This window comes from Myxocyprinus asiaticus, chromosome 37 (genome assembly GCF_019703515.2).
Source record: "Myxocyprinus asiaticus isolate MX2 ecotype Aquarium Trade chromosome 37, UBuf_Myxa_2, whole genome shotgun sequence".
NCBI classification, from domain to species: domain Eukaryota; kingdom Metazoa; phylum Chordata; class Actinopteri; order Cypriniformes; family Catostomidae; genus Myxocyprinus; species Myxocyprinus asiaticus.
This window is the reverse complement of record NC_059380.1, coordinates 11256019-11320693: the sequence shown is the minus strand read 5'-3', so window position 1 is coordinate 11320693 and position 64675 is coordinate 11256019. Positions and strand designations below refer to the sequence as shown.

The 64675-nt window shown below is 36.9% G+C and overlaps 1 protein-coding gene across 3 annotated transcripts; it reads right to left on the bottom strand.

Annotated features, from left to right (window-relative positions):
• Window positions 1-35328: 35328 nt before the first annotated feature.
• On the bottom strand, window positions 35329-63459 carry LOC127428279 (transcription initiation factor TFIID subunit 4-like). Of its 3 annotated transcripts, none has more exons than XM_051676523.1 (16): window positions 63443-63459; window positions 61915-62769; window positions 60039-60178; window positions 47912-48025; window positions 47665-47760; window positions 47155-47277; window positions 46912-47001; window positions 44445-44624; window positions 43626-43770; window positions 43434-43542; window positions 42245-42414; window positions 41686-41816; window positions 41182-41307; window positions 36888-36944; window positions 36658-36777; window positions 35329-36106 (listed from the first exon to the last, which is right to left on the bottom strand). In XM_051676523.1, the coding sequence occupies exons 2-16, from the start codon at window positions 62666-62668 to the stop codon at window positions 35939-35941; spliced, it is 2523 nt and encodes an 840-aa protein (XP_051532483.1). In that variant the 5' UTR covers window positions 62669-62769; window positions 63443-63459; the 3' UTR covers window positions 35329-35938. The 3 variants fall into 3 exon arrangements, with proteins under 3 accessions (XP_051532483.1, XP_051532482.1, XP_051532481.1); XM_051676522.1 differs by lacking the exon at window positions 63443-63459 and adding an exon at window positions 63047-63389; XM_051676521.1 differs by lacking the exon at window positions 63443-63459 and having other exon boundaries at window positions 61915-63389.
• Window positions 63460-64675: the final 1216 nt, after the last annotated feature.

Below are 64675 nucleotides of genomic sequence, written 5' to 3'. Positions count from 1 at the left end.
TCTACTCAGCAGTAATTGAGTCTGTCCTCTGCACTTCTATGACTCTTGGTTTGGTTCAGCTACCAAGTCAGACATCAGAAGACTTCAAAGGATAGTCCGGACAGCTGAACGGATTATTGGTTCTCACCTTCCCACCCTCCAAGAACTGTACACCTCCAGAGTGAGGAAATGGGCTGGGCAAATCGCGTTGGACCCCATTCACCCAGCACACTATCTTTTTGAACTGTGATACAGAGCACTGAGCAACAGAACAGTCAGGCACAAGAAGTTTCTTACCTCAGGCCATTTACCTTATGAACAATTAAAACTGCCTCAATACTCTCCATTGTGGCAATACAATCATGTGCATATTCAATTATTCATTCAGATTTATATTCCATTTATATTTATTTGACATATCCTACCTCTTCTGCACAATACATTAAACCACTTTGCACATTACCGTATATCTGTGTATAGCATACTGTATTTGAACAACATGATAGCCCTACTGTAGTTTCCTGTATATATTTCTGTTGTATCATATTTTTTATTCTTATTTCACTGTTTACATATACAGGTGCATCTCAATAAATTAGAATGTCGTGGAAAAGTTCATTTATTTCAGTAATTCAACTCAAATTGTGAAACTCGTGTATTAAATAAATTCAATGCACACAGACTGAAGTAGTTTAAGTCTTTGGTTCTTTTAATTGTGATGATTTTGGCTCACATTTAACAAAAACCCACCAATTCACTATCTCAACAAATTAGAATACATCATAAGACCAATAAAAAAAACATTTTTAGTGAATTGTTGGCCTTCTGGAAAGTATGTTCATTTACTGTATATGTACTCAATACTTGGTAGGGGCTCCTTTTGCTTTAATTACTGCCTCAATTCGGCGTGGCATGGAGGTGATCAGTTTGTGGCACTGCTGAGGTGGTATGGAAGCCCAGGTTTCTTTGACAGTGGCCTTCAGCTCATCTTCATTTTTTGGTCTCTTGTTTCTCATTTTCCTCTTGACAATACCCCATAGATTCTCTATGGGGTTCAAGTCTGGTGAGTTTGCTGGCCAGTCAAGTACACCAACACCATAGTCATTTAACCAACTTTTGGTGCTTTTGGCAGTGTGGGCAGGTGCCAAATCCTGCTGGAAAATGAAATCAGCATCTTTAAAAAGCTGGTCAGCAGAAGGAAGCATGAAATGCTCCAAAATTTCTTGGCAAACGGGTGCAGTGACTTTGGTTTTCAAAAAACACAATGGACCAACACCAGCAGATGACATTGCACCCCAAATCATCACAGACTGTGGAAACTTAACACTGGACTTCAAGCAAATTGGGCTATGAGCTTCTCCACCCTTCCTCCAGACTCTAGGACCTTGGTTTCCAAATGAAATACAAAACTTGCTCTCATCTGAAAAGAGGACTTTGGATCACAGTTCTTCTTCTCCTTAGCCCAGGTAAGACGCCTCTGATGTTGTCTGTGGTTCAGGAGTGGCTTAACAAGAGGAATATGACAACTGTAGCCAAATTCCTTGACACGTCTGTGTGTGGTGGCTCTTGATGCCTTGACCCCAGCCTCAGTCCATTCCTTGTGAAGTTCACCCAAATTTTTGAATCGATTTTGCTTGACAATCCTCATAAGGCTGCGGTTCTCTCGGTTGGTTGTGCATCTTTTTCTTCCACACTTTTTCCATCCACTCAACTTTCTGTTAACATGCTTGGTTACAGCACTCTGTGAACAGCCAGCTTCTTTGGCAATGAATGTTTGTGGCTTACCCTCCTTGTGAAGGGTGTCAGTGATTGTCTTCTGGACAACTGTCAGATCAGCAGTCTTCCCCATGATTGTGTAGCCTAGTGAACCAAACTGAGAGACCATTTTGAAGGCTCAGGAAACCTTTGCAGGTGTTTTGAGTTGATTAGCTGATTGGCATGTCACCATATTCTAATTTGTTGAGATAGTGAATTGGTGGGTTTTTGTTAAATGTGAGCCAAAATCATCACAATTAAAAGAACCAAAGACTTAAACTACTTCAGTCTGTGTGCATTTAATTTATTTAATACACGAGTTTCACAATTTGAGTTGAATTACTGAAATAAATGAACTTTTCCACGACATTCTAATTTATTGAGATGCACCTGTATATATGTTAATATGAATATATAAAATGTTTGTATGTATATGTTGTATATGTAGATTTTTTTTTTAATTCTCTTTGCACTGGGAGCTTCTGTCACCATGACAAATTCCTTGTTCATTTTAAATATGATTCTGATTACAATGTACATGTACCTGTATAAACATTTTTCACATTCTTGTTCCTTAGACTTAGAACTTAAGTCCTAATGTAATGCTCAAGATTGCTCAAAGTTCTACTATTAGGGTCAATATATAATGGGAAGGGTTCGAGTCTCAGTCTTAATTTTTAGGGGATTCCTAGGTAAGTATAGTGTGCATGCAGAACATTTCAGGTCTGAGACTTCTCTTATTATTATTTATTTTTTGTGGGGGCGAGAGTGCAATTAAAAAAAATAAAAATAAAAAAAAATAAAAAATAATAATTCCCCTCACTTTCAGGTTGGATATCTCTGGTGGGGGACCAGATGGGAACCTGAAATTTTCACAGAAAAAAGTCCTCTATAGTAGCATTCTGCTGTAAAAGTTTTAGATTAGTTACAGAGCTAGGGCTAGTAGAAATCTGGGGAAAAGCCTACTTTATTCATGCATTTTGAGAAATGAACAGATGTAATATAAGCATAACGAATAACAAAAAAGAACAGTATTTTACGTTTACATGTACATTTTTTTATTAGAAGCTGTGAGATTTCCTCACTCAGTCGCTCTGAAATGTTGTGGGAGCATCCGGTGACAGTAGTCAGTTCGGCAGGTGTCAGTTTTCTGCGAACATTGTTCATGGGAACCCACACTTGGTCCTCAGTAGACATTTTGAAGGATGTTCTTGGTCCAGGTGGGTGGAAGAATTTTACAAAAACATCAGTTTTCCATGCTGATGACCAATGGTGTGTCTTTAACACATTGAGTTTCTCAGCCAGAGAAACAGAGAATTCAAACCTAGGGAGAACGACAGTGATCATATCTGCTCTGTCAGTCATAACCCACTGCTTAGGAATGTGAAATGTGGAAATGTGTCATCTTTGTCTGAATCTTCAAGCATCTGCAGTAAGGCCTCTATACCTGGACACTGGTCACATTTGTTGAGCATGCAGTCATAACTGTTTATGTCACAGACTAGAAGTTCCATCAGGTCCTTGTAGTCCACTTTTAGCTTTGCTGTCCCAACCATCGGCTTAATGTTCTGATACTGTGTGCAGACACAGACAGTGTGAGTTCCAGATGCTCCTGCCAGCACACACCATTTTGGCCTCAGTTCACAAAATTTTGATCTCCCTATCTTTAACTCTGGGTGCTGATTTTTAAACTCCACATACAGTCCATTAAGGTTACTTAAAACTAAACGCTATTGTTTATTAACTTTTTGAAGAACCCTGTGATAGATCATGCTTTACTGTTGCCAATATCAAAAGTAGTAACGTTTTAGGCCTCACTGACACGCATAAGCTATTGTATGTCAATAATAAACATAATTACTGTAAAATACTGTTTATTTGTATTATTTGTGATGCTTATTACATCTGTGCATTTCTCAAAATGCATGAATAAAGTAGACCTTTCCCCAGAGTTTTACTAGCCCTAGCTCTGTAACCAGTGGAAACTCAAACTCAAAATTTTAGGAATTATTTCTGTTAAAATGTCAGGTTCCTATCTGGTCCCACACCAGGGATATTCAACCCGAAAGTGAGGGGAATTTCAAAATAATTGCACTTTCTCACCCTCATAAAAAAAAGTCTCAAACCTGAAATGTTCTGCATGCACACTTATACTTATCTAGGTACCCCCTAAAAAATTAAGACTGAGACTCAAACCCTTCCCATTATAAACTGACTATAAAAGTGGAACTTTGAGTAATCTTGAGCATTATATTAGGACTTAAGTTCTAAGTCTAAGGAACAAGAATGTGCAAAATGTTTATATATGTGTCTGTACCTTGTAATGTGCTCTAGAGATCAGTTTTTGCTCCAAGGAGCCAGGACCATCCTGAGCTGAGATATTGAGGTTTCCCTAAACAGCTGTATAACCTAAATTTGTTGTGTGCCATGACACAAATATGGCTGTCGTGGTTAAATCAAGTAAAATAAAAATAAAAAAATGGTGGTTCTGCAATACCAATACATAGAGGTAATCAATCACTCATCAAACTTTAAAATTATTGGACAACTTGAGATGGACTGACCCATTAACAATCTATTTTACGCAATCACTGCTACCATAATCAGATAAAATTTGTAAAATTTGGTTTTCACAAATTATTCTGTGGGTCAAGATGAAAGCTTCTAGGATCAGTGAAGACAGCGGAGGCCTCAAGTATGATCCTGCTAATCACAAGCATTAATTTAATATTACGAGTTTCAGCGGGTTATTGCGGAGCGCATACAGATTTGAGGAAACTGTGCTTTAGGGACATTCACCAATCAAGCGGAGGTCTACTCTTTACTCCCAAAAGTGATAATGGTAAACGCAATTCTACACAGCATGTGGTGAGAGCTAAAGCGTCCTTAGGTGTCGGAGAGGAAGAGGAGATGAGGATGATACACCAATACACGGATGCTTTTCTTGCACGACAGAAAGTCATTGACCTTTTTTTTCTCTCTCTGATTTTAATTTATACTGTTCTTTGCAACAATCATGCTTCCACTTTGTTATTACCAATTAGTCCACGCAAATAATTTTGTTCACTATTAATCTTTTCATCTATTAATACTGACTACTATTCTGTATGGCATTTATTTCCTATTATTTTTAGCCTTGTCTGTTAAAATAAATATAAATAAAATGGGTATCATGATATTAAAGTCTCAGCATAAAGTGTAGCTATTTGTATTTAAATTGTAATAGGCTACGTGTAATTTTGCGATTGTCCTGCAGGTGTCTGCATAAGTCTCCTTACCATGCTCTTAGCGCTATGATTTCTCCAGCCAGGGCCCAGTTTCCCAATAACGATTGATCTTAGCGGCTAAAAGCGTTTTCTACAAGCGATTTTACCATCTGTGATTATTTTTATCATGCGTTGCAGAAAACTGCACTTAACATAAGCATGATGACGTGCTTCAAGTGCTACTTTTACTTAAATGTGAGTGTTGTGTCGCTTGTCACTGAAACTTTATACATATAATTTACTTCGCAGGGTAATGTTTATGCTACGTTTATTTTCTTGAATACTCAATCTAAATAACTACATAATTAAAATGTGGTTTTGTGATCATTTTGTGCAAAATTAACAATCTATTACCTTTAGACTATCACTGCTTCGTTCATCAGATGTTCATTTGCAATGTTTCGTTTTCACATTCTGTAGGTCGAGGTGCAATTGCTTCCAGGGTCAGTGAAGACATATGTTAATGGTATGCAGTTAGCCACTGAGTCCTTATGAACGAGTCCTTAAGTGTCTGAGAGGAAGATGAGGAGGTTGTAGAAGACGAGGAAGGAGGGAAGAAGGCAGACGCAAACAACACATTTACTGAGACGCAAACGACATGTTTAGTGAGATAATCAGTGAGAACCATTCGACACTTTCAGTGAGATGCAAACGACACGTTCAGTGAGACGTAAATGACACGTTCATTGAGACGCAAACGACACGTTCAGTGAGACATTCAGTGAGACGCAAACGACACGTTCAGTGTCAAAAATACGTGAATTTTAACACGTCAACAACGCATGAATTTTAACACTTCAACAACATGTTAACAACGCGTGATCTCAGACGTCAATTTCACATACTTCTGAGCCGTTTGGCCACTTGTCCAGTTTGAACAGGTGAGTGTCATAAGTTCCCACTGGCTGCTGAGCACTAGGGTTAAACCATTTCTGTAAGCCTAGGTGTTGCCTACCACTTATCTCCTATGCTACCACTATTTAACATGCTATGGATCCTCTTATTTCTTTGTCCTTTTCTTCCTTTTTTGTGTAGCCTCTAAAAATAAAATATTTGGATTGCAGTTTTATCAATATTATTTAATATTTATTAATTTCATTAAGATAAAATTTATAAAAACATTAGTGGACATTCTAGCTTCAACACCATTCATCAAACTTCAGTTTTCTAACATTAAAAACATTAACAATTGTGTGGGGGAAAAAGTTACAGCAGTGGTACTTGTTCAATGCTGGTTTAGGATACAGACCTTTGTATTGAATTTCTGTCTTTGGAAAACAACATGAACTTGTTTTTTGAGCATTTTAATTTAATTGAGGGCTATGGCCAGCAGGGGGCACATTATCAGGTACACCGGTTATATCCATTTTGATTTACAGCCTTCCAAAATTAGAGTTTGTAATTAGGTCAGGTAGTAATTTCATTTGGCTTTCCTGGCAGCAGAAGTCCTAGGCCACCCTGAAAATTCTTATTAAAGCCATTTACATGAGAAGTTAGTTAAAACACTTTATAACATTTATGTAAACACAAATGTTCAAAGAAAAGTAGCTTATTATTGTTTCTTTCTAGAACCACACACATACAGTAGTTTATATCTGCAATACCTGGAAACAGTCATGCAGAAAATAAGGGACATGAACACTTTCAACTGTGTATTATAGATGCTCTACAATGATCACAGCAACAAGTAGCCTGGATTGTTAATGAGTAGCCTATTATACACTTCATAACAGCCAGAATTAATTTTATGACTGCTTTTTTGACAGTTTATATGCTGGTTTAGCAATGTGACTGACATGAAATGGCTTACTGACAGTATGAAAAGGCTAGGACTGAAGATGGGACTGATGTGATTCCACTGCAAACTGCTCAATACACCATGACTTGAAACAAATCAGACAGTAGAGTATTATAAATTAATGAATATTATGAATGAATGAATGAATGACTATTATTATATATTACAATAATAATAATAATAATAATAATAATAATAATAATAATATATCTGATATAAGGCTTAGTTGAGGTACTGGTGCTGGATAATTATTGACTTGAAAAAGGCTATGCAGATAATGCAGTACAGACATTTTCATTCATTAGGCCTATTTTGTATTTTATGCACATATAGGCTACAGCACGTTGTATTCAAATTTATTAATATGGTTCAACAGTTTTAATTGCGCCCTGGCCCAAGATCGTGCAGACGGTCTGATGGCTCCTTGTTAATAGCAGCAGACTTCTCTCATTATTTGACAATAAAATCATGGGTCTGGCAGCACTTAAATGAGTGAAACAATTGATACCTAGATACACACATTGTCTTGTGCACTGATTTTATTACCCAAAAAACATCCATAACAACCATAAATCGCTAAAAAGTTATACTGATTCAAACTTTAATTCTCCACAAAATGTAATTGAAATTTGATTATGAAGTGGAGCAAACTGTTGAAGGCAGCATGAGAGAGTTGTTAAGCTGTGGCCTATCAGAAGGCCCCCCTCCCATACACTCGTTCACTGCCTCCGTTGGAACTGCTCATATTTGGCTACTTCAACTCAGTTTTGATTTCATTGAATTCTCAGTAAATCTCGGTGGAATGAGTCTTGCACTGAATACACTTCTGTGCTAGAATTAAAATGCTCAAAAACAAGTTCATGTTGTTTCCCAAAGACAAATATTCATTACAATGGTCTGTATCCTAAACCAGCACTGAGCGAGTACCACTGCAGTAACTTTTTTGCCCACACAATTGTTGTTTTTAATGTTAGAAAACTAAATTTTGATGAATGTCCACTAATGTGTTTGTTAACCAAAAGGTTGATCATCAATGGAAAATTCAGATGGCTATAAGTGATAACTCTTCATAACTCTTTCGTTTGATCAAAATGATCAGGTCCCTTTCATTTGGTTGGCAAGCATATACATGCATAGTGAACAGACAGCAATCAAAAAACAGGCAAAGTCAGAGACAATAAGCTCACTCTCTGATGCCCTCCTTCTTGTAACATTGTGATGTCCGTGGCTGTGAATCGTTTTGAAACATCTGAGTGAATCAACCGTTGTTGAATGATCTGCAAACTGCCCAGCACTACTCGCAAGAGAGGAAAGTGCGCTCGAGAGTCTCTGTCTGCATGCGCTCTGTACAGTATGTGCTCTATTTGCGAGCACAATAGCAGCTCCACACAGTTCTAGGCTTTTGCACATTGCATGGTCTCAGACCATTTTAACAATTACATAAGCCAGTACAGACCCGGAGCCTTCATTTAAATGTGTCACTGTCAAACATCCAACCCACAGAACAAAAAATCAATCCACAGAAATAGTTTAAAGTAGCCCAATTCCGGCAACAATGATGAGTGGTAGGCAACCCCTAGGCTTACAGAAATGGTTTAACCCTAGTGCTCAGCAGCCAATGGGAACTTATGACACTCACCCATTCAAACTGGACAAGTGGCCAAATGGCTCAGAAGTATGTGAAATTGACGTCTGAGATCACGTGTTGTTAACATGTTGTTAAAGTGTTAAAATTCATGCATTGTTGACGTGTTAAAATTCACGTATTTTTGACACTGAATGTGTCGTTTGCGTCTCACTGGACGTGTTGTTTGTGTCTCACTGGACGTGTTGTTTGTGTCTCACTGAATGTCTCACTAAACGTGTCGTTTGCGTCTCAATGAACATGTCGTTTACATCTCACTGAACGTGTCGTTTACGTCTCACTGAACGTGTCGTTTGCATCTCACTGAAAGTGTCTTATGGGTCTCACGGATTATCTCACTAAAAGTGTCGTTTGCGTCTCAGTAAATGTGTTGTTTGCGTCTGCCTTCTTCCCTCCTTCCTCGTCTTCTACAACCTCCTCATCTTCCTCTCAGACACTTAAGGACTCGTTCATAAGGACTCAGTGGCTAACTGCATACCATTAACATATGTCTTCACTGACCCTGGAAGCAATTGCACCTCGACCTACAGAATGTGAAAACGAAACATTGCAAATGAACATCTGATGAATGAAGCAGTGATAGTCTAAAGGTAATAGATTGTTAATTTTGCACAAAATGATCACAAAACCACATTTTAATTATGTAGTTATTTAGATTGAGTATTCAAGAAAATAAACGTAGCTTAAACATTACCCTGCGAAGTAAATTATATGTATAAAGTTTCAGTGACAAGCGACACAACACTCACATTTAAGTAAAAGTAGCACTTGAAGCACGTCATCACGCTTATGTTAAGTGCAGTTTTCTGCAACGCATGATAAAAATAATCACAGATGGTAAAATCGCTTGTAGAAAACGCTTTTAGCCGCTAAGATCAATCGTTATTGGGAAACTGGGCCCTGGCTGGAGAAATCATAGTGCTAAGAGCATGGTAAGGAGACTTATGCAGACACCTGCAGGACAATCGCAAAATTACACGTAGCCTATTACAATTTAAATACAAATAGCTACACTTTATGCTGAGACTTTAATATCATGATACCTATTTTATTTAGAAAAAAGGTCAATGACTTGCTGTCGTGCAAGAAAAGCACCCGTGTATTGGGTTAGGGGATAGAATCTATAGTTCGTACAGTATACATATCATTATGTCTGTAGGGCTTTAGTGGTTGTTTAGATCAGTGTTACTATCAGAAATAATTAATAATTATTTATTTAGTTATTAATTAATATTTAAATTTATTAATTGAATCTAACCCATTAAAACCTCATATGGGGCTCCAGTAAATGTAGTGTGCTACGTTTAGAAGCGGGTTTGGTTATTAGCAATAATTAATAATTATCTTTGATAATTATTAATAATATCAATTAATAATTAATACAATGCAGTCAATAAACTTCCGACTTACAACTACAAACTAAACAGTGATATGATTAGATATGGAAATCAGAATAATCCTATAACACATGAGGGTGTGTGTGTGTGTGAAAGCGAGTGTGTGTGTTTGTAAGGAGGGACGCACACAAAATGGCGGACGTGACTCTCGTGGAGAGAATGTCACACGAGACTTCCGGCCAGAGAATATGGCCGCGAATGTGGGCGGAGAGAAACCAGTCAATGGCGTCTACCAGCTACCGCATGTATCCACTTGTACGATAGCTTAGGGACAGAGCTGAGCTTTATCACGAAGCTATCTACTAGCCAAAAATGTGTGCGAGAATGTTTGTGAGGGGTCGTGTGTGTGTGTGTGTGGGGGTGGGGGGGGGGGGGGTGGAGTTTGCCTCAGTTAGTCTCACCTGCGATGGCGGAAATGCACAACAGTCCAATGTGGTTGGACTACATTACAGCAAATCTCATTCGTGATAATTAATATCCTGAGTATTAGCCGCAATGAGCGGACTCGGTGGTCCGTAAACTGTACAAGCAATAACTTTGATACACAAGAATAACACGCTATAATATTCTATCTCTGCCCAGACGTAAACCTCTTACTTGAATCGCATGAGGAGGAAAGAGAGTCAGCAGCTTCAATTCCTGGGTGTCCACATCACTGAGGAACTCACATGGTCCATCCACACTGAAGTCGTTGTGAAGAAGGCTCATCAGCGCCTCTTCTTCCTGAGACGGCTGAGGAAGTTTGGAATGAACCGCCACATCCTCACACGGTTCTACACCTGCACTGTAGAGAGCATCCTGACTGGCTGCATCTCCGCCTGGTATGGCAATTGCACCGCCCACAACCGCAAAGCACTGCAAAGGGTGGTGCGAACTGCCAAACACATCATCGGAGGTGAGCTTCCCTCCCTCCAGGAAATATATACAAGGCGGTGTGTGAAAAAAGCTCGGAGGATCATCAGAGACTCCAGCCACCCGAGCCATGGGCTGTTCTCACTGCTACCATCAGGTAGGCGGTATCGCAGCATCAGGACCCACACCAGCCGACTCCATGACAGCTTCTTCCCCCAAGCAATCAGACTTCTGAACTCTTGACCTCCCACGATCAAATACATCAGCACTGCACTTTATTACCCTTACTCTTATATCTCACACCGGACTGTCATAAATTATATTATTATTATATTATATTCTCTCTTAACAACTGACTATCAACCGACAGCCTGAATGTCAATATAGTACAATACTGTACATTCTATATATACTATATATACTTTTTTATATATTTTTATTTTTTGTTTTTATTGAATAATGTGTAGCTATATAGTGCGTATTGCATACTGTACAGTGTATGTTATTATTTATATATTGTTGAGTGTAATTATGTGTATATCAGATGTTTAAATTGTGCTGTGTTAATTTGATGTTATTGTAAATTGGTACTGTCTCATCACTGTCACGACAGCTATGTTGATCGGAACTGCACCCAAGAATTTCACACACCATTGCACTTGTATATATGGCTGTGTGACAATAAAGTGATTTGATTTTGAAAAAAAAAAAGAATGTGTGTTCATCCGTCCTTTAACTCCGACTCGGTTCCTCGAGGCTCGGGTGATGACGGAGGCCGTTTCCTCGCTCTGTCGGTGGGTGGTACGGCTGCTGATTCTCGGCGGGCTGGCGGAGAAATCAGCGACATCGACTTGATTGAAGATGGAAGAGAAATCTTTTATCTCTTCACTTCTGCAGGCAAACGGATGAAGATGCGGATTGCTCGGCAGTCTCCCTCGGATCCGTTAGAGTGTTCGGTGGAACACAGAGTAATCTCAACTTGTCCAGCAAGATGGAGATTGTATGGCCACAGTTTCAAGTCGTACGTTACTTCCTTGCAGCGATGAGCTGCATCTACACATGGCGAGCAAAGTTGCTGGAAGCAAATCCCGGAAGCATTTCAGAGGTATTTCTACTCCTGATGATGTCGTGGTTGAGGGACGTTCTGTTGTGTGCCTCATCCAATAGGAGTTGAGAGTTCGATCCTTTAGTGAGCAAGGCTTCGTGGGATTTGTAGTCTGTTTTGGACTCCCTTTGTTTGATTTTGGCACAGTTTTTATCAGTAAGATTTATGACTTCGTATGTGGGCCTGAGTTAGGTTTTACGACTGTGTTAGGCCTGCCTTTGTCTTCTATCTGAATACATGAGGCCCATCATGTCTATGTAGAATCCTGATAATGATAGCTGCACCAACATGTGTGTGTGTGTGCTTGTGTGTGTGCTTGTGAGTATGTGTTACTTAAAGAGAGCAACATGCTGTACGTATATACATACATGTATACTTGTTGAATTAGTGCTGGTCAGACAAAATCAGACTGAGCATTGAGAAAGACGCAATTAAAATTATTCAATAAACAGCTCATTTTTACCATCACTTCATCTCCTGCCTTCTACTATATTCCCCCTGCTGACTCTGCTGACTCTTGGACTAGTAGGATAGTGAGTTAATATGACAAGCTGTTGATGTTGATTGGTTTTGGATATCAGACAGAACTCTGATATATGGATATCTTCTGATGGAGAGAGAGAGTTCTTGTGAACACTGACTCTAACATGCATCTTCACTGCCTCTCATGTTTTCATATTCTAAGCATATCACTGAATACTGTACATAGCATCACATCTTTGTCTATAGGCTATATACATAGGCGGTGGGTGAATTAATTGCAGGATAAGGGTACGTAAATAAATGTATGTAAATAAATAAATAGATAACATTTATAATACAAATAAAATTTTCCAATCTGAATCCATACATTAATTATAAGATTTTCAAATGGCAGGTTCTGCCTACTGTACAATGTTCACACTGCAAACAGAACACCCCAAATGAATAAACTGTTGATTATTGTTATTTGCACAGACACCAGTATTCATTTAGAAAATTATACATCTCAAATTGATGCGTATCAATCCATCATTCCTTATATAGTCAGTCTCTGTATCCCTCTTTCAAGGAAATCTATTGAATCTCCAGATGATGTCATGTGCAGCATTAAGAGAGGCTTTAGAGCCTTCTTTCACAGTTTCTTGGCCAGACAACCTTTCCTTCTCCTGGATCTCGTCTGAGCTTCCAGAGTTTTGTCTGTAAGACATATTCATATATACCCCCATTTTCTTATATTTCTGTTTTCTTCCCAATAATAAACATGTTTCTATCATTGTTTACATTTACAGTACTGTGCAGAAGTCTCGGGCACATTAGATGGTTCACAAAAATATTTGTCTTAAGATGGCTATTTTCTATCTTTTGCTTTAGTGTGTCAGTAGGAAATATTCATTTTAAATTTTAACCTCTTTAGCACATAGAACTGAATAGAAGAACAATAAGCCATACTATAAATCTGGGATTATATGAAGAGAATGTAGCAATCAAGGCAACCTAAATCCATAGAAGAACTGTGTCAAGCTCTTCATTAAACCTGGAACAGCTTACTTGCCAACACTATTGAAAAACTTTGTGCAAGTGTACCTAGGAGAATTTGTGTGGTTTTAAAGACAAAGGATGGTCTTTGATTTAAATATTTAAATATTGATTTAGCTATTTTATATTTACTGCACTTTGTATGAAGTTGATTGATAAATAAAAGCTATTTATGACATTATTTTTGAAAACTCCACGCTTTACAGCATTTTACAAAAATGCCTAAAACTTTTACACAGTACTGTACTATTAAACTTTTCGCAAACAGTTTAAAGCAGTTCAGAAACTTTTCAGGATTAATATCAAAGCTGATATATTGACACCATCTTCTGAACAATAAAGGCTCGACATTGTACAATTGTACAATAATGTAATTCTTAACTACATTATATCAAACATATAAGATAAAATGGTAATATCTCTGCTAACACACGACATACCAGTTACGTAATTTATTTGTCCTTTTTGGTAATTTCATGATTTACTAATAGGCAACGTACCTGCAACATCTCAGGCTCGTAATTTCATTACCATTATATGACCATAATGTTGTCTTTACGTCCTCCTAATTTTGCAAGCTTACCTAGAATGGCCCAGTTACGTAATATATTCATAATATTTTGGTAAGTCCATGACTTACTGACAACGTAACTGTAGTGTCATTGGCCCATAATTTCATTACCATTAAATTACTAATTCACAACCTAATCTTCACGTCCTCCTAATGTCCCAAGCTTACCCAGAATGGTCCAGTTACGTAATGTACTGGGTAATTCTGTGTCTTATTTGCAACCTCATAGGTCTGTAACATAATTACCACTTCACATTCCAATTCTAATTCCACTTTTTTACATCCCCCGACAAGTGTGCACCTTTCCTCTGCTGTTATGAGTCAATATTTGCTCATTTACAGTTAGCTTAATACTTAGAGTTGCATAATTACAGGTACAATAACAATAATTAGGCCTATTTGTTTCTGAACAATTATTAAGTTAATTATTAATAATTTACCTTAATAGGTCATATTGATGCAATTAAAAATGAAATGGCCATAGAAATAAATATAATAAATTGATATGCAAGATATAATGAAATCAACATTATTATTATTAGACACTTTTCAGTCCTCCTGCTTTGAACAGTTGTTGGCTATTTCCCCTAAGATCGAATCTTTATTTAACCTGACAACTCTCCTTTGGCTGACGTTCTGGGCTTCATGGAGCTTCTGCAATGTTGCAAAATTTATTTTCATTAGTAGTCTGTAAAATAAGAGGTCTGGTGAAAAACACGAGTGAATCAGATGTTCTATTTAACAACTGTCCTTTAGAGTTGGGAAATGATACATTCAATAGGAGACTAAAGAGTAGACAAGCACAGAAGAGAAACTTCTTGTTCAAGAACCATTTCTGAGGTTGTAGCTACTGAATTATGACACATATGACAATTAATCTGTCGTCCCAATGTCCTTACATCCTGAGATAGTATGAGATCATATTCAGCGTTCTCACAGATGTCACTATTCCTGCAAATTGTTCCCAGATTACGGACAGAGAAGGAATAGTGACAAATCATCAGAGGTGGGTAGAGTAGCCATAAACTGTACTCAAGTAAAAGTACAATTACTTAAAAAAAAAAAATACTCAAGTAGAATTAAAAGTGCTAACATAAATAATTACTTGAGGAAGAGTAAGAAAGTATCCAATTAAAGAGTACTCAAGTAGTGAGTAACTCATTACTTTCATAAATTACATAATGGACATTAACTCCCCTATATTCCATTACATAATACACATTTGACATGTACTGTATAATATAATTATTATTTTCATTATTATTATTAATGGAAATCCTGTCATCATTCATCTTTGTGTTGTTCTAAACCTGTATGACTTTCTTTCTTCCATGCAACACAATAAGGAGATTTTAGACAATGTTAGCCTGAGTCACCATTTACGTTTAGTGAATGTGTTTTTTTTTTTCTCTGTAATTTGAAAGTGAATGGTGACCAAGATTGTCAGTCCCTAACATTCTGTCTAACATATTTTGTTTTGATGAAAGGACGTCATACAAATCTGGCATGAGGGTGAGTAAATGATGAGAGAATTTTTATTTTTAGGTGAACTTTAAGGGCTCTTGTCAGATCTGGATGAATTTGTCAATAAGAAGAGAGGTTTGGAAAACTTTCTAGTAATTATTACGGTGAAAACGTGAACAGTGTCCCACATGGAAATTTATATATAATGCTGAAATATAAACCAAAGCAATATCATGTTTTATGAATGCCTACTTTTGTTATTTCATAGCTTTTAGTTGTTAGTTCAGTGTAGTTACAGTTTTCAGTGTCGAAATTATTTAGATCATTAGTTCTGTACACAGTACCGCCACTCCCTAAACGCAGAGTACGCACCTGCTTAGCGCACTAACCCCCTCTTCACCATGCAAGCGCCTCGCACCCGCACATCTCTCACGCGTGCACCTCGCTGTGCACGTGCAGAAGTGCTGTCTGTTTGCGCTCCTGTTGTCATTTACACGTTGTGCAGAGCAAAAGGCATTTCTACTTAACTTGGATGTTTACATGGATTTATACTGATAATAAGCTCAAAGTAGCTGCGATAGTTTCCAATACCCCGCGAGGGCGCTGGGAAAGACTCTGCTTGACTGACAGTCTGTGACAGTGTGTGCAGCTGAACTTCCACTGTCGTAAAAGTCCCATTCAATAATCTCTCAATAAATTACACATGAATTAATATTAAACCCAGTAATATAATGACAGGAACGCCACCCATTGTAACAAAATAAATGTAAAAACATTTCATTGAAATTTACTTGGGAGAAATAAGTACCCACTCTAAAAGTAAAATTCTTTCCAAAAAGTTACTCAAGTAAATGTAATGGAGTAAATGTAGCACATTACTACCCACCTCTGGAACTCATCATATGCGTGTTCCGTGAGACATGCATGCACTCCGGGTGCAATAAACCTCTGAACACACAACAAATCAGAGATGCGCATCGACTGCATTTCTTCCCACTGTTTTTCAAAATATAATCAAGTGTGCTTCTTCAAACGTGCATATTTGTGTCTATTGGCGTTTCTTGTCATTTGTTACTTCGAGACTTCTTATAGATCGCCTGCCACAGTTGCGGGTAGACGACGAGCAAAATTACCCAATAATTTCATACCCTGCCATGTCATCTACAGAAACATCTACCACACTCCCACATAAAATAATAATAATAATAATAATAATAATAATAAAATAAGCGAGACAAAGCGTGGATAAATTATCTTGGTGCTAAGCTGATTTGTTTACAGGCATGAGTGTAGAGAGCTGTGCAGTGCAGAGAAAATGAGCACGCCCCAACCCATTTCAGTTCACCATAATCATATCGAACTTTTTAATTGAAATAAAAAGCTAATTTTTCTAATTATATAACAGGAATATGCTGATTGTCTTGCATGTAAGCTATATTGTGTGCAACAAAATGCAGTTTCTTTTTATTTGCAAACTGTTAGTATATTCCTACAGTTTTGATTGGGTGGACCAGCCGTCAATCTGTGTGGACCAGTGCTACTCTGGCCCTTATGTAGCCTCGCGCCTGCTCTGCACAATATAAGAACCTTCATGTCAAATTCAAGTAAAAATTGTTTTACATTTTTTTTTTTTAAATACCAGTGATTTGAATTAGATCTGTTGGGAGACATTCACAAAATGTGCATTAATCAAGTGTCTACATATTTACACAATAACAAATTGAAACCACAATAACTTGTGTTATGATGACCAGAATTTGCCATTTGAAATGTTAAAAACGTCTCCAGTCGCAACACAGAAAAAGAAAATCTCTCTGAAGATAGAATATTTGCTTTTCACAAATTAAAGTGAGTTAAAGTACATGATACGCATAGACAATGATCTTCTGACACTGGCAAATATTCATCAAATCATTGCACATTCAATGCATCTGCGGGAGACAAACACTAGTGTTGTTCTATGCATGGCAAGTTTTCGTGGTAAATCCAAAGAGACAAATTTTAATACTTCACTTAACACAGTGACGTCTTCTCGAGTTGTTACCTAGTTACAGTGGTAAACAGCTGCCGCTCGTACACAGGCTGATGATGTAATCAGACCGTGGTTCAAACCCAAATAATATGATGTGAACACAGACCAGTGCAGGCAGCGGGAGGTGGAGGAAACGAACTCGGGTTCGGTCCAAGCAACCGAACCAAGTGTGAAAGCACCCTCAGACCTCTTGAGATAAGATGATAAAAATGTCCCGCCAGGACTTAATTTATGAGCAAATTAGCCATCAAAGCAGTTCCATGGTTTGTTAATAAAGAAGCCGCAGGATTACACTTTATATAACTTTAATAATACTACACATAAATTGCAAAATCAGCCACTGCAATAATCAAACATGGACTAGTTGGAGGATACATCTGAAGCATCCGAAGTTAAATGAAGGTAATAAAAAAATAAAATAAATAAAAAACGTGTTACTACGTGTCTTCACACATAGACAACACGTTGGAAAGACGATCAGTTACTCGCACCTCCAACCAGACGCCATAGGTACATGTTAGCAACGCGTCAACACATGTAGGAACGTGTTGCATATGATTTTATAAAAATTCTCTAATTTCGTTTTAGCTCATTGTTTGTATGTCGCTGACATGACAATTAATGAACATAATGTAGGATTTAAGATCATTTATAATATTAAGGATATATTTTTCTACATTTTACTTTTTAGAGTTTTTAAAGCATGTGAAATTTTAAAACAATTGCGGTCTTAATTCATTACAAAGTTTAGCCTGTCTGCGAACACACTCTTCTAGATAAAGAATTTACAGATTAAGCTGATTGTAGGCCTAAATGTAAAATTAGAAAGCTAAGAGTTGTTTTTAATAAGCCTCATCACTTTGGCATTCATGAGGTTCATTTGTGAAAGATTATGTCATTTAGTAATTGTATTAAGATTCATTCGGTGTCAATATTTTTCTTAGTACTTGAAGTAAAAGATCATGCTTAGATTTATTCACTTTGTATTAGTTTGTAGTTATGCATTTGATATTATATATATATATACAGTATATAGTGTGTGTGTATATATATATATATGATACGTATCACCATACATAGGTCTCAATTCAATATATCACGATACATCACAATATCATGATTCAATTCAGTTACGATTCACAAGCTATTTTATATATATATATATATATATATATATATATATATACAACAGTTAGTTCCAGTCCTCAAATCTGATTGGACAAGAGACGTTCCATGCGCACTGATGGTCTGACTCCATCAGCACTCGGACACTTCACTGTGTGTGTATCACTCTGCTTGTGTTTGTGCCATTCTAAACTAAAGTGTAAGAGCAGTGCATATGTGTTAAGAGCTACTGTTTGTCTTTTTTTTTACATTACATATGTTACATTTACATTTGGCAGACGCTTTTATCCAAAGTGACTTACAGTGCCCTTATTACAGGGACAATCTCCCTGGAGCAACCTGGAGTTAAGTGCCTTGCTCAACCTTCTGTGTACCTGTTCAGTGCTTTAGTCCACTACGCCACCACCACTCCACTTTTAGCCAGCAGGTGGTGGCAAAAGATCATTCTTGTGTGTAATATGAGCCAGTTGGTGACGTGAAGTGAATCGGCGTCAGCCACTGTTTATATATATACATAATATAGCGCATTTGGTTTGAACCAGCAATGGCAGATTCTGATCCGTCGCGTAAGAAAGTAGTTCCATGCACAAATGCGTTTTTATGACCGTACTCAGTTTTTCCTAATTTTTTTAAATGTACTTGTTCATTGAACTGTTGTATATAAGCAATATCACACGAGCAAGAGTGCGATATGTCCCTACATCAGCACTGCTGTGATTACCTACGGCACTCGGAATCACAGCAGTGCTGATGTAGGGACATATCGCACTCTTGCTCGTGTGATATTGCTTAAATATACTGTATATACACTACCGGTCAAAAGTTTTGAAACACTTGACTGAAATGTTTCTCATGATCTTAAAAATCTTTTGATCTGAAGGCGTATGCTTAAATGTTTGAAATTAGTTTTGCAGACAAAAATATAATTGTGCCACCATATTAATTTATTTCATTATAAAACAAAAATGTTATTAAAAAAATAAAAAATAATTTGAAATTGATAACTTGGACCAAATAATAAAGAAAAGCAGCCAATAAGTGCCCAACATGGATGGGAACTCCTTCAATACTGTTTAAAAAGCATCCCAGGGTGATACCTCAAGAAGTTGGTTGAGAAAATGTCAAGAGTACATGTCTGCAAATTCTAGGCAAAGGGTGACTACTTTGAAGATGCTAAAATATAACAGTTTTGATTTAATTTGGATTTTGTTTAGTCACAACATAATTCCCATAGTTACATTTATGTTATTCCATAGTTTTAATGACTTTACTATTATTCTAAAATGTGAAAAAAATTATAATAAAGAATGAGTAAGTGTTTCAAAACTTTTGACCGGTAGAGTGTGTGTGTGTGTGTGTGTATATATATATATATATATATATATATATATATATATATATATATATATATATATATATAGCTTGTGAATCGTAACTGAATTGAATCATGATATTGTGATATATTGAATTGTGACCTATGTGTAATGAGGTGCCTAGTATTATCCAGGCCTAATAAAGAGACTGACTATATAAAGAATGATGGATTGATAGGCATCAATTTGAGATGTATAATTATCAATATGAATACTGGTGTCTGTGCAAATAACAATATTCAACAATTTATTCATTTAGAGTGTTTTGTTTGCAGTGTGAACATTGTACAGTAGGCAGAACCTGCCATTTGAAAATCTTGAAATTAATTTGTATTTTAAATGTTATCTAATTATTTATTTACTTAATTTGATTTATGTACCCTTATCCTGCAATTCATTCAACCACCGCCTATGTTTATAGCCTATAGACAAAGATGTGATGACATGAGTATGCATGTTAGAGTCAGTGTTCACAAGACCTCTCTCTCCATCAGAATATATCCATATATCAGAGTTCTGTCTGATATCCAAAACCAGTCAACATCAACAGCTTGTTATGTTAACTCACTCTCCAACCAGCCCAAGAGTCAGCAGGGGGAATATAGCAGAAGGCAGGAGATGACATGATGGTAAGAATTAGCAGTTTATTGAATAATCTTCATTGCGTCTTTCTCAAGTCTGGCTTTGTCTGACAAGCATTAATTCAACAAGTGTTACTATTTCATGCAAAGTCAATTGACAATTACTACTTCACAACATTGTCCCATGGCATTGAAGACCTAGAAATTGAAACTCTTTATCTCAAACTTGTGAGACAATGGGCGAATTCCAATTAAAGTGATCATCCCTATGCCCTACTCACAACAAAAGACAAAGCTCTTGATGTGGGCTCTCTAAAGGGAGCATGACATTACAGTTTGAATGTACCCTTCACTAAATTCTTGTAAAAGGGCCCTTTGTGAAAAAATAAACTTTCTTACTTTTGTTTGGAATGACTCTTCGAGTGGTGTCCCCTTCCCGAAGTGCACTTCAAGGGTGCAAAAATGCAGAATATAGCACATAACATAAAATTAAGCAATCTGACAAATAACAATATGAAAAATTATTATATATTATATAAATATATTATATAAAATTGATATACTGTATGTATGAATAATAAAATAATATGAAAAAGTAGAAAGACATGAATTATGACTTTGTAAGTATGTATGTATGTACAGTATGTTTGCTCTCTTTAAGTAACACACACTCACAAGCACACACACAGACTCACAAACACACACACACACACACAAATGAGTTGTTATATCATTGTGAGGACTCTCCATAGACTTCCATGCATTTTATGGATTTTATAACCTAACCCTCACAGAAACCTTTTTGCATTTTTACATTTTCAAAAAACATCGTTTAATGTGTAATAAGCCATTTCCCTCGTGGGGACCGCTGGCTGGGCCCCACAAGGTGATCTCAGGTTTTACTATACTTGTGGGGACATTTGGTAGACACATCACGCAGAATGACTTAGAATAGCCTACGACACCTTTCTCTAAATGCTTATTGAGGGAAGTACAGCAGGACACAGGAAAAATGGTTGAGTATTGTTTTAGGTATAAAATATCTACATCTAGTGCCTGTATTGTCAATTTATAGTCTTTAAACAACAGCTTGGCTCCTTACCTAGTTAAAAACCAGCTAATTTCAAGATGTTGATGTCACGACAGCTCGTCACATGACGTTGTCACGTAGGTCACCTGCTGTGTAAGACGCTCAAAGCACAAGACGTTCGATCAGACGTTCAGTTAGACATTCGGTCGGTATGTCGGTCGGTCGGACGCTTGGGATTAGGCTCAAAGTTCCCTCCATATTCAGTGAGACGCAAAAGACATGGTCAGTGGCAGGCATGAGGGGGTGGCTGTAGGGCAGAGGTGCCCAAACTAGGGCCCACGGGCCAAAGTTTGCCCATGATGACCTTTGATTTGGCCCACCTTGCCATAGATGACAAGAGGAAAAAAATGGGAAAAAAATAAAATATGCCATTGATGCAACATTTTTTGTTTTATTTTTGCATTACAAAAACTATAACTTATTTGAAAAGTAGAGAGTATAAGTGATTTAGATTTTTTTAAATGTATATGCGTACTTCAATGACTTTAAATACTTGCTGCCTGAAAGTTTGCTCCCTTGGCCATCCTAGGTCCCACCCCAAAATCTTCACTATGACTGGCCAGCTCCAAAGTCGGAGGTGTGCCTTCAATAACGCCAGACAGAAACTAGTTGGTTTAAAACGGAGCGGAAACTGAAGCAATGTCAAGAAATGACAGGTAATTAGGTGGACTTGCGGAACAGTGCGTACAGTCATCCAAAATTAAATATGGTCATTGTAACACATTGTAAAAGGTTTCACTGTTATTTGTATATTTCTGTGTGTACTCCAATAAATGCATTTAAAGCATTTTTAAAAGCATTTATTTTTATTTAAAACAAATTATAGCAAATATACAGTGGGATTCACTAGTGAAAATGCTTCTTCACCCCACAGTGAAGAATTTAAACTCTTATAATTTAATGCAAATGTTTTCATTACAAATGATATTATCAGAATAACAATTTGAGTAAAAGGTAGTTGTGTAGAAGGTGTTTGTTTCCCCCGTTAAGAACAATGTGCATTTACTTTTAGGCCTAATTTTAGCATGTTCTTTAAGCTGACCCCCAATCTTGGGCAAGAAGAAGGTAACTTGTCCCAGCTGTCATTTGATTTTTATAAAAATGTATAAAATGCATTTGATATCATTCTTAATCAAGTTTTTTTTTTTTTTTTTCATCTAATGTAAAACACTATACCATATATTCTATGTATTTTTTTCACAATTAAGTTTAAATTAAAAGTAAAATCACGATTAATTACATGATACATAAATAATGACAGACAAATCATTATCCCAGTAAAACTGATTCATCTGAAAGAAAAAAAACGTATTATATGAATTACATACAGGCCTATTAATAAATCCATATTTAGACACTAAAAATCCATTTACTTTACTAAAAGTTTATAAAGTACATGGGCGGGTGGCATGATTGCAACATCGTCCGATTTTAGGATTCCCAATTTAACCCCTGGCTACAAGCTACATAGCAAGAGTAGCTTGCTATATTAAAGCTACTTAACATAAATAATGTCCTATAATAAAGTATTACAAATATTAACCTAAGCTGTAATTTAATCTAATACATGTTCTTTAAAAAGATACTGTATATTCACACAAGAACATGGTTAGTATTGTGTTCATATAGTGTTCACGTGAAAGGGCTTCTCTCATGAATGCCCAACACACAATGATTTTCACTGAAAAATTACTTTCTGGTTGTTTCTCGCCAAAATCTATCATATGCTTTCAGAAGACTTGGAATTAGGCCTGTCACGATAACTACTTTTGTTGGACGATATATTGTCCCAGAAATAATTGCGATGAACGATATTATTGTCATTTTAAGACCATTTTATGCCACTGATATAATGATAATATAGTAGCATAATAATGCAAGTACACCCTTTCAAAGAGCAATGAACTTTTAATTCTTAATATTCAGACATTGGAATCGGAATGTAAAAAAAAAAAAATAAACAATTATGTCGGGAAGTCCCCTCTCCATCTCCAAATGCAGTTTTTGTTCCCAGCTCGGAAAACTGGATGGGATGGTTATGTTTTAGATGAGCTTTTAGGTTAGTTGTAGGGCTGGGCGTTATGGCTTCAGAAATTATATCTCGATATTTATCAGCAAATTGGTGATATTCGATATATATCTCGATAATTATGTTTTTGCTCTGAAATAGCATGTGTTTCAATCAGAGGAACCATTTAATCTAAACAGCCATTGTAGCCAAGTAGAATTCATATTTAAAATGTATTAAATAAAAATCTATTTAAAAACGATGAAGGCAAGTTTCCCACAGTTTTTTACTAAATTAACACAAGGGAGAGTAAAATGTAATCATTTTCATTGATTTGCACGTTTATACTTATATTTAACAAACAATGATACTTGGAAGCTTAATAAAAATATTATTTACCTTCATATATTTTTACTAAAACATTTTTCTTTATGAATGAACAAGGTGTGCAAAAACTACTTCACTTATTTTTTTGAAACCAGATGAATATTGCATCATACTAAATTATTACTGTGGAACCCAGTCAAGTTTATATAATACTGAATTATTATTATTTTCAGGATAAGATTTGTTAAAGATAAATTAATATATTTTTGTCCTATTCACCCTAAACTGGGGTTTTATTTTGACAATGCATGTGCAGTAGTGTTTATTTCACCTTCATCAGGAGCTTTTATTATGAAACGGGAAGTGCCATGTTTGTTTGACAGTTATGAATTTCGCATCTTGTGAACCGCTGTCAAACTCTCCTTTACTGTTCCGCATATGTAGATTTGTATATTAACTTTATAGCGGTTACTAATGTATGGAATTGCACGAATGCTTGAACCTGCAGAGTGCTTCACAATGCGCGTAAACAGCGCTACAAACACGAGCCCCTGCACGTGCACACAGATCAGCGCGTCACCGGTTCATTCTAAAGCGCACACAGACCATGTTTATCTGTTTTTAATCGCAGCTTTTGGCAGTTAAGTAATCACATATGACCATATCTCCATTTTGATGTTATTTTGATTAATTATACAGCCCTGAAAGATCGTGAAATTAGTCTACTGATGCACTCTATGAAACTTAATGGCCAAATAAAAGGCTCATTAAAATAATCGCAATATTCATAATATTGTTGAATTTTATATCATCAGCAAAATCATCGGGATTATATCGTGGGTATTCGATGTGTCGCCCAGCCCTAGTTAGTTGTATTGCCACTTTTCATTGCCGCTGTTTTTAAAAACAATTCGACATACCGGATCGTTCATGTTAATGGGCTCTGCTCTTTCATTCGGCTTAAAGCCAAAATGTTTGGACCATTTGGACTTATTCTTCCAAACTTTCTAAAAAACACAGATTAGCCTCGAGTAACACGTAATCTTCACCTGTTGCTGTCCGCTCTTTGTGTGTGTGGAGGAGCTGCCTGAGCCCCGCCTCAAACACAGAGAGCGGACAAGAGGACAGAAACAGAGCGACTGGCTAAAATGTTGATGACATTCATTCTTATGTAAACAAACATGCATGTAAACACAATGGGCAATATCAAGGTCAGCAAAAATTATCGAGGTCATGTCCATATATCCTACAAGTCAATAACGTAATTATCATGACAGGCCTACTTGGAATATGACCCGTGAGCCACATGGACTACTTTTATGATACTTTTGTCTTTTTTAAAGCTTGAATGCGGAATCACTGTGTTTGATGCTATACCTTTTGAACTTAATGAATTATTAAAATATAACATTGTTTCAAGACCACATATTGACTTTATGTTAAGTTGGAAGGTATAAGTATTACAGATAAAAAATTAATAACAACTATCTTAGGACAATCTGTCATAATTGTGCAGCTCCATCAGCCAAATGTTTTTGGAATGCACAATTTCAAAATATTAATTGGGAAGAAACCTTTAAAATTACAAGACTATATTGTGTGACCAATAAGATTCATGAGGTCTCGTTTAAGAATATTCACAGGATTTACCCTGTTAATCAAGTTATTGCAAGATTTAGGAAAGATAATGATTTAAAATTTGCTTTTTGAAACATTGAAATTGAAAGCATCGTTCACCTCTGTTTTGAATGTATCTATACAAAAATATTTTATTAAAATGAATATGAGTATTGATATGGGCTAAAATCCATGGCTAAAATGTTGATGACATTCATTCTTATGTAAACAAACATGCATGTAAACACAATGGACTTAATTCTCCTAAGAAAGGCTTTAGTTGGGTAAACTTTATGAATCAATTTAAATGCTATTTCCTTTACTTTATTGGTAAGCAGATACTTATGAGGCAAGGACCATACTTTTTCCCAAGGAATACTTTCTGCAATATTATTCCAATATGGTATTATGTGAGGAATTGTTACTATCTCTCTCTGGAAGAGAGCTCTGATTTTACAGTAATTTTTTTGTTGCTCTACAGAAAAGCATATTCTTCCAATCATAGTGTCAGTTAAGTTAAAAGAAAAGGTACATGGCCATGGAAATGTAGAACCATGCATCAATAGAGACATTTCAGAGGGAATGGCATTGAAAACAACAGCATAGTCATTAGCTGTTATGGGAATTTTATATTTCTGTAAAAAATCTAAATAGTTATAAAGTCTGCCTGTGGGTTAAAAAGCTGTCCAACTAAGATAAGATTGTTTTCGAACCAGTTGTAAAAGAAAAGTGATCTATTTTTATAGAGAATATCTTTATTGTTCCATAAGTAATATCTGTGTGGGGAAAAGTTGTGTTTATATATTAGAGACCAAGCCAATAGCATCTGCTTATGAAAGTTAGAAAGTTTGATAGGGATCTTTGCAACATTATAATTACAAAATAGGAGAAAATCCAGCCCACCAACTTTAGAAAAAATATAATTTGGGATAATATTCCAAAGTGAAGAGGGATTATTAAGGAAATTCCTAAAACAGTTAATTTTAAAAGTGTTGTTTAAGGTAGTAAAATCCAAGTAATCCAGACCCCCCTGTTTTATTGGATTCATTAGTACTTATTTTTTTATAAAGTGCGTTTTATTTTTCCAAACAAAATTATTTAACATGCTATAAAAAATTTTTAAAGTTCCTTTATCAACCTCCAAGGAGAGAGCTGCATAAGTGAGTCTAGATAGTCCTTCAACTTTAGAGAGTAAGATTTTTCCTCTTATTGACAAGTCTCTTTGCAGCCAAGAATTTCTTTTGGGTTTTTATTATTAGAGGATCGAAATTCAGTTACATCTTGTTTTTTGGTCTTTATTGATTAGAATTCCTAATTATGTAATTTGATCTTTCACAGGGATGTTGCATATAGAGGGAACATCACAGTTTTTAATAGCCATTAATTCCCATTTGTTGATATTTAAATAGAGACCTGAAGCTCTGGAAAAGGAATCAATCAAACTTAAAGCTAAAGGGATTTGAGAGGTGTCATTCAAAAACAAAGTGGTGTCACTCATTTTCGATTTTTTGGAAGGTGGTTTAGGGGTTTCAGGTAACGGAACTTTCAGTCCTGATGTTTTCAATGTGTCAGTCCCTTTGAATGCAGGTTCTAGAAATTTTCTTGAGTAAGAGTGCATGGCAGCTCGACTATTTTCTTCCATCAAACTCACTGAAAAATTAGAAAGAAAAAAAGAAAACAGACTCACTGATATCAGAAAAGAAGTTATTATGTTGTGCCCTTTAGCATGTCACGTTTTATGTTGTCAACTATGAAACATAAATGCAGAGCTTCGGCACAAAGATGTTAGTGTCCATCTTGGCCTTTGAATGCGACCTTCTTTCACTGGAATTCGGAGGATGCGTGAGGTGTATCCTTCGTGGGCACTCAAAACACACAATTCTTTGCTTCAACAGAAATGTCAATGCCAATTTGTCTGTAAATATGATGTTCAAACGCAAGGAATGTTAATTCCCAAGTTGAAGTACCTCAGTAGATGGGTGCAGAGTATATCATTTTTTTAAAATTATAGTAATATATAATTAAAATAAAGTATTAGACTAAAAGAACACCTGTAAAATCTATTTTCTTTTCTCTTTACATCATAACTCTCTTAAAATATACCTCATACATTCCCTTCTAAAGGGACTTTGTTCCCTTCTCACCTGAAGCGCTCGTGCTTGTTAAAGAGTGGTGTGCTGTCATAGCAACCATGTTACGTTATGTTTCCGTTTGTCCTATGAAGGCCATCTCGTTTAAATGAGGCTTGTTTAAAGGAGGACACTCGGTATACTGCAGCCTTCAAAGGACACATCCTACCTAGCACTTAGCCTTCAAAACGAGACGCAGCTAATGAATGAGATGAGATCGCTTTGTCACTGCATGTGTGTACACTGCTTAAATCATGAACCGATTCAGACCACTAACCCGTTTGACTGATTCTTTGAAAAGAGCAGACACAAATCAGACATCACTAGTTTTGACTCTAAACAGAAGACAAAGTTGATTGCTAAAATATTGCTGGGAAAATTATGTTTGTCAAAGCTACCCCACTATACTTAAAAATAGCTTTGCTACTGAAGAGATAATGTAGACACGTACCTTATTACATATATCTGGTTGCAAAGGACACCTTTGAACTGTTGATTATCTTAAAAATGTAGGAAGCAGTGTTTTCAAAAATACCAGTCATGGATATTTCGAACACTAAAAATAAATCACTAACAATTAGTTAAGCCTGGGTGCATCAATCTGGCAAAGGTTTCATTTAGAGGCCACAAGTTTCATTTAGCTCAAAAAAAATGTATTTGTTACAGGTTGATGCTTATACATTTTTTGAGACTTCTATTTATATGTGAAATAATTATAAACAAATTCAAAATAATTGTTCAACAATGTGTTCTTGCTGGATTCAAATTGCCCCCAAACACGTAACTAACAATAGCCATCCTGAATAATGACCACCTTTCTCATTTAATTAGTGAAATAAGTAATTCAATTTTAATAGGCAGGAGGACAATATTATGAGAATTTAAAGTCATAATATCTGTTAAATCGACTGCAATTTCTGTCCATTGTTGTGGTAAGGAGGATTTGGTGATTGAGTGGTCACAAATGTATGGCATGAATTTTTTTTTTTTTTTTTTTTTAATGGTCTGAATGAAATAACTTAAAATTTCTTGGATTATGTGTTAATAGAGGGTTTTAGGGCATCTATTATTAAACCATTTCAAAGTCCACTTCTAAAAGCCATACCTTACATTTTAGAAAATTCAAGCAGCCTTTTAAGGAGGATCCTGAAGAATGTTGTCGCTTCTTGGAATTGGAATTTGAGGACATTTTTTTCTCTGTTACCTGTGCTTTCTAGTGATTTAATATAGTGGCCAACAAAAGTATTTCTCCTCACCTAACCCTCAATCTTCTCTTAACTCTGAACCTAAACCCTAAAACAAAATATTGCTAAATTTTGAAGTGTACTCCACTAGGGAAAACTGGAGTATAGTTTTTAGTATATACTTTCATATGGGTAGTAAAAAAGTGATTGAAAATTCACAAGGGTAACGTTGATCACAAAAGGTCTATGGACACATTATGCGTCAATTAACCATAATTTAATTCAATCCCTGATTCTAATAAATATGGGTAGCTGACATGAAATACTTTTGGAAAGTTGACATGACTATTTTAAACAGCATTTTCTAATTGTTTTCTAATAATTATGTATTATGTTTTATTTATGTGTCCATATTAATTGAGAGACTACATTAAATATTTGAACTTTTTTCAAATGTACACTAGCGGCCAGAAGTTTGGAATAATGTACAGATTTTGCTGTTTCAAAAGGAAATTGGTACTTTAATTCACCAAAGTGGCATTCAACTGATCACAAAGTATAGTGAGGACATTACTGATATAAAAAACAGCACCATCTCTAGTTGAAAAAAGTCATTTTTGATAAAATCTAGACAGGCCCCATTTCCAGCAGTCATCTCTCCAACACCTTATCCTTGAGTAATCATGCTAAATTGCTAATTTGGTACTAGAAAATCACTTGCCATTATATCAAACACAGTTGAAAGCTATTTGATTCATTAAATGAAGCTTAACATTGTCTTTGTGTTTGTTTTTGAGTTGCCACAGTATGCAATAGACTGGCATGTCTTAAGGTCAATATTAGATGAAAAAGGGCAAAAAAGAAACAGCTTTCTCTAGAAACTCATCAGTCAATCATTGTACTGAGGAATGAAGGCTATACAATGCTTGAAATTGCCAAAAAAAAATTATTTCATACAAAGGTGTACACTACAGTCTTCAAAGACAAAGGACAACTGGCTCTAACAAGGACAGAAAGAGATGTGGAAGGCCGGATGTACAACTAAACAAGAGGATAAGTATATCAGAGTTTCTAGTTTGAGAAATAGATGACAGCTTCATTGAATTATACCCACCCAACACCAGTTTCATGTACAACAGTAAAGCGAAGACTCAGGGGTGCTGGCCTTATGGGAAGAATTGCAAAGAAAAAGCCACTTTTGAAACAGAAAAACAAAAAGGAAAGATTAGAGTGGGCAAAGAAACACAGATATTGGACAACAGATAATTGGAAAAGAGTGTTATGGATCTTAACCCCATTGAGCTTTTGTGGGATCAGCTAGACTGTAAGGTGCGTGAGAAGTGCCTGACAAGACAGCCACATCTTTGGCAAGTGCCACAGGAAGCGTGGGGTGAAATGTCACCTGAGAATCTGGACAAACTGACAGCTGGAATGCCAAGGATCTGCAAAGCTGTCATTGCTGCTCATGGAGGATTTTTTAATGAGAACTCTATGAAGTAGTTTAAGAAGTTCTGATCATTTTTTTTAATTATTATTGTAATAGTAAGTTTTCATGTTATTAATGTCTTGACTATACATTGTGATCAGTTGAATGCCACCTTGGTGAATAAAAGTACCAATTTCTTTCCATAAGAACAAAATCCGTAAATTATTCCAAACTTTTGGCCGCCAGTGTATATAACAAAGGGAGGGCAAAACAAGTGCAACTGAGGGCAAAAGGGGGATTAAAAATAGTGAAAAACTTTAAAGAAAGGGTGACCAGTTACAGAACCTAAAATATACACTTACCCTTTTATATTCACACAAAATTTTACTGATCTTTTTTTTTTTTTTTTTTTTTAAGATAACGACTAGGTGATCATTAGTCAGCAGCAGCTCTTGCACAATGTAAACACAGCTAAAATTTCCATAGGCTGATAAACATTTACCATTAGGAAGAACTGTGGCTGTAACAACATGTGACATATGTGATATCTACCTCTATTGTTCATGAACTGAACTGATAAATCAGGGCTTGAATGCACTTACAGAATGTAAACAGGCACATAAGCAAAAACTTGCTGCTTCACTGCCTCTTTCAAAGCCGCAGCGGTGTGCTAGATTTAATCTGTTTAGATGTGTGATGAGGGGGGCCACAGGCACCAGAATGACACTGAAGGAAGTGCAGTGGTTGTAGACTCACACCGGCTCACCAGGATCGAAATACTCTCCAGCCAGTAAATGTGTTGTAATTTCTTCTCCATTGGGTCATTGCCCAACTGCAGGACTGCTGAGGTGGTACACTCAACAGGCTTTCCAGACTGATCTCACAGGGAAATCGAAAACAGTAGGTTAACTTTTCTTTAGCTAAAATCATTTTTTGCTTACTGAAATGCAAAACACTGTCCCCAGTGGGCAAAGTGGTAAGTGTTGTTGGGACTATGAGTATGTGTGAGTTCCATTTTCTGGGTGAACTGTCCACAGAGAGGGCACCAAATGTGAGTTGTGAAGCGAGTTCAGGCTGTAATAGAGAGAAGAGGAATGCATATTTTATTAACTGAACCCCTGCAACCCTAAACCCCAAACCTAAGCATCAGTGGAGTAAAAATGTAATGTTACAGGGAAAAACACAACCTCTGAATCATGCTCTTCACTGATTATGCAAATGTGATGACTTCCTGGTTTCGATGTAGGATCCGAACCTGGGTCTGCCAACGCAACACACTTCCGGTCGCACCACAGGAGTAGTGTTGTAGCCAAAGCAAAAATGCCTGATTGGAGATGATGCTTGTTGGCGAGTCGGCATAATGTGGCCGATCCTAGGGAATTGGAAATGAAAGCGTAAGCGTAGTTCTAGCAGGAAGATCTCGGGATTCATTCTATCTGGCATCTTATCCAATCACAATTCAGCATCCGCTTTATAAGCCTGTCAGCTGCCTCATTGTTTGCATACTTCCATGTTTTCACCCCCCATCCCACCCCTTCTCCACCAGTTTAGGTCCCGTGCTGGGCGGGGGTAAGCTCCACTCCTCTGCCATCATCACCTCCGGCAAGATCTGATGGTTCAAGCAGCATCGGAGCGCTAAACCGTAGGACGGGGCTTCCGTCAAATTATATAAATATATTTTAATCTGTATTAATTCCAATAATCTTGAGTCTTTCTGACAGAACTCTCGGAAACAACATGCGACTTCCTTTGTGATGTTGGGTTTTCCTACATAGAAGCAAGTATTCTTGGTGGTTTCCTCTTCTGCCACTAGTATAAGAAATTCACATTATGCGGAAGCTTTATTTTGCCCAAGTTTTAAACTTTTGTTAAAGATGTGTAATTTCTGCACAACTAGTGGCACCAAACGAAATTGCAAAAATAACAATTGTTTTTAAACAGGTTTCTCGAACACTCTACTGTACATTGGTTACTGTAAACTCACACTATTTGTTGCACTATTTGCAATTTGATTACTTGCTGTTTCCATGGATAAAACACATGCTTTTATCTTATTGTGCTATTATACATGTGATTGACAAAAAAATATTTGGCTTAACCCAGTATCAAAAGATATGGCACAAACATCCATATGCCATCTCTCTTCTCTAAAATAAGTAGTGTTTGCTCTGTAATTAAGCAAGTACAGGTGAAAGCCAATACAGGCGAGAGAGAGAGAGCAGCTGCTGAGGTGTGTCTTACAAATTGGAGTTGACATTGCTAAAATGAACACATACACAAAGAGAATGGAACATAATCGCTTTGAGCACGTCTCCCAGCGATTTCAATGCAAGCTGCTGACACAAGCAATCTTATATCAAAGGCCCACAGGACCAGACAATTTACACATACACAAGGTCAAATTGGACAATTTTTGTATCAATTACTAATTAATTGATATCTAAATATGTGATTGATAACTGCATCTATTTTTATGGTTGGTGTGTTCAGGGGACTGAAGAACATATGATCATATGTCAGATAAAATGTCACCGCACAAGGTCTTTCTTTGTAACAGTAAGATTTGGGCTTCCAAACTGATTCAGGGATAATAGTCGAGTTACAACTGCTCCACCCAATCAAACCCAAAGTCGGTGTGATTTTTCCTACGCCAGTAGCACTGTTTACACAGAACATTCTGTGAGATGTAGCTAGGCAACCAGGCAGCCTCTGCCATCTCTCTTCCTTCCTCTTGAGAGGGAGCTTATGAGGGCTTAGCTCTAGAGGAACAGTGGCCCTTTTCAGCGAGAAAGGGAATTACCATGGAAAACACTGGATTGCGCCCACACACAAAGGGCAAAAGAGGGAGCCTGTCATGGCAGAGTGATTTTGCAGTGCGGGATAGACTGGCATCATTAGTTGTAGTCAATTTTGTTATGATTCGGTAAATCTACAGGATGAAGTTCAGAGCCGCTCAGGATACATAAGCCACATAAAAAAGGGATCAGAGGAGAACTTTATAACTTTAAGCTGTTTTTTTTTTTTTTTTTCTGTTAACAGATCATTGGCCATCATTTAGTTATTTGATTGCATAGAGCCCCCTTCCTACATGTTAAATGGATTGCTCACCCAAAGGGTGATTCTGACAAAAACTTTTAAGAAAATGTCCAGCTCCTAGTTTACTCCAAAATCAAAAGAAAAAAATGGGCTATTATTTTGCATATAGAAAATGAAGCCTTCTGATTACTGCAATGTGAAACAAAGTACAGTATTTATACTAATTTTAATAATAAAAAAATTTATTGTTCAACAAAATATTTTTACTGTAATACAGTAAAAATAAAATAAATAAATATATATATATATATATATATATATATATATATATATATATATATATATATATATATATATTACTGTGTTATGGTAATGAGAGTTATCATTGAGAACTATTGGAATTGTAAAAGTAAAACGGCTGAACGTGTTACAATAATAATAATTAGGGAGTAAAATGTGCTTAAGGATCCTGAAAATAATGTCACACTTCAAAAAATCTTAATGGTCCTACCTGCAGGCTTCATTTTCTTTATGCAAAATAGAATTTATTTATTGCATTGATTTGGGGTTAAATATGACCAGGGCATTTTCTGACAGGTTTGGTGAGAATCTTCTATAATGACAATTCTGTCATCATTTATCCATCCTTATGTTGTTCCGAAACCATATGTTTTCCTTTCTTCCCTGGAACACAAAGGCAGAATGTTATGGACTGACAATTTTTCATTGAATGCAGACACACAGAAGTCAGCCTAACATCTCCCTTTGTATTTCATGGAAGAAAGTCATATGGGCTTGGAACATTAGGGTGAGTAAATGACAGAATTTCCATTTTTAGGTGAACTATGCTTTTAATGATCTTTCTGTGATTTTTTTTTTTTTTTTTAAAGTGCAAGGTGGCAGCTAGTTGCAGCCTGGAAGAAACACAGAGCTGGTGAGCAGTAAATCAGCCGATGCCATTATGCCTTGCCAACTGTCATGTACCCCTAAGCTTAAACTTTTAAACCCTAGTATATCCAGGAGGGATGACTGTAACTATAGCGAGCAGAGTTTGGCTGCAAGTTTGAAAGCCTAAATCAGACTACAAACACTGAGAAGCAGTGTCTAATCTTTCACTAGTGCTGAACTCTTCAGAGGAAAGAAAATGGATGAAGTCCAAATCACAGTTCCATCAAACAGCTCAAAAATCAATGTCTAGACAAAGATGAAATATAAGCATTAGGTTAGAAAATGTTCCTTCAAATGCATGTGAATTGTAATTTTATAAGTGAAATTCTTTGTGTAGCAACAAATTAGCATTCATTTCTATAATGCTTAATAAAACTATCTGCAGCCTAACACTTTAAACATGAACCAAAATGCACTGTAATGTTAATTTGAACCCAGGTCTACAGTGCCATCTAGTGGATAAAAAAACTGCAACAATGTTTTTTCAGCTACAAACCAGTGGTCCGATTCATGAACGAATGGTTCTTTTGGTAACACTTTACAATAAAGTTCCATTTGTTAACATTAGTTAACATGAACTAACAATGAACAATACTTTTACAGCATTTATTGATCTTTGTTAATCTTAATTTCAACATATACTAAAACATTTATAAAATTGAAAGATGTATATGTTAACATTAGTTAATGCACTATGAATTAACAATAACTAATTGTATCTTTATTAACTAACATTAACAAAGACTAACAAATGCTGTAAAAATATATATATTGTTCATTGTTTGTTCATAATGCCTAATTCATCCACTAATGTTAACAAATGGAACCTTAATGTAAAGTGTTACCGTTCTTTTGAACCGGTTCAAAAAAAGGACAAAAAGGTAAAAAACAAATATTCGTCTGAACTGATTCGCTAAGCATTTGTAAATCACTCGACAGAAAGGAAGAACCTTTGTTTGGGAGCTGGGATGACATGTTGAAATCCTTAAAACAATCTATTAAATTAGGCTTACTCACAGAAGCAGCATTATTGAATTTCTAACTAAACATTCAATTCACTACAATGTGCAAGGGGCACGTTTGCGTGATATCTTGAACAAAATAGGAATTTTTTATTTATTTATTGAAGTGAACAGTTCAAACGAATAGATTCGCTATGAATCGGACATCCCACAGCTACTCCTAACCAGTATTTTGTACATCATTGCTTGTTCCATTTGTAATCTTACACCACACAAGTTATTTTCATAGAAATTTTGTCCACTTTAATTTCTTAAAACATCTTTATAAAAACACAAATATAAAATGAATGGGTTGTTCCACTGTGAATTCTTTTTTTTTTTTTTTTTTTACATAGGTAATTTGCACATTACAAAGCCACCTTCTATGAAAAACATAATATATATAATTGCAAATCTTCTTTTTAACATGATTTTAAGAGTGAAATCCAAAAGGGAAAACAGGAAAGGGCAACAAGAAGCTAAAAACGAGGCAAAATAAAACAGATAAAAGAAAACAAAAAGTAAAAGAGAAGAGCACCATCAGCTCAAGAAAGAATGCATCACTGTAAGTGTTTGTGAGACAAAGGCAAAGTGTAAAAGACTGATAAAGAAAGATGAAAAGGGAATGACAAAGAGAATGATAATAACAGTAACAGACAGAGAAAGAGAGAGCCCTAAAGACTGAAATGAGGGAAAGAAAGAGGCTATCTGCTATTTTAGAAGGGCTCGGTAGAGCAGTTGTGAGTGGCTGGTGCTACTCTCATTCTCTAGACAGAAGAGCAGATCCCTGAGGTTTACACGCGTGATGCGCTGGCGAGTGTACTGTCTCGACGCTCCTGCATTTAAGCCCCCGGATGCACTCGCTGACAAACCTGGGCCCTGTAAACACATCCAAACATGTCATCTTACACACTTACATTCTTTTCATTTGACACTGATGCTAAATAGTTTCAATCCAAAATGATCAAAAGGTCTGATGTTGTAAGATTATATTGAAAAAAAGATTCAGTCACAAATCAGTCAGCACAATGGCTTACAAGCAAGTTTTACTTTACCAAAATGCACCATTTAGCCAATGAAATATTTTAGAGCACAATTTTTAAGACTTTATACATTTTCATGACTTTTCCAGGCCTAAAAAACACAATTTAAATAATCCCTGATTTTCCAGCTTTTCCATAACCACAGGAACCCTGCTAGTCATGCCCAAATATTGTGCTGAAAGTTCAAACCTAGTGTGAATAGGTCTGCTGCTCTGTCTTTCCATTTGTGACAATCTGAGACCCTTGAAACACCACCAACTGGTTTGACATCTCAAACCAGTTCAACAGGTGTTAAATGATTTAAAGAGGGCACAGAGGGGAAAAGAAGGTGATGGGGTGGAAGGAAGCAGACTGACATGGTCAGAAAGAGAGACGTTTTTTTTTTACCTCTGTGTCAGTCCCAAGTGAAGGAGAATCCAGTTTTCGTTTCTTTCTGGGTCCAATAGCCGCCAGTGCTGTCAAGTTGGCATCTCTCTGTCTAATCTGAGCCAATTCCTGCTGCTGCATCTGTAGCCATGCGTGCACACACACATACATACACATACATCAGCTCTGACCCATAATCAAACACAATGGTTCTCTGACAAGATAAACATCTCATAAGTGTGCCATCTAACCTCTTTGGCCTTCTGTTTCAGCCGCAGCTGTTCAGGGTCCTCTTGTCGTGAGCGTGACTATGAAACATAAATAGCAATTAGAGATAATCAGCAGTCAAAATACACAGTGAGACATCTGCTGGGATCAAATAAATATGTACAAATCAAACCTATTCTGGACAGCTGAAAAGAAAGGAAAAAATCCACCAGTAAATCGTGCTGAATTAAGCATTAGTATTAATGCTTAATTAAGGCGGTATAAAGACTGCAACGTTTGAATGTGTTAACTGGTAGAAATCCTGGTATACCGTTTCTAATACTGAATATTTGCAGAATGACTAAAAAAAAGCAAGCAGAAAGCACAAAGCAGAAAACTACTGCGGTTCCGATTCCTCTTAACGATTCCGATTCCTTAACAGTTCCAGTAATGATTCCAGTAATTATTATAGTACCTTTTTTTTTAAATAATTATTTGGAAATGAGAAATGCAATTCTTATTGTATTTACTACCCTCTGCTGTCTGTTACCAATATATATTATTTCAGATTTCTACAGAGCAGATAGACCAAATCAGAAAAAATGTAATACAATTCTTGTAAAAGGAGTATTTGCAGACTTTTTAGATACATATTTACAATCCAATAATAGATCCTAATTATATTTTAAATAAGTAAATCTAAACTAACAAGAAATGTGATGGCATATTTAATTAATTCATTTATTATTTTATAAAATTCCACTTCTTACAACTAAATCTGTGTATCGTTAATTATACATTGTCATATGAACAACCAATCAGTAACTGCACTGCTTGATTTAATAGAGATACACTCTAAACAGTAACAGTTCCAGAGACAGTTTAGACTGTTTTGTAGCCTAATGTTGTAGTTCAGGCTTGTGAGACTTCAACAGTTCTTATTTAATTTCGAGTTGGAGTCAAAAGAACTGGCTCATTGGAATCTTTCTTTCGGGATCGGGCTATACCGGAAGAACCGTATGTTTTGCGCTGTTGGGACTCATGTATTCAGATAGGGGACAAAGGCAGGCCTAACAGTCATAAAAACATAACTCAAGCCCCACCTTCCAAGTCGTAAATTTTACTGATAAAAATCGTGCCAAAATCAAACAAAGGGAGTCCAAAACAGACTACAAATCCATGAAGCCTTGCTCACTAAAGGATCAAACTCTCAACTCCTATTGGATGAGGCACACAACAGAACGTCCCTCAAACATGACATCATCAGGAGTTGAAATAATTCTGAAATGCTTCCAGAATTCACTTCCAGCGACTTTGTTCACCGAATATAGATGTAGCTTTTTTTCTGCTCTCCGGTGCAACCTCGTGGCACAAGGAAGTAATGTCCGACTTGAAACTGTAGCCATACAATCTCCATCTCACTGGACGAATTGAGATTACTCTGTGTTCATCCGAACACTCTAACGGATCCGAAGGAGACCACCAAGCAATTCGCATCTTCATCCGTTTGCCTACAGAAGTGAAGAGATTAAAGATTTCTCTTCCATCTTCAATCAAGTCGACATTTCTGAGTTCTCCGCCAGCCCGCCGAGAATCAACAGCCGTACCGCCTGCCGACAGAGCGAGGACACGGCCTCCCGTCATCACCCGAGCCTCAAGGAACCGGGTCAAAGTTAAAGGACGGAGGAAAACACATTCTACCTGTGTCCTCATGTGATACAAGTAAGAGGTTACGTCTGGGCAGAGATAGAATATTATAGTGTGTTATTCTTGTGTTTCAAGGTTTTTGATTGTACAGTTTACGGACCGCCATGTCTGCTCATTATTAATACTCAGGGTATTAATTATCACAAATTTGTTTCGCTTTGGTCCAACCAAATTGGATTGTGCAATTTCGCCATCGCGGGTGAGACAGAAACTGAGTTCATCCATTAAAGAGTCAAATAACGCAGGACTTTTTCGAGCCCCGCTAGTAAAACCGCATCTCTCAGTGATGAACACAGCTGCTTTCCCTCCCACTATCGCGAAATCGGCTTTAGGGCTATCACTTAATCATCTCTCTCTCTCTCTCTCTCTCTCTCTTACTAATCACACACACACACACACACACACACACACTGTCACACACACACACCTTATGTGTTATAGGATTATTTTTATTTCCATATCTAATCATATCACTGTTTAGTTTGTAGTTGTAAGTCGGAAGTTTATTGACTGCATTGTATTAATTATTAATTGATATTACTGCATAAATAAACTTTGTTTATATTACAAAGAGAAGTGTTTTGGTTTGTTTTGCATACACCTGTGTCATGCTGACGGGATGTCAGTGCTCGGATTCAAACCTTCATTCATTGTTTTTTTCCCGAAAATCGACATTCTTCGGATGTCGATTTTCCTAAGAAAACAATCTAATATTGAGACTGTTTTACTATCTGGTTATTAGTACCTGATTTCAGGGTGGTGCCCGTCAATGTTAATCCTTATTAATATTCTATTGATTTTTGATAATTGACAATTATCTTTGATGATTGAATTTGAATGATCAATAAGCTAGTGTTAATTTTAATTAATGTTTCATCGATGTTAACAATTAACGATTATCTTTGATAATTGTTGATTTAAAGGATTTAAAAAAAGCTAACATTGATTCTCATCAATGTTCTATTGATTTTAATAATTAATAAATATCTTTGATAATTATTAACTATTGCTAATAAACAAACTTGCTCCTAAACGTAGCACACTACATTTACTGGAGCCCCATATGAGGTTTTAATGAGTTAGATCCAATTAATTAATTTAAATATTAATTAATAACTACAGAAATAATTATTAATTATTTCTGATAGTAACACTGATCTAAACAACCGGTAAAGCCCTACAGCGCTATGGATTCAAAAGAGCCGTCTCCTCTGAATAATTCTTTCAGGAATAGAACTGTACTGGAAGCGCATATGTTTCATGCTGCTGATTCAAAAGAGTGGGCTCGAGACTCGTTCGATTGGGAATTAAATACATTGGTGAGCTGTGTGTTTTATGTTGTAGAATCAGTAGAGGGCAGCGCAGCTGCAGAAATGTGCTGCTGGAAACTGAATATTTCAGGACGGTGTTCCAGCCGCATCGGCGGAAAATTGCACGCAGGAGAACCGTTAATAGAACCGAAAGTCATGAATATCATACGATTATGGTATTTTTTAAAGAATGGAACCAGTTCTGGACAAGAACCGGTTCTCAGTTCCCAATCCTACAGGTGTGTGTGTACATCTGCTACTTTACAATAGCTTCAAGCGTGGCACATCCTATCATATTTATAATCTATTCCTCTTTTGAGTCTTTTGTTTTTACTCAAGTTGTCATTCACTTTTCTTGAACAATCTTTTGGTTTGCATCCATCAAGTTCAAAATAAAGAAAATAATAAAATTAGAGCAAATACCTTTCATTTGTAAAGTATGAAAGGACTAGTATACCCAAAAATTAAGATTCTCTCATCATTTACCCACCCTTATGTCATCCCAGATGTGTGACATTCTTTCTTCTGCAGAGCACAAATGAAGATTTTTAGAAAAATATCTCAGCTTTGTTGGTCTATTCAAAGCAAGTGAATGGTGGCCAGAACTTTGAAGCTCCAAAAAGCACATAAAGGCAGCCTAAAAGTAATCCATATGACTCCGTGGTTAAATCCATACATTCTGAAGTGATGTGATAGGTATGGTTGAGAAACAGATCAATATTCAAGTCCTTTTTTACTATAAATCTCCACCTTTAACCAGCCTGACCAGTAGGTAGCGATGTGCAGAAAAAATGCAAATTATCAAAAAAACGAAAGAAGAACAATGTGGAAGAGAAAGTGGAGATTTACAGTAAATTAGGACTTAAATATTGATCTGTTTTTCACCCACACCTATCATATCACTTCAGAAGATATGGATTTAACCACTGAAGTTGTATTGATTACTTGTATGCTGCCTTTATGTGTTTTTGAGCTTCAAAGTTCTGGTCACCATTCACTTGCGTTGTGTGGACCTACAGAACTAAGATATTTTTCTAAAAATCTTTGTTTGTGTTCTGCAGAAGAAAGAAAGTCATACACATCTGGGATGGTCTGAGGGTGAGTAAATGATGAGAGAATTTTCAATTTTGGGTGAACTATTCCTTTAAATTCAACAGGTAATATAAATGGGTATTACTACATGGTTGGGTAATATATAAAACATTTTAGCGAAAACAACTATATTGTGAAATATACCGTAGCAGTGATATAATGTGAAGATTTTGGTCATTCCATACTTTGTGTGTGTGTGTGTGTGTATGGTTGGGGGTGGTGTACTTACCTTAGCTGCCTTCATTAAAATTTCTCTTTCCTGTTCCTCTTTCTTCTGTTTCTCCAACTGGTCGAGCTGCTCTAAGAACTTCAGCTGAGAGCGAACGTCATCCACTTGCTCGTACCGACTATCCTCCTGCGCACACACGCAACCTTAACATTACAGACAACCTTACAGACTCCAGACCAATGCTGACACTCATAGGACAGAGTGTCTCACTTTTGAGACTGAAACCTGCAACAAGGGGCAATGAGTGCTTACTTTGAAGAAGCTAAAATGGAAGATATTTTTGGTCTGTTTAATGTTTTGATCACACTACATAATTCCATATTTCCATTTGTGTTATTTCATAGTTTTGATGAATTTTCTATTATTCTAAAATGAGGAAATATGTAATACAAAAGTAAAAAGTAGTTGTGTCTGGGCAGTGTATTTATTTATTTATTTATTTTATTATTATTTTTTTTTCAGAGAAACCAACAGGGGAAAAAAATAAAGCTACTGCCATATTACCTTGTACGTCATGTTCTTTTGCTGAGCGATCAATGAGACCTTCTCTAGAAGGTTCTGCAATCTCTGTTGAGTGGCATGAGAGACAATGTTGACCACCTCGGGACCCAGCTCTGTCACTCCAAACCTTTGGCCTGACAAAATACAAGGACAACAATCATTGGTACTAATTATCAAATCATTATAAACTACTCATGGTCATCCAGGAGTTTACCAACTGAATGGATCAGGGTTCCCACAACTGTTAAACAATGAATTGCCATAACTTTTCCAGTCATTTATTTATCATGAATAAGGGCTTAAATAGTCATTGTATAGTGACTGAACTGTTTTAATTGACATGATTTTTTTCCAAGCCTGGAAATCACCATTTTAAAATTCACAGATATTTACAGGTTTTTTTTTGTTTTTTTATGACCATGGGAACCCTGAGGGATGATTTGGTTGATGACTTTTGGCAGTCCAAACTTAGGTGAAATTGAAAAACACTGCAACTTTTCACAAAGGACATTTTAACATGGTAAGGTCAAATTCAAGGTTTTGACATGACTAGATGTCTCACCTATCTCTAGTATCTTGTGCTGTAGCATGCTGGCGGAGAGGAAAGCTTCATCCTTACAAGACCGCATGACTGCGCCAACCAGCTCTGAGTTGGTGGCCAGGATACGAGCGCTCTCCTCCGAAAGATTAACGCCTGCCATTGAGGCCACGTCATTAATGTCGTCATCATCCCTGTACACATTCATAAACATATACAAGAATGTGAGCAGTGGTTCTCAACTGCTTCAGGACCCAATTTTACATTGGGCATCAAGTGGCACACCAACAGATTACCAAAATTGTTTATAGTACATAAGAAAACAAAAATACCCTTGGTCAAACATTGAAACATAATAATATTACAGTTTACGAGGGTAAAGGCATGGCATAAAACCGGTCCATGTAAGCATCAGTCTAATTTGGCTAGACTCTACCAAGTCACAGATGAAAGCATAGTTTATTTGGATGCACAACCACTGACAACAAAAATATGGGAAGAGTTGTCTCCTGAATCCGTGAATCATTAGTTTATTTCATATTCAATTAGGAATTCAAAATCGGAAAAACAAAAAACGACTTATTTCATTATTCGTTTACAAAACCAATATTAAAAAACAAATAATTACTTGTTTTTGTAATTTCGATTTAATGCTCAAGTTAAAAACAGGAAACTGGAAAAATAGCCATGGCGCTTTCATTGCTCAGCGTACTTAAGGGACCATCTGAAAATTCCACTCACTATTAAACACAGGCATGTCCAATCACTCATTCAGGTGACGTGCAAGTTAAACATAAAACATTAAAAGTACATTTACATTCCAAATGTTATAGTAGGTTGCCAGTTAATAGACTGAGCTACTACAAGTGAGATTTTTACAGTAAGTCCAATAATATGAATACAGTATTAGATTATTTAAAATAAATAAATAAATAATAATTCACCAAAATGTTATTTCACATTCCAAAGGTTGTAGTAAGTTCCCAGTGTTATATCATTTAACTAAGTTCCTAACTATACATTATTATAAGGCTTGTTGCATTTTATTATTTACATTTAGCATTGTTTTTTTCTGCTGTCTGAAACCCTGGCTGCACATAATTGCCCTGATGCCGGTTTAGACTGACAAAGATTGTGTTTCATATGCAGGAAACAAGCATCAGAACGAAGCCTTATAAAAGAGAAACCAAAAGTTTAATAACAGAATAAAGACCTGAAAGTTCCTCCCGCAGCATCCTTCGCTTTACTCTTCTGAGCCAAAGCTACAGACACGGAGCCAGGCGCCAATCTAGTGCTACTCACCACACCCTGTTTCACTGCCACTGAGAGGCACACAGACAGAGATTACTATTTGAATTATTCATTTTATAAAACAGATAGTGACAGACCTGATAGGCACACTCACCTGTATGGATCTGTTTGAGCTGCACCTGAGGCTGGCCCATAACTATGTGCCCGGGCGGTTGACCCCTGAGTGTTACCATGGGAGTTGTTGTCAGGGTAACCTGAGGGGGCTTTCCTATTGCCCCCTGCTGTGGGGGCTGCAACACCTAAACAAGGAGAAAGAACCATTTTTATGAATACACCCTTCAAAAAAGCACATTTTAATGTACACCTATAATCTCAATAAAGACTGCATTTTCCTTCCCAACAATTCTGAAGATTTTCAGTGAATAAGGAAACTAGTTTCAGTCTGTTACACACACAAAGCTTACTTTTTTTTTTGTCTATTTTTGAGCTTGACAGAAAAAAAGAAGGATGTATGTACAAGTAGTTTGTGAACATTCTTCAAAATATCTTCTTTCATATTCAACATAAAATAACATCATACAGGACTGGAGCAACAGGAAGGAGAGTTAATAATGACAGCTTTTTTATTTTGGGATAAACTATTCCTTTAATTGATTTATTGGTATCTTTGCTTAGCTGCAAAAACCTTCTCTCTTATTTTGCAATTCTGAAAAAACTTTAGACTTTTTAATACCTTGTTAGGAGATGTTTGTCCAAATTCTAGTGTGTTTAAGTGATATTTATTGTGTGTGAAAAATATTTGTATTCTTTTGTGCATTACAAAACAAGCAGGGGTCTAAAACTCTTAGGCTTTACACTCTGTACTAAACCGATTCAAATGCTAATCATTTAACCCTGTGTAAATTCAGACTAAAAACCTCATTTTACCTGTATAATGCTGTTAGCATTCATAATCACAACAATGTCTCTTTACCAGAGAGGCAGTCTGGCTGGAGTTGCTGAGTGCAGGCTGGATGAGAGTGCGGGTGGCTGTGGCGGTAGCAGCAGCAGTGTTGGTACTGGTCAGAACTACAGCGGGTGCCTGGAGGGTCTGGCTCTGCTGGATGAAGGCCGTGGAGTCAGGAGTGAGCTGTCGCAGAGCTGGAAGACTCCTCTGAGGAAACACATGAAAATGGGGGGCTTTTAAATGTGGGTGGATTGCAAGATCTCAGGGTTCCCACACATTTTAAGGCAGAATTTTCCAGGACACATTATGTGCCGAAACAAGTGTAATATTTAAGCAGAAAAACATGTGCGTCCATATAAATCTAGCTTTTATTTTGGCATTTCTGAATGTTTTGATGGTAGTTTCTCACCTGCAGATAAAAGGTTCGCTACATAGCCCAGTGTGATTATTAATCCCTGTAAAGCTGTGATTTAATTAAATAAATACATAATCTGTATGTGCTGTGCACCTCAGAGTGCTCTCTGCTCTATGTCATCTCACACACACAAGAGTGCGCATGATGAACATGACGAGATGTTTTCAGCGTATGAGGGGCTAAAAACACATTCAATTTGAAGCATGCATCACTTGCAGATTACGTTTTTATTCAATTAAATCACATTTGCAGTTTAATTATCACACTAGGACATATCACAATTTTAATTTGATTATTTGTGAATTCAAACATTTATTTTTGTCCAAATATGTCATATTCCTCGACATTCTGCATTTTATAGCTAATGAAATTTTTATGACTAAATTATGTGTTTTCCGCATACTACATGTAGTAACCGCTGTATAAGCAGAATCCGATCGTTAAATTATTGAAAATTAATTCACATTCCGAGGTGTGTAACCCAACAGCAATGTTGGAAGGAAAAAATTGTATCTTGTACTACGTAAACTATTTCGTGGGAGCAAAGCAGAGAATTGACAGCAGATGAGCAGAGAAAGTACAGTATGTGATAGGGATTTGTTCATGACAGTTAACCATTGACATTTTTTCACAATGCGCAGCCGCCGACAGTGACAAAACGATACAAATTTGTGTATTTGACTCCTGTTTCGTGTCGTGATTGTTACCATGTTTTTGTACATGTTAGCAACACAATCAAACAAAAACAAAAAAAAATCCAGTACAAATAATTATTTTCCAGAAAATGTAGGTATTTTTTCAAAATTTCCATGACAGGAAAACTGCACTGCAAAATTCCAGGTTTTCCAGGACCCGTGGGAACCCTGTGAACGTACACCTGACGATCATTAGATGCATGCAAATGACTTGCAGCGAGTGACTTGAAACACAAAACGGAATGCAGGTGTTTGGAGACATGTTTTTTAAGGTTGGAGCTCTTTTAACAAGACAGTGAAAAAACAACAAGACGCAGCGCATCTCAAAGATTTAATGTCCATTTAGTGTATTTTTACATAGACAGGGTGTTTCCTGTTCTGAATTTTTTTTTTCTGAAAATCTCCTGCTTTATAAGCACTAAATATGCTTTCTATTTGAAACACGCATCTGCACGTTTGAAGCCTGGTTTCATCTCTCACCTATTGAGTTCTTACCCATGTTGAATTTAAAAGTTTCCAGATGCTTAGATGGTCAAAAATAACAAAAATAAAATGCAGCTGCATAATTATGTTAAATAGTAATTGCAATTATGCAATAAAAAAAACAACAACATTGCATTTTATTGACCATGTACCAGCCACTGCTTGAGAAAACATTTTAACCCAATAAAAACCTTGCATAGAAAAACAATTAAAGCAGTGCAGAAAGATGAAAAAATGCATTTGTTGTGAACGGCCCCTAGAAATTACAAGGTGCTTAAAGCAATTTTAGTCATTTTACTAACTTACACTAGACCACTGAATTAGACTAACCCCATCTCTTTAACCAGACACCTTTTCTCCAAAACCCCTCTACACATAAAAGGTATACGCACACTACTTCAATGTGTGACACACAACAAAGATGCACAACTACCACTAAAGCCATACATAGACCTTACATACTGAGAAATGTAATACAATGCCAACTTAAGAGCAACAATTCAATTCAAAGTATGATCTTCTCTCTAGAGTTGATGAAAATGAGAAATAAAAGTGCTGTCCTTTATAGTAAATTTCATAGTGACCTTTGTAATTTCACTTGTGGCCTTGGTTGGGCTGCACACACAAAGGTTGAAGGTTCAAACCCAAAGTACAGAGTTTCTGAGATAACAATACATAAAGTTAACAATAACATAGTGATTGTGAGCAATTAAGCCCAGTTGACCACAAATGACTTTACCTTGCGATTAGTAGACTTTAAGTCATTTAATCAGCGGACTAAGTCTATTTAATAACAAGTAATTAAACTAAAACTAACTGGTAATAACTATACAACATGTAAATCTTCATAGAAATTAATTGAGGTAGCTCTGCGTAGACTGTAAGAGGTGGAGATTTTTACCTTAAGGAAAGGCACTAGATAAGGCTGAGGAGAGGAGTTGAGCTCCTTGTAGAGCCTGCTGGTGAACTCCTCTGCTTCAATCGTCCCTTCCTAAAGGGACAAACACCATTCAGCTCCAACATAAAATCACACATTGGGTATTGCAGCATTTTTAGACCTCTTTAAAAAATTTGTAGACCTTCTTTAATTTCTCCCAATTACTGATGACTTTTCATCAGAAACATGTCAAATCACTCAACTCACCAGCAAGTTCTTGACCAGCTCTTTAACGTTGGCAACAGTCTCGGATGACTGCTTACCACTAGTGGCCAGCTTTATCAGCGTGGACAGGAAGTTCCTACATTTCTTTACATTCTCCATTGTCTCCTACAAGTAGAGAAGAAAAGTAGTTGCATTAGCACAAAATCAAAAGTACTTTTACTATTTCAATTGCTTAAGAATACCTTGCATCTGTCCCTTGGACACATGCAAATCTTAAGATTAAAATCTCAGAGGGGATTTTCCACTCTGAGAAAAAGGCTATTTAAGCACATTTGGAGTTCAAGTCAAAAGCCTATTTTATCTATAAAGCGATCCTTTCTCTGACTTCTCATCTTGGTTTTCACCAGTCCTTAAAACTTTCTTATGTATGATTAGGTCACTTTACAGACCATTAAAGAAGGCTTTAAACATCAAGCTAAAGGTTGAGGGTCGTTTCTTCAGGTGTGAACCAGCACATCTTCGCGTGACTGGTAAGTTAGTGCAGCCTCTCACCGTTGCCGAGGAGACGGTGGTCCCTGTGGCAGCAGTAACAGTCCTCTGGGTGGTTGCTGCCTGCACTGACAACACTGCACCCAAAGATGAGGCCTGCTGACACACGAGACACAATGAGTATTAAAGAAACATATAAAGAGTCACCAAAGAAAAACATTTTACATTGCAGCCTGATTTATGAACCTGTAATTTCTAGGTATAAATTTGAAGGGGCTGCTTCTACATTATTAAGGTGCTTTGTTGTTACCTGTACAGGTGGTCTCTGGAGTGTGGTGGTAGCTGTGCTGCTGGGTGTCGGAGAGCCCTGTTTTATGACGGTGGTAGGGGTCACCTGTCGGGTCATTAGTGGAGTTCCAGGTGCCTAAAGGTATACCGATAACAGACAGACATCACTGAGCAGTGTCCTACAAATACTGACATGCCAAATGTCTAGATAATTTTAAAAAGGGTACAACTGACTAGCTGCTTACTAACTGTCATCATTTTGGGGTGCAGCGATAGTGAACCAGTGTGAGATTTTGGGCCAGTTGATGGACCTGTCATTTGCCTTATCGTACCAGTGTGCATTGTCACTACATCTGACATTTGTTGATTATGAAAATGAGTTTTTATGCCTAGCAAACTTAAACATTTGGATTTTTGTTGTGTATTGAGCATTGTTTTAAAATTGTGCTGATTTAAATATCACCAAGTTTACATTATGTAGCTGTCTAACATAGATGAGAATGTGTTCAGATTCCAAGACCATGACTACCATGACTTGTTATAGTTATAGTTAGAAACTGTTTTAAAAAAAAGATCAACAAAACAGTAACGTTTCACACCATTTGCCAAAGTTTTTTTTTTTTTTTTTACTATACATTTGAATGTAAAGTTTCACAGGGTTCCGCAGGTTTTATGAAGCTAAATTTAAGACTTTTTTAAGACCTATTTATGGGCTTATTTACACTTGGCCACTTCAGGCATTTTCACTGATCGGATAGCTCTCCGAAACGCATTTGTGACGGATTGTAATCAGATTGGTCAAACCACTTCAGGAGGTGGTTTGAGACGCATTCCATTCGTAACTCAGTCAAGTGTAAATGCATCTGGCTGTTCAAGACGCATATGTAAACTTTACTCCGCACATACAGTGCTACGTCAGCATAGGGAAAATACAATATATAAAAGCTGCTACCGAGTATTTGCATAGGGCTCGTGTCACGCAATAAATAATAACAAATTAAGACACGGATGCACATTGTAGGAAAGACAGAACTTTTTTCTTCATTTATTTGATAGAGATCGCTGAAGAAACTGAAACTAAACACTGGCAATGAGCGCAACTGACGCGCATGGTGCATCTTGCCTACGAAAAGCCCAGAGGGGGGAAAATATTGTGCACGCACACAAACAGTGACACACACACACTGTTCAAAGTCACTTGGATTCAAATAATAAATCACATCTTTACATTTTTCTGCCCGGCATTAGCATAATCACGAAAGTGAACTGTGTTATTTGCATATAGCGCGGGAATTGAAGATGGGATTTATATCCGTTTGGCGGTAACACATTGATGTGGTAAAGTGTAAATGGACTGAGCTTATTTAAACAGATAGCAATCCGATCAGTAAAAACGAATGAAGTGACAAAGTGTAAGTAGGTCCAAGGACAAACTAAAGGAAATTTAAGTAATAAATTCAAGGAAACACAATATGTCATCGCATCGTTCTCTAAATGTAAATGCCTAGGGAGCACAAGAACAGTTATATATACTGTATAAAGTACTAACACTTCAAAGTATAAAAACACAACTTAACAGATCTCCATTTATTTTCAATTCATTTTCAAAAAGTAACACGATAAGGCTTGCATGATAAATCAATATGCCGGAGAGACAGTATGGCTCATATGGGATAAATATGTTTGATATGGGTATCCTTGAAATCCTCATGACCCAAGGAATCCATATACACCAAACTCATGATTTTAGAACAAATGGTTCAAAAATTACGGGTAAAAATAACCACTTTTCACATTTCTTGACCCATAGGTAGCACTGTCACCAAATTTTCCATGTTCTGTACCCTCAGATCGTGGTTCTAATGAAGCATACCAAGTTTCGTTTCAATAAGACAAACCTTTGCCAAGATATAGCCCCACTTCCTGTTTTACGTTGACCTCGTTAAATTTGTTAACGTAACTTTTCAACAAAATCAAAATTCAGTAGTATTCATTCTGTGCGGATCAGTCTGGAGGTTATTTTGAGCCATTGTTTTCGCAAATCGGGCAGAGTTTGAAGGAATATTAAACGATAAGCGCCATATTCCAAGATGGTGTCCACTGTAATGGGCGGAGTTTTAATTGAATTTAAGAATTGTTTAAGACTTAAATTATCGGCACCGATAACAGATTTCTGGAGCTATCGGTTTTCGGCAAAAATCCACACCGATAGATTTTCCCCGTTGCATCCGGTGCTGGAGCGGCTGGGAAGGGTCCGCTGTCGTTGTACAGTATGAGAGCGAAATAAAAACTCACTTAAATAAATCACTTCACTGATGCATAGGTCACATAAACTACAACACATAAAGACTGTTATCACCTAGATATCACATAGAGACTGTGTCTGTTCCCCGAAAAACAAAACTCTCACTAAATCATTTAGAAAAAAATTACAAAAAGTCAAACTTGAAAAAAACAAAAAACTGAATATAAACATTATATAAAGGTAGGGCTACTAAACATTAGATCTCTTTCTACCAAAGCACTAATTGTAAATGAAATTATTACAGATCATAGTTTGGATGTTCTCTGTTTGACTGAAACCTGGCTTAAACCAGAAGAATATATTAGTTTAAATGAATCTACTCCCCCAGGTTATCGTTATAAACATAAGCTTCGTCTGAAGGGTCAAAGAGGAGGTGTTGCTACAATTTACAGTTAAGTTTTTGGTGTTACTCAGAGGACAGGATATAAGTTTAAGTCTTTTGAACTAATAATGCTTAATATGACACCGTCAGATATAAATAGAAAATCTCTGTCGTCTTTTGCCATTGCTACAGTATATAGATCACCCGGGCCTTACTCTGGTTTCCTTGGTGAATTTGCTAATTTTCTATCTGATCTAGTAGTTAATGTAGATAGAGCTTTAATTGTTGGTGACTTCTACATTCACATAGATAATAAAAATGACACACAGGGATTAGCATTTATTGATATTCTAAACTCTCTTGGAGTCAGACAAAATGTGACAGGACCAACTCATCACCATAATCATATGCTAGATTTAATTGTCATATGGAGTTGATGTTGATACTACAGAAATTCTACCGCAGAGTGATGACATCTCAGATCATTACCTTGTATCTTGTTTGTTGCGATCAGCTAATGTCACTCAATCTACATCATGATAGCATTCAGGTAGAAATGTTCTTTCGACCACTAAAGATAGCTTCATTAATAATCTTCCAGAATTGTCTCACATACTCAGTAAGCCAAAAAGTCTAGAAGAACTTGACGAAATAACAGAAAATATAAATAGAGTCTTCTCTAGCACTCTTCATAGTGTCACCCACCTTTGATTAAAGAAAATGTTGTAAAAAAGCATCACACCATGGTACAATGATCACACTAATGCTCTCAAGAGAGCAGCTCGGAAAATGGAGCACAAGTGGAAGAGTACAAAATTAGAGTAATTTCACGGTGCATGGAAGGATAGTGTCTGTAGCTACAGACAGGCACTAAAAGCTGCCAGGTCAGCATATTTTAGCAAACTCATAGAAAATAACCACAACCATCCTAGGTGTTTATTCAGTACTGTGGCAAAATTGGTTAGGAATAAAGCCACGATTGAACCAGATATTCCGTCGCAGCACAATAATAATGACTTCATGAATTTCTATACTGATAAAATTTAAATAATCAGAAACAAAATTGGAATTATGCAATCAACTGTCACAGCACCTCAGAAAACAGTGTCTCATAATTTTGCTCACGAGCAACTTCAATCCTTTGCTGTAATAGGTCATGAAGAGCTAACAAAACTTATCAACAAATCAAAAGCCACAACATGTATGTTAGATCCAATACCAACTAATGGCAGTTATCAAACCGCTTATTAAGAAGCCACAGCTTGATCCTAGAAAATTGGCTAATTACAGACCGATTTCAAATCTACCATTTATGTCGAAAATACTAGAAAAGGTAGTGTCCTCCCAACTATGTTCATTTCTACAGAGATATGGAATATATGAACAATTTCAGTCAGGATTTAGGCCCCATTACAGTACAGAGACTGCACTTATCAGAGTTACAAATTACTTGCCCTTATCATCTGATCGCAGCTGCATTTATCTTCTAGTGCTTTTAGATCTTAGTGCTGCCTTCGACACGATAGATCACAACATTCTCTTGAATAGGCTGGAGAATTATGTTGGCATTAGTGGACTTGCATTAGCATGGTTTAGGTCCTATTTATCAGACCGCTACCACTTTGTATGTGTAAATGAGGAATTGTCAAATCAAACAAAAGTGAAGTATGGAGTGCCACAGGGATCAGTTTTAGGACCTCTGCTTTTCTCCTTATATATGCTTCCCCTGGGAGACATTATCAGGAATCATGGAATAAGTTTCCACTGTTATGCCGACGATACCAAACTTTATATTTCTTCTAAACCCAATGAAAATTCACAATTCTCCAAATTAGCAGAGTGCATCAATGAAATCAAAATACTGGATGGCCAGAAATGTCCTTAATTCCGACGAAACAGAGGTACTAATGATTGGACCAAAAACCTCTAAAAATAAGCAGCTGAAATATAATTTGACTCTCGATGGATGTACTGTTACATTGTCTTCTTCATTGTTATATCAGCCAAATAACAAAGGACAATGCATCTATGTAAACTTCTGCAGTTAATTCAGGATGGACTTCAAAGACATAAGTCATTAATCTTAAAGTTCAAAAAAAATATTTTATTTTTATTTTTAAAACACTGGACCTTAATGCTTACAAATTTAAAACCATGACTTGCACTGCACACAAAGTGGTGTGGCGTAGTGGACTAAAGCACTGAACTGGTAAGCAAAAGGTTGTTGGTTCAATTCCCACAGCCACCACCATTGTGTCCTTAAGCAAGGCACTTAACTCCAGGTTGCTCCAGGGGAATTGTCCCTGTAATAAGTGCACTGTAAGTTGCTTTGGATAAAGCGTCTGCCAAATGCATAAATGTAAATGTAACTAATATTGGCATTATATTCATGTTGTTTAGCCAAAGGGGAACTGGCCCCCACAGTGAGCCTGGTTTCTCCCAAGATTACTTTTCTCCATTAACCAACATCTTATTGAGTTTTGTGTTCCTTACCACAGTCGCCTTCAGCTTGCTCACAAGGGTTCTAAATACAATTATTATTTAATTATTTAATTTCTATACACATTTTACAATTTTATTAATCAAACTACACAATGATCACTGTAAGACATTACAGATATTATAGTTTCAGTTCTTGTTTTTGTTAATGTATGATTTCCTGTAAAGCTGCTTTGAAACGATGCATGTTGTGAAAAGCACTGTACAAATAAAAATGACTTGACTTGACGCCTTGTGGTGTTTGTTTTGACACATGAGACTACACAGCATGGAGCAGAACACTTCAAATGCAGATTTAAAACATCAACAACGAAAAGGTATGCATACAGTACACTACAGTATACGCTGTCATATCATTATAAAGTAATTAATTTGTTGACTAAATGCTGCATTAGTAGAGAACAGCAGTAAGTTTACTGAGAGGACGCTAACATCAAAGCTAACCTCAAGCGGTTATAACAATGTGACAAAAATACACGCCCACCCAAATGTTTAAATGTCACGACTGTTACCATCAATTTGCATTAGTTTATATCCAGCAGGTCACATTTATGCATTCGTTAGTCAGCTAAGTTACATATTTAAAGCTAGTGACATGAGAAAGCTAATTAATATCTTAATGCAGCCGAGAGAAACTTATAAACAAATCAGAAACGCATCTGATTTCAATTAAAAAATGTTATCCTCACTGTAATATGATGACTTCAGATCGATCACATTCTTGTGCTAAAAAAAGGTAGACACAGTGCAACAAATACAGTTTAACAGAAACAGGTGTCTCAATATGCTTTTAAAGTTCTTTTAAAAGCTCCTGCACGAGACCCTGAATAAACAAAAACAAAGTGAATCAAAGACGTTCATCTAACGCACGTTTACGCAGAAAAACAAATGGATGGTTGCAAAAGCGTTCGATGTGAACTGTGAACGGCCCCTTACAGTTGGTGGAGGTCTTTGGCCATTGCGTCTTGCTCCCTTATAAGCATTTCTCAGACTAAGCAATAAGTTGTTTAAATGCTTTGTCAGGAAAGATTTTCAACCTGGACATGTGTGTCTCGAGATCCGTTCGGTTCCAGTCTGTTGTGTTCCGTCTGTTTGAACAGCCCCTGGCCTGGGCTCATAGTCTGAGCCGCTTCACCACCAAGTTCAGCAGAATACCACTGCTATCTGTAAAAATGTTGCTACTCTACATACAACTGTACTGAATAAAAAACAATGTGGTATTTCATTATCATGAAGCTTGAGTCTGGAGTAGTAGGAATCAGTGCAAGTGTAACACCATGTGAACTGTCTATTGAAGCGTTTTCCCCCCTTTTACTATTGACTTAACATTTGAGAATACTAAAACTTATTTATTTATTTATTTTATGCACATTAGTTGAAAATGAAATGCTTTTTTAACAGCCAGGATAGGAATGTTCTATGCCAGTGTTTCCCAAACTGAGGTGACAATGGGGGTATGCGAATAAAGAGATTTACCGTTCTTTTAATTTCATCACAGTCTAAAATAACATTCAAACCCAGTTCATGTATTTCTCACTGGCAAAAATAATTTTGTGTGCCCTCTAGTATAGAAACACCATAATGGTTTTGTCATAAAGGTCAGATAAATATGCAATGAAACAACCCTATCTTTTGCAGTTAAGAAATAATAAAAAATCTACTCATGCATCGTGCGTCACACATCTTTTTTCGCGAGCCAAGAACACTGCTAGGTGATGTAGCTTAGTGATAGCAAGTAAAATTGATACTTCACTGTTTTACCAGACTCGCACATGTCAGCCGTCCATGATTTTAGCTTGTCTGTTTGTTTGTTTTTCACAGTTTAAAACATAATTTGTATTTAAGGTTAGATGTATTTTTGATTCTCATGGTATAATTTCATAAGCTTTGATGACAGGTGTCAGACATCCGGTGCAGCCAAATAATTTTCCACATTCACACACAGTAATTTTCACTCACATTCGCTCACACGCTGGTAAGCCCAACTTAGTTATCGGTAAAATGTTACGCTGGTAAGCCCAACTTAGTTATCGGTCGACCTCTATTTAAGACTGGTTTCATGAAAAATAAAAAAATGCACTGACACCCAGCGTTAAAAATGTTGCTCAAAATAGCTATTTATCATAACTGTGGTGTGGCCAGTGAAAATATTGGCAGGGGAAGCAAAAATATGACCCATCTGGACAAGCAGGAAAAATCCTTGTTGAGCCCTGCATCTGATTCGTTTAGAAGAGCATTTAAATATAAGGAGCAACTAGACTACATGTAAAACATCAACGAATACAACATTGAAATGCGTTAGCAATGACTATTTTATCACATATTTATCACATTTTGGCTTTTAAAAAATGAACAAATCCATGTAGTCAGTCAGTAAATAAGATATTATATTTCAAATATTTTTTGTTACATGTTTATTGTTTAATTGCATAATTTGTACTAGTGATTTTTAATGGCCGAGGCCGATATACCCTGCCGAGTGCAGGGTGGCCGATAGGCCGATACAATGCTGATATATCACACAGTTTAATATAGTAAATAACATAAACATAAAATTGCTAAAAACAAATTGAGTAAATTAGCACTATATTTACTCAATTTCACACTAAACTTTAACTTTGTAGAAAAGAATCTAAAAAAATATTGTATTTTAAATGGTTGATAGCAGTTTCTTCTGATTTCTGTTTAGTCTTCAAATTTTAGTAATGTATTTGCACATGAAGAAATTGTTAATATATTAGGAAAAAGGAAATAACAGTAGTCCAGCAACCATTGATGGCATGTCCACGTTAGCAATTGCATTTTCTACAAAAATACAGAATCAAACCAATTGTGCATACATTGCATAGTGAATAAGACATGAGACACTTATAGCGTACATGAAGTGCTTTTACTTTGAAGTTGCACTCACGCGCTCGTGCAGATCCAGCGCGAGCAGCAATCTCCAGAAAGTTTAAGCGGCCTGGATCGCCTGCTTGGATTGTCACGGACTGACCATCATGATTTGTGAATCAGAGGAACTTTTGATCCTGATCCTGAAGTTTTTGATTCTGGCTGATGGAATACATGCTTCAGAGGAAGATATTAGAAGAGTGCTCAACGGGAAGAAAACGCTTGATTTTCATGAGGTTCGTGAACTACATATTTTTAAATGAGATATCTGCATATTTGCAGATGGTATATAATAGAATTTTTATTGATATTTGCTTTTTATCATTAGAAAAGTGACAGGGAACTGTTGAGGAGAGAGAGGGCGAATGAAACAGGCAAGCACTTTAACATTACGAGCTCAAACGCATCTGCCGTGGCACTGATAGTAACACGATGGCACGTAACAACAAAACGAACCGTGACTGGTCGTTTACATGTCTAATTCGCTTCACATGCAAGTAGGCGATTCTCAGCGCCCTCAAGAAACAAATTGGCCAAACGGGAAAATTTATCGGCCAATGTGATAATTAAAAAATTCAGAATCAGCGATATATCGGTCGACCACTAATTTGCACTACTTACAAGTATTTACATTGATTTGTTTAACACGTGCTAAAAGCCAGTACTGTCTCTTTAACAAACCCAGCATTTCTGTAAAGATCATCTGTAGATGAGCGCATGTAATGAAAGAGACTCATCTGTGCTATGCATAATTAGAATTAAATGATTATTCAATGACAAATGGGTTGTGTGGATCTTGTCTTTGGACACACACATTACACGGAACAACTTTTACTCTCATCTAGGGATGAGCGGATCGATCCTAAAGTATCGATACTTCTGATACTGAAGTTGTATCAAAAATATCGATCCTCACACAAAATATTGATTCTAAAAAAAAAAATGTAAACTAGGGATATTATTATTTGGTTACCATGAACATGAACAATAATCATAAGCTTCAAAGTAAAATAAAATAAATTTTACTAATAAAATGGATTAGGCTATATTAGCAAATACTTGTGCAGGATGGGAACTATCTCTTCTTCTGCTCATCTTAACATGCATGCTGAAAGACACAAGCAGATAAGCGCTTGTGCTATGACAAGACTCGTTCAAACAAGAGGGATCAGTGCCATGCTGAGGTAATGACAGACAGCATGTTCTGGAGTAAATTCACACTAAAATAACAAATCTAAAGGTGGCATTTCTAATGATGAGTTTGTAATTGTTGTCAATATGTAATTAAAGAAATAGTTAACCACGGTTTCACTACAGTAATACTGTAGTAGTAACCATGATTAATTGTGTGATAACTATGGTTTAACTAAATACCATGGTTAAACTATAGTTACTGTAGTGAAACCATGGTTAATTTCTGTAAGGATAAACAAAACAGAAGTCTAATAATTTTCTGTTTAGGCTCACAAATGTAAAAAATAATAATAATAATAATAATAATGACTTGAGTTATGACTAAAAATAATATTTTAAATTACCCGTTATATCCCAAGAAATCGCCAAAAAATCTATTTAATAGAAGAATCGGTATTGGTATCGACGATATTGGAAGTTGAAATTATTGGTATCGGATCTAAAGAAAATAAGTGGTATCGCCCATACCTACTCTCAACATACAGTGAAAGAATCTTGCTACTGAATACTCCACAAAAATACTACACAATTACTGGTGAGTGAAATATGAACATTTACCAGCCAGTTGCCAAATACATACATTTTAGATGCATAGCGCAAAATTTGGTTGCAAATGCAAGCGATTTTCTCTCATTGTAGTGGAGGGTAGAGCACAGAGTTAATTATCAATCTTGGGATTTGAGAATTGATATCGAGAACGTTCAAACGAAGATCACAATGCATAGGAAAATCAATATTTTTAACAAACCCTATTTCCAGGTAACACCCAACGATAACATGGACCAATGGCAGTGTTGGGCCTCATGTATTCAGATAGAAGACAAAGGCAGGCCTAACACAGTCATAAAAACCTAACTCAAGCCCCCACATTCCAAGTCGTAAATCTTACTGATAAAAATCGCGCCAAAATCAAACAAAGGGAGTCCAAAACAGACTACAAATCCATGAAGCCTTGCTCACTAAAGGATCGAACTCTCAACTCCTATTGGATGAGGCACACAACAGAACGTCACCTCAAACCATGACATCATCAGGAGTTGAAATACCTCTGAAATGCTTTCGTGATTCACTTCCAGCGACTTTGTTCACCGAATATAGACGTAGTTTATCGCTGCTCTCAGGTGCAACCTCGTGGCACAAGGAAGTAACGTCCGACTTGAAACTGTGGCCATACAATCGCCATCTCGCTGGACGAGTTGAGGTCGCTCTGTGTTCAAACGAACACTCTAACGGATCCGAAGGAGACCGCCGAGCAATTCGCATCTTCATCTGTTTGCCTACAGAAGTGAAGAGATTAAAGATTTCTCTTCCATCTTCAATCAAGTCGACATTTCTGAGTTCTCCGCCAGCCTGCCGAGAATCAACAGCCGTACCGCCTGCCGACAGAGCGAGGAAACGGCCTCCCGTCATCACCCGAGCCTCAAGGAACCGGGTCAGAGTTAAAGGACAGAGGAAAACACATTCTACCTGTGTCCTCATGCGATTCAAGTAAGAGGTTTACGTCTGACCAGAGATAGAATATTATAGTGTGTTATTCTTGTGTTTCAAGGTTTTTGCTTGTACAGTTTACGGACCGCCATGTCCGCTCATTATTAATACTCAGGGTATTAATTATCACAAATTTGTTTTGCTGTATTGTGGTCCAACCAAATTGGATTGTTGTGCAATTTCGCCATCGCGGATGAGACAGAAACTGAGTTCATCCATTAGAGTCAAATAACGCAGGACTTTTATGAGCCGTCCACCACGTCTCTGAGTGATAAACTGACAGCTGTTTTCTCTCCCACTATCGCAAAATCGGCTTTAGGGCTGTTCACTTCTCTCTCTCTCTCTCTCTAGTACTAACCACACACACACACATACACACACACACACACACACCTAATGTGTTATAGGATTATTTTGATTTCCATATCTAATCATATCACTGTTTAGTTTGTAGTTGTAAGTCGGAAGTTTATTGACTGCATTGTATTAATTATTAATTGATATTACTGCATAAATAAACTTTGTTTATATTACAAAGAGAAGTGTTTTGGTTTGTTTTGCATACGCCTGTGTCGTGCTGACGGGATGTCAGTGCTCGGATTCAAAACTTCATTCATTGTTTTTTTCCCGAAAATCGATATTCTTCGGATGTCGATTTTCCTAAGAAAACTATCTAATATTGACACTGTTTTACTATCTGGTTATTAGTCCCTGATTCCAGGGTGGTGCCCGTCAATGTTAATCCTTATTAATATTCTATTGATTTCTGATAATTGATAATTATCTTTGATGATTGAATTTGAATGATCAATAAGCTAGTGTTAATTTTAATTAATGTTTCATCGATGTTAACAATTAACGATTATCTTTGATAATTGTTGATTTAAAGGATTTAAAAAAAAGCTAACACTGATTCTCATCAATGTTCTATTGATTTTAATAATTAATAATTATCTTTGATAATTGTTGATTTAAAGGATTTTAAAAAAGCTAACACTGATTCTCACCAATGTTCTATTGATTTTAATAATTAATAATTATCTTTGATAATTATTAATTATTGCTAATAACCAAACTTGCTCCTAAACGTAGCACACTACATTTACTGGAGCCCCATATGAGGTTGATTAATTTAAATATTAATTAATAGCTACAGAAATAATTATTAATTATTTCTGATAGTAACACTGATCTAAACAACCAGTAAAGCCCTACAGCAGAAAGAAAGTGTTTAGCAGCCGGTACAAAGTTTTCCTGAAAGTTTGCGCTTGCGAACTGTAACGAACCACCGAAACATACTCAAAAACACCTTTGTTTTTGCCAGATTTTCACACCCATTCGTTCTTCGGTTTTCTATGAAGTATGCAAAGGCCCTGCCCTTTACTCATAAATATGTATGGCCAAGTCATTTCTGCTTCAGATTAGTTCAGGGTGATGAGATGACATTACCTGTGCAGTGGTGATCTGCCCAGGGGTGGTGCTAGTGGGGGCAGCAGGGCGGGCAGCTTGTGATTGGGCCTGCATCTGTGCCAACATCTGCTGTGGGATCATCAACAACTGCCCACTGTCACTACGCACCAATACCATACCTGGAAGGACAAAAACAAATACATGCACATAAAGAGACAGGGTTTAAGTGTGACATCAATTTCCACTTATTCTTTCCTGCTGAACTGACTGAAGTCAAGTGTAAAATCTGGCAACCATGCCCTGCTTAAAGGCATGAAGAATAAACTGCACAGTTGGTAGCCTATATTTCTACAGCACAGTGAGAGCCCTACACACTAGTACTGTCATTCTCTCATTACTGTGTGAACTACCGGATATGTTCTGAAAAGAAACTGTTGGTCAGAGGATCCAGATGGCCTCTAAAATCTGTCGAGTATTTCGTCTGACCAAAAAAACCAGCCAGACAACAGACTTGTCAGAATGACCAGAGCATACAGCCAAAAGGAAAAATCATACAAAAAAATAAATAAATAAATAATAGCAAGATTTGCATTTCCTGCAGGAAATACTAGTGCTTGCTAAGCAGGGAAAAGGTAATGATTAAGTATTTGGTAAAATGATAAAGAAAAGAAAGGCTGAGGAATGGCAGACAGAAAAGAAGAGAAAGGTGAGAAATAGATCAATATTTAAGTCCTTTTTTCTTATCAACCGGTACGTGGCTGAATGTGAAACAGAAAGTGTAGCTTGTAAGTAAAAAAATACTTAAATATTGATCTGTTTCTCACACACATACCATCATATTGCTTCAGAAGACATGGATTAAATCACTGGAGTCTACCTTTATGTCCCTTTTGGATCTTTAGAGTTCTGGTCACCATTCACTTGCATTGTGAGGACCAACAGAGCTGAAATATTCTTCTAAAATTCTTAATTTGTATTCTGCAGAAGAAAGAAAGTCATACACATCTGGGATGGCATGAGGGTGAGTAAATGATGAGAGAACTTTTGGTGAACTATCCCTTTAAAGGAACAGTTAACCAAAAAATTACGTTTACACACCCTCATGTTGTTCCAAACCTGCATACCTTTCTTCCACTGATTAAAACAGAAGATGTTAGGCAGAATGACTGTCTCAGTCACCATTCACTTTCATTGTATGGAAACAAATGCAATAAAAGTGAATGGTGACTGAGACTAACATACTGCCTAACATCTCATTTGGTGTTCCATGGAAGAAATAAAGTCATAAGGGTTTGGCACAACATGGTGGTGAGTAAATAATGACAGAGTTTTAATTTTGGGGGTGAACTATCTGTATAAGAGCAGGTTAAGACATCATGCCTTTTATTAGAAGATCTATAAGTGAAATTCAATGGGATATTTTAAAACTTATTATTAGGCTAATCTTAAAGTAAATTTTCCTTGTAAAACTACATAAACATAGCTCAGACTGAATTGATCTCTAAAGAAAAATGTCTTGTTTTGCAAGCACTGTGATAAATGGCCAGACTAGAGTCCATCATTTTCATCAAGTTCTGTTACTATCAATGAAAACTTAAAAGGGAAGGGACATAATTGAGCAAATACTCACATGATTTCTAAATGAGCGTAACAAAATGTTACTTAATATTTTCAGGAACTATAGCTGCTCTACTGTTGTCTGCACCTGTTACATGTGTTGTCATGAGCGCGCGCGAACTAATAACTACAACGCGCGCACCCACTATGTTGTGCACATGATCTCCTCGAGAATGTCTGAGGGTCAAACAAAATCTAAAACTTCCTCTACAACACAGATAGTCATTCTTAAAGTGCATAGTTTCACAAAGAGAGAGTGAGTGAGTGAGTGAGTGAGTGAGTGAGTGAGTGAGTATACCTGGAGGTAACTGGATGTTTTGGATGTTCTGTCCCGGGCTGCTCTGGGGGAGTCGGGGCGCTAACACCTGTGGCGTAATGGTCCTGATGGCAGGACTGGATACTGCTGCAACAGTTGCCGGAGCTGCTGTTCTCGCAACTCCCTGAAAAACAACACCCTTGGCCACCCCAGGGTTCTGGAGCTGCGGTCCGAGAGTCATGCCGCCGGGGCTGATATTCTGCGCTGCGGGTTGGATGATAGTTTTAGGGGACTCGGACTTGCTCGGTACTCCTGAACTCACAGACGCAGGAGTCTGGTTCATCAAAAGAGGGGCTGTAGTTGTAGTAGTAGTTATTCCCGGTGCTGGCTGGGTCGCTACACTAGCTACAGTCGCAGAAACGGTGTTATTATTACTCCCGTTAATAGTTAAACCGGTACCAGCAGTTTGCATAGATGGCCTGACAACTGTCACTGAGGGTCCACTACTTCCAGAACTGGATGCTGCTGGCGCAGCGCTCTGTGTATTCCCGTAAGAAGACTGTATCACTGTGTTTGGGCTTGGGGCGACAGTCGCGTTTGCATGTCCTTTCGCCACCCCGGGCCCGTTATTGACAACAGGGACAGAAGTCGAAGCGTCGGCTGATGATGATGATGTTTGGCCACTGGACACTGGAGTGCCGCTTTCAGTGTGCGGATCCATTGCATTGCCTCCGTTCAAAGTTTGCACTGAGGACGTCCCTTTCTTCACTCCGTGGCTTGGCAAAGTAGTTACCATAGCATTGAGAAACACTGGACCGGGTTAGCTGTCTTCCATTTGTGCACATCAGCTCATGAAGTTTTGATTCATCCACTGAAATCACTCTTTCCCTGTAGTTGCTTTGCGAAGTAGAAACAAACGTGAGTTAAGGGGGGAATCTCGTGTCACAATGTCAATAAGGATTTGACAAGCGCCCTTGTCAGCTCAAGTCCACTAGTAACAATGATATTGGGAGAAATAATCATGTAAAACACTTTAAGACTAGCTGCTTCCACTATGTTCACATGTACAAGACTCGCAGCAGTCGGTTGAGCTCGCAAAATGTTAACATTAGCTAGTTGAATTGCCTCTTTTCCCGGAGTCAGCGGGGTGATTTCCAGCTGCCTGGGCGCTTACCTCAAACTTATTGTGACAAAGTCTGGTAACGTCTAATCTAATACAACTTGAAGTTTCGATAAAAAGTTTCTTGCCCACTCTTTTAATACAGAAATCCTTATATAGCAGGTCAAAGCCTGCCGCCATCTTCGATGTGCACAGTGAGGAGCTTTGGACAAAATGACAATGCGCATGTGCGCAGAAGCGGAAACGTCATTACGCTCGGATTATGAGGTGCTGCCATTGGTTGTATCCCTACGTGGAGGCGGGACATGATAAACGTCAGTTGATTCTGGCGGAGCGCGGTCAGAGTCGGTCTGACTGGGGCTGTCATCGATAAAAGGGCCTCGTGAAGTTGAAAAACAACCATTGATTTATAAACAGATTGCTCTTAGGTATATCTAGTGGCACTCTTACCGGTTATGTGTTTGTCTTAAAGCGCGTAGAGGCTATTCTGCGAACTTCTCAGCAGGCTGTCTTCCCCCCAAGATGGCCCCGTGTTTTGAAGCGTCCGTTTTGAAAGCGTGAAAAGGCGCCACACCTCTGCCAGCCTGACTGACCAATGTAGAGGGCACGCATGCTACTGCATTATACTGTAGATAACGATACTGGAGTGCCATAGATAGTCCAAAGGTTGCTTTTCAACCCCTTTTGATTTACGGCATCCTCACGTTTGTTTTGTTCAATGGCAATATTCAATAATATTTTTTTAAATCACGTTTAAAATGTGAAAAGTGCAATGCGCGCGCACGCACACACACACACACTCATATATATATATATATATATATATATATATATACAGCTGAAGTCAGAAGTTTACATACACTTAGGTTGAAGTCATTATAACTAATTTTTTAACCACTCCACAGATTTCACATAAACAAACTATAGTTTTGGCAAGTCGTTTAGGACATCTAATTTGTGCATGACATGAGTAATTTTTCCAACAATTGTTTACAGACTAAAGAAGAGTGTTTCACTTTTAATTGACTATATCACAATTCCAGTGGGTCAGAAGTTTACATACACTAAGTTAACTGTGCCTTTAAGCAGCTTGGAAAATTCCAGAAAATGATGTCAAGCCTTAGACAATTAGCCAATTCGCTTCTGATTGGAGGTGTACTGAATTGGAGGTGTACCTGTGGACACATTCTGTTTCCTATTGATGAACTTATTTTGGCGTGAAAAGTGCAAATCAATCCCAAAACAACAGCAAAGTACCTTGTGAATACGCTGGAGGAAACAGGTAGACAAGTATCTATATCCACAGTAAAACGAGTCCTATATCAAATCCCTTTATTGTCACTCAACCATATACACATGTGCAACAGTGGGTGAAAGTCTTGGGTGCAGTTCCAAGCAACATAGCAGTTAATGATAATTACAATAAACATCTGATTTACACATAACACAGTTTACACATCTTGTCACACAACACAATATACAATATACACCCAAAAATGTATATGAAGTGTTGTGTTGTGTTGACATTCAGCTATTGGTTGATAGTCAGTTGCCAGTGTGTTATTAAGAGAAGTACAAAATGTGAGTCCAGTCTGAGGTTAATAAAGTGCGGTGCTTATATATGTATCTTGAGCTATCAAGAGTTCAGAAGTCTGATTGCTTGGGGGAAGTAGTTGTCATGAA

Coding starts and splice junctions, on each gene's coding strand:
- LOC127428279 (XM_051676523.1), bottom strand. CDS start 62,668: ATGGTAACTACTTTGCCAAGCCACGGAGTGAAGAAAGGGACGTCCTCA. Junction 48,026..60,038: donor GGCAGATCACCACTGCACAG/GTAATGTCATCT, acceptor GTATACCTTTAG/GCACCTGGAACTCCACTAAT. Junction 43,771..44,444: donor CCAGCCAGACTGCCTCTCTG/GTAAAGAGACAT, acceptor CTCCTTGTTTAG/GTGTTGCAGCCCCCACAGCA.